Source organism: Arachis hypogaea, chromosome 10 (assembly GCF_003086295.3).
Source record: "Arachis hypogaea cultivar Tifrunner chromosome 10, arahy.Tifrunner.gnm2.J5K5, whole genome shotgun sequence".
Taxonomy (NCBI): Eukaryota; Viridiplantae; Streptophyta; class Magnoliopsida; order Fabales; family Fabaceae; genus Arachis; species Arachis hypogaea.
In genome coordinates this window covers 96,816,994-96,889,082 of record NC_092045.1, presented here as the reverse complement: position 1 = coordinate 96,889,082, position 72,089 = coordinate 96,816,994, and the positions used below count along the sequence as shown (strand labels likewise).

General features: G+C 29.0%; 3 protein-coding genes and 1 long non-coding RNA gene across 5 annotated transcripts; all 4 read right to left on the bottom strand.

The window, feature by feature from the left end:
• Positions 1-10,667: 10,667 nt before the first annotated feature.
• On the bottom strand, positions 10,668-11,369 carry LOC112716042 (ethylene-responsive transcription factor ERF017-like). Its single transcript, XM_025767882.2, has one exon. The coding sequence runs from the start codon at positions 11,367-11,369 to the stop codon at positions 10,668-10,670; it is 702 nt and encodes a 233-aa protein (XP_025623667.2).
• A 37,873-nt stretch (positions 11,370-49,242) lies between these two features.
• LOC112718315 (uncharacterized) lies at positions 49,243-51,785 on the bottom strand. The gene is made up of 4 exons (XR_003160758.2): positions 51,618-51,785; positions 51,471-51,525; positions 51,237-51,394; positions 49,243-49,434 (listed from the first exon to the last, which is right to left on the bottom strand). It is a non-coding gene; the product is annotated as an uncharacterized lncRNA (long non-coding RNA).
• A 5,612-nt stretch (positions 51,786-57,397) lies between these two features.
• Positions 57,398-60,014, bottom strand: LOC140175872 (uncharacterized). 2 transcript variants are annotated; one of them, XM_072205162.1, is made up of 6 exons: positions 59,815-60,014; positions 59,258-59,418; positions 58,764-58,841; positions 58,182-58,239; positions 57,978-58,025; positions 57,398-57,826 (listed from the first exon to the last, which is right to left on the bottom strand). In XM_072205162.1, exons 2-6 carry the CDS (start codon positions 59,356-59,358, stop codon positions 57,707-57,709), a joined length of 405 nt encoding a protein of 134 aa, XP_072061263.1. In that variant the 5' UTR covers positions 59,359-59,418; positions 59,815-60,014; the 3' UTR covers positions 57,398-57,706. The 2 variants fall into 2 exon arrangements, 1 of the variants encoding a protein (XP_072061263.1); XR_011866806.1 differs by lacking the exons at positions 58,764-58,841; positions 59,258-59,418; positions 59,815-60,014 and having other exon boundaries at positions 57,978-58,039; positions 58,182-58,709.
• Positions 60,015-60,577: 563 nt separating this feature from the next.
• LOC112716040 (uncharacterized) lies at positions 60,578-62,718 on the bottom strand. Its single transcript, XM_072205161.1, has 6 exons — positions 62,582-62,718; positions 62,303-62,383; positions 61,833-61,884; positions 61,264-61,695; positions 61,119-61,147; positions 60,578-60,605 (listed from the first exon to the last, which is right to left on the bottom strand). The coding sequence occupies exons 1-4, from the start codon at positions 62,651-62,653 to the stop codon at positions 61,466-61,468; spliced, it is 435 nt and encodes a 144-aa protein (XP_072061262.1). The 5' UTR covers positions 62,654-62,718; the 3' UTR covers positions 60,578-60,605; positions 61,119-61,147; positions 61,264-61,465.
• Positions 62,719-72,089: the final 9,371 nt, after the last annotated feature.

Genomic DNA, 72,089 nt, shown 5'->3' with positions numbered 1-72,089 from the left:
CCTGGCTTCCGTGTTCGTTGTTGTGTTTTTTTCTGTTGGTCAATCTGCCTTCGAGTTCCTGGACCCGGAGGCAGAGATCCTGGATGATCTGTGTCGCTCTGTCCCTTGTTTCCTCGGGAGGTCGTTTTTCCGTGACGATGTGGTTGTTCGTGTGGTGAACAGTGCTTGCTATTCTCGCTAGGTTTGTGGCCTCCTGGTGTTCTGGTGTTGGACGAAGCGTTCGGGAGTCATCCTGGCTTGAAGGGGTTTCTTCCAGAACGTCCTCCATCTGGCTCGGCTGGCGCAAGTTCCCCACAGACGGCGCCAATGTACAAGATGTCTCTGGTACGGGTTGAAAGATGGATCGGGAACTCGCAGGTCGAGGCGGATGCCGGATTATTTGACTGGAACAGTGGGGGGTACCTGCAAAGACACTCCGACGCTCAAGTCAGAATGGATCTAAGAGGTGGAAGATGTGAGGAAATGGATGAATACCTGGAGGGACCTGGGTTCTCTATTTATAGGTGATGGTGAATATCTTATCTTATCTTATTTGGCTAAGATAATGGAGACGTTTGAATTCGAAAGTTGGTTAGGGCCGGTTTTTGGGCCTTTCGGAGTTGGACCCGGGGAGCCGAATAGGGAGCAGTCCCAGGTTTAGGATCCGTGGGCCGGATCCGTAACAGAATGATTACAGGTTATTATAAACTTGATTTTTGTTAAGGTGAAAATTTACGAGAGATAATTTTAATCGAGAATTATTAGATAATAATTTAGATAAATATATTAAATTATTTAATAATTTTTAACTAATAATTTTATATAAAAATAAGTGTAGATAAATTTTTGTTATATAATAATAATAATAATAATAATAATAATAATAATAATATACTATTTACAAATAATTAATAAATTTAAAAAATTTTGACAATAAAAACAAAATATGCATAACATGAAATAAAATAAGAGAGACAGAATATTGAGATTAAATCTAATAATATAATGAAGACAATTATATATAATTTTTATATACTACTAAAAATATTTTTAAATTTGGATAGGGATAAATAAGGTGGAATAGCTGTCCCTGTTGTAACTCAATGCATGCATGGTACATAGATATGCATGTTTAAATTTTACGAAAGCTAAAATATTAAATTTATGTCGCTCATAAAAATACTTTTAAAAATTTGAATGACAAATAAATTTTTAAATAATTTAAAAAAATGGAAAAATAACAGAAAATATTATATACTTTATTTTTTATAAGGGATAATTTTTTTGTATTTAATTATAAATTAATTTGTTTATTTGATTTGAATTTTTATAAAAATATTTATATAACTATTTAAAGGTGCATACAAAAAATTAGAATAAAATTCAATCAATAGATTTTTTTAGTTTTTGAAAAAACTTCAATCATTCACGATTTTTTTTAAATTATTTGCCTTAAAATTATCAAATTTTTAAAAAAATGTTTTGTTTTTCTAATAAAAGTTGCAAAATGTTGCGTCAAAACTATATTTCTAAATTTTTATGAGAATATATATTTCATATGTGTGGTTATTTTTATCACTTTTAATTTTTTTAAACATTTATTTATTGTTCATAGTTTTAGAATTATTTTGTATTTATAATATAAATTTTTAAATATTATTTTAATAGTTTATTCTTTTATAAAATTACGTACTATTATATATGAATGGTCATAAAGTTCGGCACAAAGTAAAATGATGATCTAATTATCTCGTTACATATGAATTTATTATATCTACGTAGATACTCTCTCCAACCATAATTGCACAATTAAAAAGGTGAAACTTGTTATCATTAAAAAGGTGACTATATTAATGTATTTTCCTAAAAAAAATAGCTAATATGTGATTTAAAAGTACAAAATTAAAACTATTATTAATAGAAAATTTTAACATTTTTATTTTAATAAATACACAATATTTACATTGAAAACTAAATTTTGCATATTTTCCATAATTATTCTCTTGATTAGTAATATTAACTTATATTTTTTGGACATATGTTAGCTAATTTTTTTAAAATTATTTTATTAATTTTTATAATTTTTTAAAATTTTAAGTTTTTCATATTTAAAAAAAAATTAATCGTGCCTTTATACCAATTTTGAATTTGTAATTAAATTTTTTTAATAATAAACATTACAAAAATATTTTTATCAATCTCACACCACTAACAAATATGTTCTAATAATATATTTTATTAAATTAAATATTTTTAAAATGACAAGAATGTAATTAAAAAATTAAAATTGGTATAATTATATAGGAATCCAACTAATAATTTTTTTAAGTATAGAAACTCAACTATAAATTTGATAAAATCATATAGACTAATTTAAAAATTAAGTTACTTTTTTCACCCTGAAAGAAAAACAAAAAAATTATATATTTTTAGATGACAATAAAAAATAGTCTAAAATAATCTAAAATTATTTTATTTAATATATTTAGGTATTAGTTATTTTATTTTATATTCTTTAATTACGTTATTGTTAAAATAACTAAATTATATAATAAATATGTAATTGTAGATATCATCATATTACATATATAAAATTATGAATTTTAAATTAAATAAAATAATACTGGTTTATTTTCTCTGGAAAGAAAAATGCCACTAAATAACAAACTAAGTTAGCCTTATGAATTACTTTATATATAGTTTATACAGTTTTAACAGTGAAAAAGCACTATGCCATTCCACTCATATATATTTAATCATAATAAAGGTAGCAATAGAGGATCACAATAACCTATAGTAAAGTATATATCTTTGTATATACATTATTATATTAATTTGAATAATTTTAAAAAATAAAAATTTAATTTGATCTCTAAATTTATATATGTATTTTAATTTAATTTTTAAATTTTTAATTATCTTTATTTAATTTATAAAATTTACAAATTTAACTTACATTAGCTTTTAGAATAATTTTACACATAAATATTAACAAAATATTTGTATATAGACAATCAGATGTTATACTAAAACTTATAAAATGATACAATTTTTATTTTAACATTAAAATAGTCTAAAAATAATATCATATCACTTTTTTTTTGAAAATTTTTTAATAAATTTATTTATAATTTTATTTTTAGACTATTTAAGTGTCAAAATTAAAATGATATTATTTTACAGAATTCAATATAACATTTAGTCATTTATATCAATGTTCTGTTAGCATATATGTGTCAACAATTATTTTAAGAACTAACATATATTATACTCGTAAAATTTAAAAATTAAATAAAAATATTAAAATTTGATATTCAAATATTTATTTATTTATTTATTTTAACAAAAATAAAAAAATTAGAACCTATAATTTTTAAATAAATAATATAAAAAAATTACATCATTTGAGTTATAATTCATAATTCGCTGATAATATTTAAACATTTATTACCAAAAGTTATCAATGAAAGTGTATGTAATATACATGCGGGGAAGATATATATATATATATATATATATATATATATATATATATATATATATATATATATATATATATAATTTAAAAAAAATTAAATATTTTAAAAAACGAATATTTTAATAATTTTAACAATAAATTTTAATTATAAAAAATATATATACAATATTAATTAAAATTAACAACTAAAATAATTAGAACATTAATATTTCCGAAAAATACCTATATCAATTAATAGTAGAAAGATTTAGCACTTGAAATAAACCTAGAGATCTTTCTTTTCCCTGTTTAATTTATATATTGTGGCATATGTACACTGAGATGGAGACTCGCGACCTGTCCTTGTTATTGTAATTAACTACGAATATTTAAAAAGACAACAATTATTTTTAAAAATAATAGTTTTATAAAAATATTTTTATATAAAATAATATGATAAATTATTAGATAATTTAATATATTTAATTGATACCTTTAATGATATTATCGAATCATTTATAATATTATTTTTATATAAAAATATGTTCATAGAGTTATCCTTCTTTTTCAAATGATTGCAAAAAAGACCCACGACGGAGTTAGAGAGAGAAGAGATTGGAATAAAAAAAAAAGAATTCTGTTAGCGAGATAATAAAAAATCTTAACAATGTATATAATGGGTTTTAAATTTAGTCCAATAGAAAAAAAAATTCAAACAATTATTTCAAAAAATTAATCATTCCAATCCTAATTTACTAATAGAATTTACCCAAACACCCTCTCCCCCAACCCATCTGCTATCTCATTCTCATCAGTCGTCATTCCACCTCTCCAGCATTAGAATTTTTTTTATCGGCCATCAAACAACTTGAAGACGACGTAAGGGAGAAAGCCAAGTTGGCCGCGCAATACAGGATATTTTTAAAGTGGGCTATGTTTGCATGTAAAAAAATAGAGCATTATGGACTAACCGCGCAATACAGGATATTTTTAAAATGGGCTATGTTTGCATGTAAAAAAATAGAGCATCATGGACTAAACTAATTGCTTGCACAATTATTGTTGTGCTATCCTACGTTGATCTTGGACCTATACTGTAGGGGGAGGCGACGTCGTTGAAGTTGGCAGCGGTCATGGCGGTCTTGGACTGCGCGACGGACACAACGTGTGCGAAGGGAGCGTCTCCATTTACGATATTGCGAGGCGTGATGGACGTATGAAAACAACACACTTGTGTGTCTCCTATACATCAGCAATGACGACGTTGAGAGGGAGAAACTGCTGGCGCGACGGTGTTGTTGGGCGTTCGTGGTGCGCCGGAGCTATGGGCGATGGCGGTGGTATCTGTGGCGGTGCGATGAGAGAGAAAGAGACTGGACGAGAAGGCAGCCACATCAGATGGGGAAGAAGGAAGTTGTTTTTAGGGTTTACGTAACGGTTACGAATCCTTATTTATTTTAAAATTTAAATTGATAATTATTAAAAATTAGTTATTTATTTATCATTTGATGATAATTTAAAAAATGTTAAAAAATTATCAAAATTTATTACTTTTTATTATTCATTGGCTATTAATGTTTAAAAGTGTAGAATAATTAAAGTATGTTATTATATTATTAAACTAAAAAGATTTAGTTAATAACTAAAAATAATAAATTCTAGAAAAAGTATAGGTAGACAATGAAAATATTAAATAATGTTAACAATGTTGTAGAATAAATAAGTAACTTAGGAAGATATAATCAATATAAAATAAGTATAAATAGAAAACACTAGTATTAATATTTATCACAATTAATATCTTAATATAAAATATTTCATACATAGTATGTAGCATATATAAAAGAGAAAAAGAGAGAAGAGAGTTTTATCAATATGAAGAGAGAGGAGATTTTATTAATTATGTGTGTCTTCCTTCAGAGCAAACCCCTATTTATATACATATAAGGGGTCACCTTTTCAAACTCAATTAATTATACAATCTCTCTTGATATTCTCAATAACATAGAGAAATGGTCATACACCTCATATCCACTTCACACTTATCACAACACTTCTCCTTGGATGACCATTTAGGATTATTGCCTCGTTAAAACCTTACTAAAGAAAAACTTAGTGGGAAAAAAACCTTAGTAAAGGAAAAAGAGTACAATATCCTTTGTGACGAGGACTGCCTCATTAAAAACCTTGTCAAAAAAAACCCAATGAAAAAAACCTGACCAAGGAAAAAAGAGTACAGTCTCCCACTCTTGACGACATCATTTAATATCTCGAAATTGGCGCATCCCAATCTTATGCACCAATCTTTCAAAAGAGGATTTTGGGAGTGACTTTGTGAATAAATCTGCCAGATTGTCACTTGAGTGGATCTGTTGGATATCAATTGTCCCTTGATTTTGAAGATCATGAGTGAAGAAGAATTTGGGAGAAATATGCTTTGTTCTATCACCTTTGATGTATCCACCCTTAAGTTGGGCAATGCATGCTGTATTATCCTCAAATAAGACAGTTGGAGCTATCTTATGATCAATTAGTACACATGATGACAGAATATATTGGATTAAACTCCTGAGCTAAAAACACTCGCGATTTGCTTCATGAATCGCTAGTATTTCAGCATGATTAGAGGAGGTTACTGCTATTGTCTATTTCGTGGACCTCCATGATATAGCTGAATCTCCATATGTGAATAGGTATCCTATTTGAGATCTCCCTTTATGTGGGTCAGACAAATATCTAGCATCTGCATAGCCAACTAGTAGTGACTTGGATCCATAGGGATAAAACAATCCCCTATCAACCGTTCCATGAAGATATCGAAAGATTTGTTTGACTCCACTCCAATGTCTTCTGTTTGGAGAGGAATTATATCTTGCTAGTAAATTCACAGCAAATGATATATCAGGTCGCGTATTATTAGCAAGATACATTAGCGCTCCAATGGCACTAAGATATAGTACTTTAGAACCAAGAATATCTTCATTTTCTTCTTTAGGACGGAATTGATCATTTTCCACATCCAAAGATCTTACGATCATTAGGGTACTCAAGGGATGTGACTTATCCATATAAAATCTTTTCAAGATCTTCTCTGTGTATGTTATTTGATGAATAAAGATCCCATTTTTTATATGCTCGATCTACAGGCCGAGACAAAATTTAGTTCTTCTAAGATCTTTCATCTCAAACTCTTCTTTTAGAGTTTTTATAATTGTTGGAATCTCTTCAGGAGTTCCAATGATATTTAAATCATCAACCTACACAGCAATTATAATGAATCCAGATGCAGTTTTCTTTATGAAAACACACGGGCAGATATCATCATTCTTGAATCCGTTTTTGGCCAGATACTCAGTAAGACGATTGTACCACATTCGTTCAGATTGCTTTAGACCATATAAAGATCTTTGCAATTTAACTGAGTATAACCCTTGCGAATATTCACTTGATGGTTTAGATATCTTTAGTCCTTCAGGGACTTTCATATAGATATCCCGATCTAATAAGCCATATAAATAGGTTGTTACCACATCCATTAAATGCATATACAGTTTATGATATGCAGATAAACTGACCAAATAACGCAATGTTATCGCATCCACTACAGGGGAATACGTTCTTCATAATCTATATCGGGTCTTTGTGAAAAACCTTGTACCACAAGTCGGGTTTTGTAGCGCACAACTTCATTTTTCTCATTTCGTTTTCTCACAAATACCCATCGGTATCTAACAGGTTTTACATCTTCAAGTGTACGGACTACAGGTACAAAGACTTCACGTTTTGCAAGTGAGTCTAATTTAGCCTTCATGGCTTCTTTCCATTTTGGCCAATCATTCCTTTATCGACATTCTTCGACTGATCTTGGCTTAAGATCCTTACTTTCATGCATGATATTCAATGCCACATTATATGCAAATATTTAATTGACAATTGTCTTATTTCGATTCCATTTCTTTCTTGTAAAGACATAATTTATCGAGATCTCGTCATTTTCGCAATTTTCAGGTACCTGAACGTCTTCTGGCGTTAAAATTATATCAGAATTTTGGACAACTACAGGTGTCTTTACTATGTCTTTTTCAACAAGAATGCTATTTACCTCTTTTCTCTTTCGAGGATTTTTGTCTTTGGAACCAACAGGCCTGCCACGCTTCAGGCGTGTATTTGCTTCGGTGGCAATTTGTCCAACTGGGACATCAATTCTAATTGGGGCATTTTTCGCAGGTATATAAGACTTGGTCATCCTCTTTGTATCGGAAAATGCATCAGGCAATTCATTTGCTATTCTTTGCAAATGTATAATCTTTTGAACTTCTAGTTCACATTGCCCTGATCAAGGATCTAAATACATCAAGAATGATGCATTCCAATTAAGTTCCTTTTCAGGAAGCTTATTCTCTCCCCCGAATGTTGGACATTTAGATTCATCAAAATGACAATTCGTAAACCGGGCTTTAAATACATCTCAGTTTGTATTTCAAGATACCTCATTATAGAGGGAGAATCATATCCAACATATATTTCTAATTTTCTTTAGGGTCCCATTTTGGTGCGATTATGTGGTGTAATGGAAACATATATCACACACCCAAATATCCTTAAATGGGAAACATTGGCTGCTGGCCAAAAGCTAATTGTATAGGAGAGAACCGATGGTAACTCGTTTGGCCTCAAACGAATAAGTGCTGCGGCATGTAAAATAGCATGCCCCAAACCGAGGCTGTGAGATTTGTTCTCATAAGCAAGGGTCTAGCAATTAATTGGAGGCGCTAAATAAGTGATTATGCTAACCCATTTTGTGTGTGAACATAAGCTACTGGATGTTCAACACTTATTCCATTAAACATACAATAAGCATAAAAGGTTTGGGAAGTAAATTCACCAGCATTATTAAGACGAATTGCTTTGATTGGATTTTCTAGAAATTGTGCTTTTAATCGAATAATTTGAGCCAGTAATCTCACAAACGCCAGGTTGCAAAAAGATAATAAGCACACATATGACCATCTCGAAGATGCGTCTATCAGGACCATAAAATATCTAAAAGATCCACATAGTGGATGAATAGGTCCACATATATCACCTTGAATCCCTTCTAGGAATTCAGGGGACTCAAATCCAATCTTTACTGGTGATGGCCTTAAAATTAACTTCCCTTGAGAACATACAGCACAACAAAATCCACTAGATTTAATAATCTTCTAGTTCAATGTCCATGAGAGTTTTCAATAATTCTCCTCATCATGGTTGTTCCTAGATGACCCATTCTATCATGCCAAGTTAAGAATTCATTTGGGTTAGTAAACTTCTGGTTTACAATGGCATGTGATTCAATTGCACTAATCTTGGTATAATACAATCCAGATAAAAGTGAGGGTAACTTTATTCATTGTTTCAATATGATATCCATTTCGACGAATATCTTTGAAACTCAACAAGTTCCTCAGAGATTTGGTAGATAATAGTGCATTATTTATTATAAATTTTGTTCCTCCGGAAACAAAATTATAGCTCTTCCAGAGCCTTCTATCACATTACCTGAGTCAATAATAGTATTAACATATTCTTCTTTTGGCACAAGATGGGTAAAATATATAGTACTTTTAAGGATAGTGTGCGAACTCGCACTATCTGCAAGGCAAATATCTTTAGAATATGTCCTTGCCATTTTTCTTCAAAAAGAAATGATAATAATAATAAAATGAGTAGAAGTACATGCACAGTAAAATTATTTACATGAATACCTAACAAACACATACATATATCAAACTATTCCATCATTGATCAAATAGTCAATATTTCCTTCAGAATCCTTAAAGAAATTAGATACATTATAATGAATGGTGGAATTTTCATCATTTGAAACAAAATTTGTTTCCTTTCCTTTATCATCCTTTTTCAAGGATGCTTGATAAAGATCAACTAGGTGCCTTGAGGTACAACAGGTACGTGACCAATGACTCTTTCCACCACAACAGAAGCATGTATCCTCAATTGATATACTTTGCCCATTGTTTCTTTCTTTATCCCACTTCTGGTGAGATCTTTTCTTGTGAACATAATTTCTTTTCCTTCCATAATTTTTCTTGTTATCAAAATCTTACCATTTACCTCTTCTGGGGTTATAATTTGCCGCATTTGCTTCAGGAAATGGGGCGGTGCCAGCTGGGCGCGCTTCATGATTTCTTAAAAGCAACTCATTGTTGCATTTAGTAACAAGAAAGAAAGAAATTAGCTCAAAAAAAATTTTTAAATCCTTTTTCTCGATACTGCTGTTGCAGGAGCACATTCGAGGCATGGAAGGTCGAGAAAGTTTTCTCTAACATATCGGGCTTGAGGAAGTATCGCCGTCTTTTGATGATTGTACCTTTCTTCAAGGCCTTTCCATAGATCTGCAGGATCTTTTAATGTGGGATATTTATTTTTCAATCATACGTCAAGATGACGACAAAGGAAAATTATGCCTTTGGCTATATCCTTATGGGATGTATTATTTTCAGCTTTAATAGTATCTCCAAAATCCATCGAATCAAGATGGATTTTAACATCTAGTATCCATGATAAATAATTATTTTCAGATATATCAAAAGCATTATATTCAAGATGAAAGAGATTCGACATAATAAAAATTTGTTACTTGAAGTCTTCCTAAAATTTCATTAGAGATTTGTGCTGATAACGTGTTGTAGAATAAATAAGTAACTTGGGAAGATATAATCAATATAAAATAAGTATAAATAAAAAAATACTAGTATTAATATTTACCACAATTAATATCTCAGTATAAAATATTTCATATATAGCAGTGTATATAAAAGGGAGAAAGAGAGAAGAGAGTTTTAGCAATATGAAAAAGAGGAGATTTTATTAATTCTGTGTGTATCTTCCTTCAGAACAAACTCCTATTTATATACATATAAAGGGTCACCTTTTCAAACTCAATTAATTATACAATCTCTCTTGATATTCTCAATAACATAGAAAAATGGTCATCCACCTCATATCCACTTCACACTTATCACAATAAACAATAGATATATTGGATATTCATTTTATTAGGTGTACGAATGATTATTTTAATATTAAAATTTAGATGATTAATTTAGAAGTATAATATATTTTTATTTAATTAGTGGTTGTTCGTATTATTCAAGATGGTTATTATTTACCTAACATTCCCCTAAATTCTAATGTTGGTCTAATATTTTTTACTGGAACAATAAAAGAATTAGAAGCTCCAATTCCAAAGGAATGATTGGTTAAAAAAAGGGTCATCATCAGCCACATTATCCTGAAAAGTTGGTACCGAGAACAACAATTCATCACCCGAGTAGTGATGATCAATTCTGTCCAACTCATCATCAGAATAGAGAGCACCCCCACAATCAGCAGAACAAGAACCACCCAAATCCTTCAAAAATGTCCAATCCATCATCATGTTGTTGTCCACTTGCTCTTGAGATACAACAGCAGCATCAGCTTTGGATTCTAACAATCCAACTGATGAAGAATCATTGTCATTGCTATTTGGTTGTTCTTGTTGGTGATCATCATGATGTGGGTCCTGAGAATGGGCAAAGCTAGCAGCAATCTCTTGAATTTCTTGATGAGTAAGCGAATGATGATGAACGGCGCTGGTGCTCAAGTTGAAAGGAGTGTCGGGGAAATTGAAATTGGCTCGACAACCTCGGAGACAATAAAGGGCAGCATCGAATGCACGCGCAGCTTTTTCAGGAGAATCATAAGAGCCAAGCCAAATGCGTTCGCGGCTATTTGGAAGCCTAATTTCAGATACCCATTTCCCCCACTTTCTCTTCCTCACCCCTTTGTACACCTTCTTGTTATTGTTGTTATCATCATCACAATTATTAGATAATGAAGTGTGATTATGATTATTATTAGGTGCATCACCACCTTCATCCCCAGCCATGTTAGCAAGCTGCTTCGAATTCTTCATAGGATAGTAGTAGCAGTGTGTGTGTGTTTAGTTTAATGTGTGTATAAAGTAATTAAACTCGGTGGGTTTCAACATAGTTGACGAGAAAACCTTTGTGATTGAGATATATATATATAGATGGTTAGTGGGGTGGGTGTGAGGTGAAGAGTTTTGAAGGTCTAAGGGGATAAACGTGTTGATCAGAATAAAGAGAGTAAAAGGAGCGTGAGATCCATTCCAATTCCATATCAATATTCCATGAGCATGTGCCCTGTATTGTCCTCATGTACCATGCTACGCGCTACGCTAGACCTTTTTCTCTGAAAAATTTTTGCGTCAGCATCATTTTTTTTTCAGTATTTTACTATTTTTAATTATTAATCTATTTTTTAGTGTAACAATTTAAAAATTATTTTTAGTTTATATTTTTAAAGATTAATTAATTAATTATTAACCAAACATAATAAATTTTGCTTGTCTTCTAATATTATTATTATTTTTTTTTTGTTTTTAAACTTTTTTTAAAAAAAATACAAATTCCAATTATACATACAAGATGGTATATTGACATCTATGATATCTGTTATGATAGTTATAATGGTTACAATAACTAAAAATGTTTGTTAAAATTAACATAATATTTTTTATAATTTAACAATTTTTTAATTAAAAAATATTATCAAAATATAAAAAATTTTTTTAATTTTAACCATATTTATATAATCACCGCAAACATAAACTTTATACACAATAACTACATACAATAGTATGTATATATAGAAGAAAAAGAGTTTTGTCGCTCAAGAAGTTCTAAATACTTAACAAATACGAATTGCGTTCAATTAAAGAATATTTGTGGTTTTGATAAAAAAAGTAATCATAACTACTATTTTGAATTTACCAATAGTATAGACATTAATTTTTTTTAACTATTTATTGTTAAATATTAAAAGGAAGTTAGCTAATTAATCTATTTATCTATTATAAAAAATATTAAAAAATTATCAAAATTTATTATTTTTAACTATCACTTAGTCATCAATATTTAAAAATATTAAACAAGTATATTGTTGAATTACTAAACTAAAGAAACTAAATAAAAAAAATTGAGTTAATGACTAAGCTAAGTAATAGCTAAAAATAATAAAGTTTGATGACCCTGGTATTTCTCATCTATTATCTATCTATGCTACACATCCAAGCCTTTTTAACAACTAAGTCCAACTAAATTAGTCAAAATCCAACAAAAACTACTTTCATTACACGCGTGCTTCACTACCCAAACATATCCTTCTTCGTTTTCGCGTTCTTTATTCTTCTTCGTGTTCTTCCTTCTTCTTCTATGAATTCTTCCTCCTTCTTCGCCACGTTTCTTCTTTTTTCATCGGGTATTTTCTCTCCATTTTCGTTCTTGTATTATTGTTGTTGTTATTGCTGCGTTTTTTCTTTTCTTCATTTTCTTTCTAGTAATTTTGCAGTATTGATTTTTTTCTTTTTTATTTTATTTTATTTCTCTTAAGAGAGTGAAACAAGAAGAATTATGAGAAAATGAAATAAGAAGAAGAAGAAATAGAATATGAGGAGGAAGAAGATGAAGAGTTTTGAATTATACAGAACTTATCAGAATAAAAATACACTGAAATTTTTTAACAAATACACATAAATTTCTTAGTTTTTATACCCAAATTTTGCTACAAAAGTACAAAAATTTCTTCTTTAATGCTACATTTTTTCTTCTTCTTTTTTCCTTATTTCTTCTTTTTTTAGTTATATGAATGTAGGTTCATCCTCTTTCTGTTAATTTTGCAGCATTATGTATTTTCTCTTTTTCTTTGTTTGATTTTTTTTATTCTTGTTAATAGAGTAAAATAAGAAGAAACTTGAGAAGGTAAAAGAAGAAGGAAAACATGAATAAAAAAAAGATGATGATGAAAAAGAAGAAGAAGCAGCATAGAAGATGAGGACGAGGAAGAGAAAGAGTTTTGAATTATGCAGAACTTATCACAATAAAAATACAACAAAATTTATTAACTAATAAACATAAATTTCTTATATTTTATACCGAAAATTTGCTACAAAAGTAAAAAAGTGTCTTCTTTAATGCAATTTTTCTTCTTCTTTTTTTTCTTATTTCTTTTTTTCTTTTAATTGAATGAATGTAAGTTTATCTTCTTCCTAGTAATTTTGCAATATTATGTATTTCTTGTCAAGAGAATAAACAAGAGAAAATTTGAGAAGGTAAAAGAAGAAGAAAAATATGAATAAGAAAGAAGAAGAAGTAGAAGAAAAAGAGTTTTGAATTATGCAAAACTTATCAGAATAAAAATACACCAAAATTTCTTTGCAAATACATATAAATTTATTAGTTTTTACACCAAAATTTTGCTACAAAAGTACAAAATTTCTTCTTTAATGCTGCATTTTGCTTCTTTTTTTTCTTTATTTCTTTTAGTTGAATGAATGTAGGTTCATGGTTTTTATTCTTGTTAAGAGTGTTAAACAAGAAGAGACTTGAGAAGGTAAAACAAGAAAGAAAAGATAAATAAGAAAAAAAAGAAGAAGATGATGATGATAAAAAAGAAGAAAAAGCAATTGTAAGACCTAGAGTAATTCATCATGGCCTAACGCAAGTAGTTATAAAATAATTAACACTTTAGTACTGCGACATCTCATTAGCAAATTAATGTGTAGGAATAATTGGATAAATTGTGTGCGTGCTTTTTGGTTGGATTGTAGATAATATTCTCCCTCACCTTGAAGAAGAAAGGATTGGACAACTCATCGTTGTGCTGAGTTTTGAATTATGCAAAACTTATCAGAATAAAAATATACCAAAATTTTTTAACAAATACGCATAAATTTTAGTTTTTATACTGAAATTATTTAATGATTGTAGCAAATTCAGTTCAAAAACAAACACACAAATAAAATTGAATCATGAATAAAAATACATTCGAATTAATTTTGAATCAAGCAATGTCATTAATATAATAAAAATTTAACGATAACAATAATAATAATAATAATAACGACAATAACGATAAAGAAGATGACAATAACGATGATGATAACGACAATATAATGATAACAATGATGATGATGATAGAGAAGAATGAGGAGAAAAATGAACAAAAAGAAAAAATCAAATGAAAAAAGAGAAGAGGAGGAAGAGAAGGTAGTGATGGCAGTAGTGATAACGATAACGAAAAAAAGAAAAAAAAGAAGAAAAAAAAGCAACTAAAATATTAGTAATAAAAAGAAGAGAAAAAAGAGAAAGAGAAGGAGAAGAAAAAGAAAGAAAAAAAAAGAAGAAACTTAAAATACATACAATAAAAATTATTACATGTTTTTAGAATTGTCTAATTATGTTTATATGTTTATTATTTTTAATAGATTGTTATCAAAAGCAATCAATATTTGTAATAATCTAAAAATAAAAAAAAATATTAGTACTTTGAAATTTTTGAGATATAATCTTGAAGTAAATATGATTATAAAATCTTTATTTTTTGTTTTTATTTATTTTTATTTTACCAAAAAATTTTATAATTTTATTTTTATTAATTTTTATTTTATGTATTTTGATTAAGAGGATTTAAGGATGTTATTATTTTGCTTACTAACATTTCAAAATTTTTGTAATATTTTTTAGAAGTTAATTAATAGGTCCTTCTTCGTAATTTTTTTTCAAATTTTTTTTAATAAGAATATATCTTTATTTTTCTCTTTTACTTTTTATATTCATTGATTATATTAAATTTTTCTTACCATGCATTTTTTATCGATTGCATGTATTGTCTTTTTTACCTTTTACTTCTTTTGATTGTTCTTTTACCTTATTTTAATTTGTTTATTTTGTTTTTACTACTCATATATTTATTATATTTCATTTTATCATAATCTCAATTTCATGATTATCTTTTAATTGTATACAATTAAATAATTACTTTTCAAAAATTTTTAAATATATTATCTATTATATATAATATTTAAGAACAGATAAATATAAATTGAATATATAATTTAATTTGAATTTACATAAAAAATTGAATGAATCATGGAGAATATATCAACCAATTTTATTTTTAGTTTTTTTATAGTTATATTTAATGATAAAGTCTCTCTATAACCATTAACAATGTCAATACGAAAAAAAAGTTTTAAATGTCTATAAAATAAAATATAACACATGTAAGATAAATAATCTATATTTGTAATTCCAAAGTTTTTAACATAAACTATGGACAAATTTCTAAAAAAAAATCTTATGAATCAATATGCATATAATCATATTTTTTAATATTTTTCATTTCTTTCTAAAGTTATCCAGATAGATTTATCAATATTTAAGCTGTTTATATATCATTCTCAAAATATTATGAATTCATACATTATAATATATATAATATTACTTATTGTTTGATATATAAAAAATATGAATTTCATTAATTTAGTGTTTAATCATCTATTTTCAATTAATATTGTTATAATAAAAATACATACATGTCACTTTATGAAAAAGATATAACATGAACTATGGTTATTTCTAAATTTTATGAATGGTTAGACTAACTCAACATCACAAAACTAACAAATATTATTAATATCGATAGTAAAATATTAGCTGAAACAGATGATGTACCACTATTTCATGGTATATTTTAGATTGAATTGAGTAGATTTTATCATTTATTCTCACACTTATCTATATAAATTGCATGTTTTTAAGTTTTTTTTTTAATTTTGTGCTATGATTAAAAATATATTTTTTTGGCCTTAAATTACTAATTTTTTATCCTCTTTTATTACCATTCGATGCCATGATATATGTGTTAAGTGTTTTCAGAGTTTATAGGGTTGGAATGGCTTAGAGAATGGAAAGGAAGCATGCAAAAGTGGAAGGAACTAACATATACAAGAAATTGAAGTTTTCAGAATCTGATAGCGACACGTCCGCATGGACGACACGTACGCGTGACTGGTGCAGCAGACAAATGACGCGCACGCGTGGATGACACGTACGCGTGACTGGAAATTTGTTCAGCGACATGTACGCGTGGCTGACGCGTACGCGTGACGAGCGTCACATGCTGCAATTAACAGAAAACGTTGGGGGCGATTTCTGAACTGCTTTTGACCCAGTTTCAGACTCGAAAATACAGATTAGAGGTTGCAGAGTGGGACGAATCAAGCATTCATTCATTCACTTTTCATTCATACACACATAGGATTTTAGATATAGGTTTTTAGAGAGAGAGGGGCTCTCTCCTCTCTCTAGGTTTTAGGGTTTTTAGTCTTGTTCCTTCTCAAATCAGATTTCTACCTTACTTTAATTTAGTTTTCTTCTACTTTCATTTGTTCTAATATTTTGGTTTATCTACTTCTCTTGTTGATTTCCTTATGTTGCCAATTTAGTTTACGAATTCTTCTTGTTTTCTTTAATCCATATTAATGCAATTTATGTTTTCATGTTTATGATTGCTTTCTTTCATTTGTTATTGTTGATTCCTTACAATTGTTGGTCTTAGATTTTACATTCCCTTATTACTTTTCTATGCTTTTATTTTGTGTCTTCCAAGTGTTTGATAAAATGTTTGGGTGGATTTTAATTTAAATTTTTATGTTATTGATTTGGATTGATTATTTAGAGACTCTTGAGTTATCAAAAGTCTTTTGTTGATTGTTGATTGAAGATTGCCGGTTAGCTTGAAATTCACCAAAGCTAGTCTCTCACTATGAGTTGACTAGGACTTGTGAACTCAAGTTGATTGTATGCACTTGACCTTCTTCCATTGGTTAGAGGTTAATTAAGTGAAGTCAATTCACATTTACCATCACAATTAACGATGATAATGAGGATAAGACTTCTAATTCTCTTTCCTTGCTAAGAGCTTTATTTCTTAGTTATTAATTTATTTTCTTGCCATTTTACTTTCTTATTTCTTATTACAAAACCCAAAAATATATTTTTTCATAACCAATAATAAATACACGTCCCTGCAATTCCTTCAGAGATAACCCAAGATTTAAATACTTCGAATAATTTTATTGGGTTTACTTAAGTGACAACAATCTAAACGTTGATCAAGGATAATTTGTTGGTTTGAAACTATACTTACAATGCGATATTTTTCTAAAAATCTTTATCGATATTTTTCCTCCGTCAATGGATCTTCACAAAATCGTTCATGATTTGGGGCTAAATGGAAACAGTGAAATTTCTCTGGGATGGAAACATAAGTACTATCTTATAGAACCTGTTAAATCCTCTCAAATATAAAATTATCAATTTACCCTAATTTATATGTACATAAATCTATTTGTTGAATTTAGTAACTCAAATTATGCCAATGCCTCTAATTTAAATTCCTCTTCTTTTGTCAGACTTCCACTTATACTTAGTCTTGATTTATCTCTCTCTCTCTTTACATCTCAAGTCCATCGTTACATCATTTAATCTCATTCCAAAAAATTATGTTATGTTATTATTTTAAAAGATATTTTTTATGATATTTTATTTTAAATATTTTTTTATAATGAATATGTTTTGAACTGTGTTTTAGTATGTTGAATTTATTATTTTATGATAATTATATTATATTTTTTGTTATTTTTTTTTAAATTCAAAGAATATTCAGAAATATATGCAAATAATTAAATGAAAACTCACGAAGAAGATGCAAAAAAAATAAATATGTGGTATTTTTTAAACGAGAATGAAAAATAGAAAAGGAGTGTCCATCATCATACCCCATAAATATCCATTACTTTGCCCAATTAGTAACGAAGATTCAACTCGAACCAATTTGAGAGATGTGTAAACTTTATCCGAATTAAGATTGAAGGTAATGAACCTAGATCAAATTTGAGATCTTAATATTTAGCCTAAGTTAATTATATTTTTTTGGAGTCATATTGAAACCAAATATATTTTAAATTAATATTTTAAGTCATTGATATAACAAATACATTACTATTAAATATTATAACTATTTAGTATATATAAAAATCAGATATACTTATAAAAAAATTTAATTCAAATTGAAAAATTTTTAATTATCTTTTTATTTTTTTAAGTTTTAAATATTATTTACTATTAATAATAAAATAATAAAAATAACAATAAACATTCACGTTCATATAATTAAAATAGATTATATTAATACATATATGTCATTACATATATATATTTAGAACTATTATGTATGATAAATATTTTTTTGATATTTTTATAACATATTTAGGACTATAATGTATGATAAATAATTTTTTTGATATTTTTATAATGATCATATATTTAATTTTTATGTAAATTATATAATTTTTATAACATATGATCTATTACATATTTTTTTCCTTCTCGTATGGGTACGTTAAGAAATTTAAGAAATAAGATGTTATTTTTATACTATTTTACATACGAAATAAGAAACTTAAGTTATTATTTAGGATAATATATATAATAATACTAATACTTTTTTACTTATTAGTATTAAAAAATTATATAAATAATATAAGTTGATATTTTATTTGTAAGAAAACAATAATAAAAGTTATTAACTAAGTTAATTATATAATAAAAAATAGGTAATTTTTAAATAATAAAAAATAAAATTACTATTTTTCATACTAATTTTATGAAAAAAAATTAGATAATAAATTAACTCTTAATAAATTACACATCAAAATATTGTTATTTACATATCAAAAAAATATATTTTCATTAATTTTAAAATAAATTAATTTATATTCATACTAAATAATATTTATTTAAGTTTATAACTTAAATTCTCATGAAAGGAAGCTGTGATTTTAATATTTTATAATTAAATTTTAAATTTAATTAACTTCTTAAAATTTGCATAACAATAATGACTGTATTTTTATCTAAAAAATATTTAAAAATAATATTTTATATATTTTTGTACATATACTAGTTAATTTTAAATTGAAGTTGATGTCTTTTATTGTTGGTAAGAGAAATTAAAAAAATGAATAATATTCTCATCATGTAATGATAATATAAGTTCGTTGTTTTCTTTTATTAATTAAACTACTTAATCAGGTAATTAATTAAGTATTTTGCAAATTCAAAGTTTAATTAGTTTAAATATTTTTAAAGTTAGTAATTATCTAATCGATTTTATATATTTTTGTTAAAATTAAAGTAAAAGAAAAATATTAAAAGATTATCAAAATTTATTATTTTTTATTATTATTTTAACTATCAATCTAATTTTTTTAATTTAATAATTTAATAACATATTTTAACTAATATTTTTAAATATTAATAGCTAATTAATAATTAAAAACAATAAATTTTAATAATTTTTTAGTATTTTTTAAATTTATATATATATAGGCACGTGGAGGAAACTGTGCGAATGAGGTTGACAACAAATTAACATGGTTCTCTTTGTCTTTTGTAAAATTAAAGGATTGTGGCTTTTCGTTGTGAGTGGACCACTCCCACTGGAACTGATTGTCATTGAGAAGCTAAGGATTTTTTTTAGAAGCTGTCACTTCGGTTCCCGTAGCATATATCACAAATTGTACCTTTCTTGAATATCCATTTTCTCTCTATAATCACCGTCTCAATGTATTAGCGGCGACACATGAGTGTTGATTTGCGTTAACTGCTAATTGTACTTTGAATTTGTAAATTCATCACCATCATTTTTCTGGGGCTTCAGTAGATAGGATCTAGTATAGCTAGGATCAAATATATTTTGATGTGATATTGACATGTGGTAAATATATTTTAATTTGATGATGATGATATTTGTATAAGTATATCTAGATAAAAAAATACTATTTTGACAATTTTAATGTTGATTATATTATAAGTCACACATCTATAATAAAATTTTTAAATAATTTATAATAAATATGAAAAAATTTCGTTTTGTGAATTAAACTTTAGGATTGAATTAAGTTCATTTAATTTCAATTCGTATAAAAAATCTTTTTCACATAATGCATGCTCAAACAACTTGAGATTATTTGGCTCAAAAAACCTTAAATTTTTTATTTTCATTATAATTCAAATACCAATACTTCACCCAAATATGCATTTAAAAAAAACACTAAGTATTTTTTGACATGTTTCGACAAAAAAAAAAAAAAAAAAAAACGAAAACAGCAGCAACAAAGGGGCGTATTGTTATATCACTGAGTAGATACTGATCACATGAGAGCAAATTAATTGATGTATATTTTGATCTATTACAAAATAGTGATAGATGTGATTAGATTATGATGTTTATGCGTAGTTGGTCGGTTCAAACTGGTGGAGGTATATATAATATTTGTTTGGATGTGGTTAAATTGATAAAAAAAAAATTTTAATAAAAAATATTTTTTTAGTATATTTGATTAATTTTTAATAATTAAAATAAAATAATAAATTTTTTTTAAAAGATTATAATTTATATTTTTTTAAAATATATTTTTTATATAATAAATAAATAAAATAATATTTTTAAATAGTTATATTTAAATAAAATTAATAAATAAAAAATTTATATAAGTTATTTAAATATAAAATTATCTTAATTATTTTTTATAAAATTAAAAAAAAATCTTAAATTTTTTTTTAAATTCACCGAAACAAATCCATGGTATATATGGAGCCATGGAGGTACTACTTCTTCATCCAACAAATACACATGAAAAAGTTTCACACTCACAATAATAGCCTGTCTTCTATCTTCTCTGTCCCTTTTTAAACGAATTTATATATATCATTCGCTAATAAAAATAAAAAAAGTTAAACTCTAAATAAGTAATCTCTATATATTGACCATGTATATTAAAAAAGTTATTAAAATTCTAATTGCATTAATTTTATAGTTGATATTAATAAAAATGCAATATGTTAATTTTCTAATAGCATCACTTAATGAAAAAAGGTTCAACAACTAATATAATCTATTTTTACCAATTAATTTTAAAAATGTCATTTATACTCTTAAAATCTAAAAAATCTTTTAATACGTATAGTCAAATCTAAAGATAGAATGACTAAAAAGTTTAAGTCAAATAAATAAATATAAAATAAATACTATATATAAGTAAATATAAAATGAATACGTCAATGAGATATTATTGTTTTCTCCCTCTTCATCGTTCCATCATTATATCTTTCTTCACCTTCAAGTCATTTCAATTATGTGCATAAGTGCATTCCATAGAAGAAAAAGTCATCGCCGCTTTTCCTACAGTTTCATCGCTCTTTTGGCATTATCTATCTATCTATCTATTATTGGCGATATTCATGCGAATTTTTTATTTCATTATTGATGAAGAGAGTGAAATTTACGAAAATATTAGAAAAAATGGTATTTAACCGAATTTAGAGGTGCATTTTTTAGAAAGCACAATACGTAAAGTGTGTATTTCTCTACAATACACAAAATCTGTATTGCGTGCATAGTCGACACGCATTAAAGAATTGCAAATCCGTGAATAAGGTGATGTTTAACTGTTTCTCTCTCGTCAATGTACACAAGCTTTCCTAATTTATAAACATTTTTAGAGACAACCACAGTTTCAAACATTCCTTTCCGTCTACTCTTTAATACTTCTTCAATTCTATCTTTTTATGTTTTCTCTTGCACAGACTTCATCTTCATTTGTCAAATTTGTTGTTTCTTCAAGTTTTAACAAGTAAGTTATTTAAATATTATTAATATAATTAGTAGATTAACTGTGTGTTTTTTTTATTTGAAATAGAGATAATGTAATAATAATATATATAGTTGTTATTTAAATTAAATAGTATTTATTTATGAGTAGTTAAAAAAATATATAAATAAAAATTATACCTTTATTATATATTTAGATGAATGATGATGATGTTTATTAGTAATTAGTACTAATTAAATATATTTTAAATTTAAATATAATATTTTAGTTAGGCTATTTAAATCAGAAAATAAAATATAATTGTGAATTTAATTTATATGTTAAAAAGTTTAAATTTAAATAAATATTTAAATATGTTTCAGTTTTAATTTTATATTAATATTTAAATTTAAATATATTTTGAATTTATGTATATAAGTAAATTTGACGTTACTATATTTTAGCTTTGTTTATAAAATTAAATTTAAATTTAAACATATGTAAATATATATTTATAATTTAAATTAAATATATTTTAAATTTAAATATGTATTTAAATTTGACTTTAAATTTACGTTGGTTTTGATTATAAATTTAAATTTGAATTTGAATATATTTAAAATTTAAATCTATATTTAAATCTACCTTAAAATCTGACTTTAAATATATTTTGGTTTTAATTAAATATTTAAATTTAAAATTTCAATAAAATTTAAAAGTATGAAAATACATATTTATAATTTAAAATTATATATTTTTTGAAATAAAATACAGTCCAGAAAATGTCGTTAATTACATTTTGGTTGGTTTTCGGTATTTATTTAAAATTGAGTAAATATATATTAATAATTTAAATTTAGATATAAATTAAACATGTTTCGAATTTAACTATATATCTAACTTTGAATTTGAATATATTTATAGTTATAATATATATTTAAAATTGAAAATATTTTTAATTGTTAATTTAATATGTATTTAAATATATATTTAAGTTTGATTTAAAAATATTTTTTAATTTAAATATATTTTAAATATGTTAAAGATATTTGATATTTTTTATAAATATCTAAATATAATAAATTTAAATAAGAGTTAAATTTTTAAATTCAAATTTAATTTAAATATGAATATTTAATTCAGACTAATAAAGTTTATATAATATATTTTTTTCAGGAAAAAATAAACGCAGAATATGGTTCGTGATATTACGCATTCTGAAGATCATATTGTTGAATATTTGGATCGTCTACCATATGTAATTGTTTTTTATCTTTGTTCATTTATTATTATTGTTATTATTATTATTATTCTTATTGTTGTTGTTGTTGTTTTTGTTTTTGATACTCATTATATTTCTTATTTTGTTTCAAAATTCAAGAGATTTGGGATCAAGATATCTCCACCAAGATGTGTATGATCCCCGAGTTGAAATCGAGTTACGGGATAGTAGATTTTATCACATATCTTAGATATTAAGAAAACTTACTTTGTACAATGCACTTATCAATGCCTTGATTGAAAGATGGCACCCGGAAACTCACACATTCTACCTTCCATACGGTGAATGCACGATTACCTTGGAAGATGTTACAATGATTTTTGGACTCCTCACGGATGGTTTACCGGTGTCAGGATTCACAGATAGCAGTAGTAGTAGCCTCGAAAATGAATTCATGATACAATTTGTGACAGTACCTACTGCAGCTGATCACAAAGGAAGCGGTGTCAAACTTGCATGGCTCCGCACCCTAAAGTGGTGCATGCAGTTAGATACCGCCTTGGACAGGCAAATGTACGTAAAGATTCATATATTATTGTTGTTCGGCACAAATTTATTTTGTGACAAGTCCGGAATGACAATCCACTGGAAGTTTTTGCAACATCGCTTAATGTGGAGTGCAACTGTGCCACTGATATCATTTGAGTGCATTGAATGGCATGCATCAGATAGGGTCAAAAGACAATTTGGTTTATAGCAGGAAGTTCCTAGTCAATCGATGATGCTTGCAGAAGCTCACAACATGGTCCTGACTGGACCAAAGAACAAAGATGGGAGAGATGAGCATTATGCATACATTATGAGATGGACAAACCGTTTGACCTCTGTTCTGGTTGGTGATCCCGTAGTGCACTATGAAGCATCTGAAGCGTATATGCAATGGTATAATGACGAATATGGAGCTTACCTGCGTTTAACTGGTTATGTTTGATAGCCACAGCCACAGCCACAGCCACAGCCTCAGCCACAGCCACACCCACAGCCACAGCCTCAGCCACAGCCAGAACCACAACCACAGCCACAGCCACAACCTATGATGCACCCATACCAGTACCGTACACACAACCGTACACTGAGCCTGGAGTCTCATTCTTTAGTCAGTTATTCGATGACTCACATTCATTACAGATGCTGCCATATCAAGCATATTATCGACCCGCCATGTCACAGCAGAGGGACACAGCTGAGCAATCTTCAAATCGTCAGTTGTATCGGTGGGCACCTGAAACAGACACGTCGCAATGGGTAAATGAGTTGTTGGACCCTCAACTGCAAGTGCAACAATTTCAGCCGCAACCTCCTGAAATTAACGAGCAGGCTCCGCAGTGTAATAGACAATCGCCTCAAATTATTTCTGGTCGGTCATCTATTGATTCGCAACTACGACGTCGTAGCCCCTCTCCACGCTCTAGAGCTAGAAGGTCTATTGACTCGATTCAGAGTGATTCGATCCAGAGTGTTGCTAGAGGGATTGGGTTTAGTAATGCTGTTGATTTTCCTCAGGTGCAGGCACCCATGGCTGAGGATGATAATGTTGGCGAGGATGATAGTGACAGTGACAGCGATGGTGATGACGATGCAGGTAATAATATACTATTGTATTCATTACTATGGTATATTAGTGTATGATTGTGATATATTTTTGTATTCGTTATTGTGATATATTAGTGTTTTCTTATGATATATTTATTATTGTGATTTTTGATGTCATATAGGTGGTGCGGAAGGTGCGGATAGGACCGATACTCCAGATATTCATGGTAAAGGGTATAATTTGAGGATTGAGCTAACACGTAGAAGTGCAAGTAGATATACCCCTTCCACAATCAAGAAGGCAGTTAAAAAATGTACTAAATTTGTGAAAAGACATTTAGCAAATAATTGTTATTTATCTTCTAATTTAAGATTGCAATTGTAATTGTTATGAATTTTATAAATTCACATCAAATTCGAGTACACAGGAATTTCATAAAGTAGTATTTAATACAATTGATGTAGTATTTAAATCCAATTCCTAATGAAGGAAAAACCAAATTTACTAAGACATAGGTGCAGATCCACCAGCACTAGGCCTTGCACGATGGGGGCATCTACTTCGACTGTGGCCTTCGCCTCCACAAAGCCTGCAACGCCTAGGACCACGTATATCATGCATATCCATTTCATTCAAGAAGCGGGTTATTTTGGGACATCCTTTGGAAACCCGCTTTAAGTGCGGATTAGGTATGTGTCTTGGTCCTTGATACACCGGCCACTTTGCTGGATTTCCTAATGGCTTAAACCGTACTCTATACACCTTTTTTTATCTCATCCATCCTATAGACCTCATGAACGTATTGTTGCCAATCAAGTCGTTGGTTCGCACAACACGCAAAGACATGGCGACATGGGATTCGATCTGTCTGAAACTCACCACAATCACAATACCGTTGACGGAGATTCACCGCATACTCGATACCAATGGGCATCTCACGTACCTCAAAGATCTCATTTTGCCTGTCAAATAGGTTAACCTGGATGTTTCCTGCTGCTTGCTGATTTGATTGTAGTTTGTTGCTAGCATATTCAGAAAATACATGTCCTGCATTCCTTCGAACCTCAGCCTCAGCCCTCTTCCTAGTGAACAACTCATTTAGCCTATAAAAAGTTGCCTTCATAAGTGACGTGATAGGAAGATTTCGAACTCCCTTCAGTACTCCGTTGATGCACTCCACTAGGTTTGTGGTCATATGACCCCAATGGTATCCATTATCAAATGCCAAAGCAAATTGTTGTCGTGGGATTCGATCAAGCCATCGCGTGTAAGCCTCACCACGTTCACGCAATCTTGCATACTGCACATTAAATTCACGCACAGTCCTACAATAGTCTGTAAATAACCAACAAAACAAAATCAATAAAATGGATGCTATATGCCTTGTAAAAACAAATATGCCTTAGTTTCACAATAATCTACGTACCCATATTGACTATCAGCTTCTGTAAATACAGTGCCTTGAAATTCCTTAAAAAGTTGGATGCTATGTGCCTAACACAAAACATTCGGATAGCTCTTGGAGGTTCCCATGATCCATTACTACGAGCTATTGCTGAGGTAATAGAGTCGTGACGATCAGAGATAAGCCCAACACCATCTCGAGTCACCACATGTGTGCATAAATGAGTAAGAAAGAAGTGCCATGCATCAGAAGTCTCACCCTCAACAACGGCAAATGCAAGAGGCACAATATTGCCATTGCCATTCTGAGAAACTGCAACTAGTAGAGCTCATTTATATTTCCCGTACAGATGTGTCCCATCCACCTGTACGATTGGCTTGCAACTCCTAAATGCTCTGATGCAAGGATAAAAGCTCCAAAATACCCGCGTCAGTATCCTTACATCATGGACTACCTCATCCCCTTGGTATGCTGGTGCAGTTTCAATCTCGACTGCTGCTGATGGATCTTTTTGTACCATTGCTTCAAAGCACGATGGCAAAGCTTCATAAGAAGCTTCCCAACCACCAAAAAGGTTTGCAATTGCCTTTTGCTTCGCGAGCCATGCTTTGCAGTAATTTGTCGTATAATTGAATTTTGACTGCACTTCAGCAATTACAGATTTCACTTTCAAAGATGGATCAGCTTCAACCAATGACCTTATCACCTCTGCAATCATGTCTGAATTTAGCTTGGCATGATCTTGAGAAATTCTAGTTCTAGTGCATGTGTGACTATCATTGTATCGCCTTACAACCCAACAAAACTTTTTCTTAATAAGACTAGCTCTAATAAGCCAATCGCAACTTGTTCCGTATTGTACACACTTAGCATAAAAAGTCGTTGGCTCAGATTCACACACCCGGTAATCCACTCCCCTGCGAATAGTATAATCTTTAATTGCTGCAATAACAGTCTCTCTAGAATTGAATTACATGCCAACAACAAATTCACCGTCCGAAACAACAATAGGATCTACAGCAATAACAACAACAAATAATTCTAACTATTGCTTTACAATTCGATAATAATAATAATAATAATAATAATAATAATAATAATAATAATAATAATAATAATAATAATAATAATAATAATAACTGCTTAGTTGAATTGATATATTCAGGAAATTCTGGTGCATTCATAGCGTCTACATCTAAGGCGTGCATGAAAGAAGGCTCTCTAGATGGATATTGGCTCGCCAGTGCATTTGTCACATCTGCTACGTTAGACTCAACTATTATATCATTTTCACCCACTTCTTCAGTTGGACCAACAATATGGTAGGTGCCCTCAAATTCCTCTTCGCTTTCACTGTTATAAACAGTCCAGTCGATATTAGTCTCCGGTAAATCAACCTCAACTAATTCTTCAAACTCAACATACAATTCGAGAATAGACACTTGTGCCCGTGTTTGTTGGTAGATCGAAAACATTCCTTGCATACTTCCTTCATCAACCACATGCATCATTTGAAACTGAACGAAACCACCGAACACTAAAACAGGCTGTCTATAAAAAATATTAACGACTCTCTTTAATACTTGATTATCACCACATTGACAAAGTATACTCTTAAATTCCTCGTATGTTATTGCAAAAGGAATAACAATATCATGTGGATTCTCACAAACAAAACTCACACCCTCAGATATTTGGGGAAAGATTTGACCATTATAATACATTTTCAAACTAATACCTCTCTCCATTTTTATACTCTTACATTCTCAAAAAAATAAAACACTCTCACACTCAATCAACCTAATACCGTTCCTCCTTTTATAGTACTTCAATTATAATTTTTTATTTACGAAAATACAATACGCAATTTGCGGATTAACAATACGCAATTTGTGTTTTTGCAATTCGCAGTCTGTGGATTGACAATACGCAGTCTGTGTATTGACAATACGCAGACTGTGTATTGTCCTTTTAATATTAAATAACACAATACACAGATTGTGTATTGTCCCTTAAATATTATAAAATTACAATCCGCCCTTTGCGTATTGTCTTCATGGCTGTGGCAGGCAGAATCTGCTCCTGACAATTCACAGGCCGTCACAGTTTTGCAAAACACCCTCACTTCCAATATTGAGGCATTACACCAGATTTTTTACAATAACTAAAAAAATGAACCTATTCATGCTTATTATTATTATTATTATTATTATTATTATTATTATTATTATTATTATTATTATTATTATATTGACGATTTAAATATTTATTCTAAAAGTTTTCATGTAAAAAAATTACAGCATTTAAGTAAGAATCCTTATATCAAATTACAGCATTTAAGTAATAATTTTTATATCAAATTAATTAAGATGAGTAATTTTATAATACGATCAAGCTTCTTTAATTCATTCTGATATTCCGACCACATGATGTAAATTTACGTTAAATTTTAAGATAATTTTTAAATTAAAGAGATTTTACTTTTTTTTTATCTCAAATTTTACACCAAATTAATAATAAATTATGATACTCTAGTGCCTAATTATATATTTTTTAATTTTTATATATATGTACATATTATAATACTATAATAAATATAGACATAATTTAAAAATATAATAAATATATACACAATTTCTATATATTATCGGTTCTGCACAACTAACCAAAAAATATATATATCTATCTCCAAGAACTTTGTCTAATTTTAATTAATTAAAAAATATTAAAAAATTATTAAAATTATTATTTTTTGTTATTAAATAATCATTAATATTTAACGTATGAAATAAAATATAATAATAAATTATTAAATTAAAAATTAAATTAATAATTAAATAATAACAAAAAATAATAAATTTTGATTTTTTTAATATTTTAATTTAATTAATTGTATCACACTACCGCAGCTGACACCAACTTATCTATATAGGCATTAGTCCCACGGAAATGACATAATTCAACCACCTCAAAAGTGCAACCTAACGCACGAACCACGTACCAATCATATGACATGCAAATTAAAGCAATCATAGATATCTAAATTATAAACCAATAATATGATACGCATGTTTATTACTAGTCTTAAATTCTAAAATGTTCTAGATAGACTGCTATGAAAATCACGAATGTTATTTCAACCTTGTTTGCATTTATGAAATGAAAAAAGTTTAGAACCAAACTTAAGGAACTAAAATTATTCAAAATCTTTTATTTTTAATTTTATTTAATGAGATGAATAAAATTTAATTGTTATTTTTTATGTGTTTTTTTTATTGTAATATTTATTGCATATAAAAACATTAATTACATATATTAAATAATATATTATAAGTACATATTTTTATTAATTTATATTTTTATTAAATAAATATACATAATTTATATTTATAGTATTTAATTTATATTATAATAATAAAAATACATTTTTTATTTATTATGTGAAGTAATCTTGATGGATGATCATGAACAAGCTATGTTAAAAAAAAAACAGAACGAAAAATCTAAAAAAAAAATTTAGAATGCTAGAATACTATGTAATTGTTATTTAAAAAATGAATGTATTAACCATTATATATATATATATATATATATATATATATATATATATATATATATATATATATATATATATATATGTATGTATATATTCTATAACTAAGCATAACATAACTTAATTTCATTAAGTAATCTCACTATTTTTTGTATCTTTTACATTATGTAACATCTATATATTCATACCCATAATTTTTATAATTAATATATTTTTACAATTAATATTATTTAATTTTAAACTATATTTTATTATATATTTCAAATTATTTTACATATGCACTAATAAATCATGAGTTAAAATATTTTAATAATTTTTAAAGATATTATACATTTAAATTAACGTATAATTTTTTAAATTATCGTCTTTGATAATTTAAAAATTTGTTTCATATTTTTCAAAGTGAAAATAATTTATTCTAAGTCACATATATTTTTAAATTTTATTACTATAATTAGATTTGAAAAAGAAAATGTCAAATGCCTAAATTAATTTATCTAATTTATAAATTTATTCATAACATTCACAAGTTCATACACATAACATCCAAAATTTCATATTAATAACATCCATAATTTCATACTTATAACATTCAAAATTTCATAAGTATAATATTTATAATTAACAAATTTGTTACAACTAATATTACCAAATTTTAAATTATGTGTCTTGTTATATATTTTAAATTATCTTACATGTACACTAAAGAATCATAATTATAATATTTTTTATTTATTATTCATATGTATGCTTATTTATTGATTTTAATATGACGAATTAATAATTACTTTTAAAATTTTATTTCTTAATTTTTGTTTATATTTTATCTTTTATTTTTTATTTTATAATAGTCTATATGTAAAATATGAATTGTATAACAGAAATTGTTAAATTTTCTAATTTAAAATTTATATTTTTATACGTGTAGTATTTATAATTATATATATAATATCTATAATCAATAAATTGGTGCTAATTTATTATTTATTATTTTATTTTAATTTGCAAGTCATGAACCTACAATTTTGGATGTTTTTAATTTTCAATAAATAAAAATTGATCAAATTTAAGATATTTTTATTTTTTATAAAATGTGTTGAGGTGATTTGAGATTTTTTTTAAATTAAAAATATAAAAATTTAAAATTTTATTTAATTTGGAAAAAGAATTATAAAATTATAAATGCATGAGAAAGAAATTTTTGAAATCTAATTCACATTAAATTTAGAATTAAATTTTAGTATAATTAAATAAGAAAAGATAATTAATTATAAAAAAATTAATTGCATTAATTAAATTAGGAGAGTAATTTATACTCTTTTATAAGCATAAATATTATATATTAATCATATATCTTTATTTATTATCTATAATATTTTAACTAGGTAGCATTACTTTTTGAGATGAAAAAAATAGAACATCTCTAATTTAAAAATTATCCTGACATCTATATTAAATAGAGACTACTGTTTGAATTAAGTGAAATTTTAAATAAATTAATGTGAAACATACTAGATGTGACAATGACATTATTAACAAATATATACAACATATCAAATTAATGTCATTGTCACATCTAGTATGTTTCATATTAATTTATTTAAAATTTTACTCAATATAAACAGTAGTCTCTATTTAATATGGATTTCAGAATAATTTCTAAATTAGAGAAATTTTACTTTTTTTTTTCATTTCAAATAATTCTATACCAAATTAATAATAAATCTTGATAATTTAGTGTCTAGTTATACATTTTTGAATTTCTATATATATATAATATAATACTATAATAAATATAGACATAATAAAATAATAAACTAACGTATAAGTTCACATGTTCGAAAAAATCGGAACGGATTGAAGAAGCTTGACTGCTGGAAAATTTGGACTTTGGTGGAAGAATAAAAAATAATAATAAAAAATAAATTGACTATATTATATTAAAAAAACATGAAATAAGTATCAACGTAACGAACTCGAGGTTTCTTTCAGCACTCTTGTTATAGAATGGAAAAAATACATATTACCGACCAACACTCTTTTTCTATTAATATTAGTTAATATTTTGAGTTATTATTTTATTTTTATATTATTAAAATTTAAATTTTAAAATTTAAAATTTAATTCTTAAAATTTACTGTTGACAAATATTAGTAAAAAAAATTAATTTTATTAATTATATATATAGTATTATTCTAATTAAAATAAGAGTCTTGTTAATATGTATTCTAATATTTTAAAATAATTATTTTAAAGATAAAAATAATATAATGAATATATAAAAAAAATTTAATTATTAAATTATTAAAAATATACTTTTAAAATATAAGATAGTCAAATCATCAAAATATTTTTAAAATGTTAGATATTTATCACTAAACTAAGTATAGTTTAGATTTAATCTTCTTTGCTATTATTTATGTTCAAATTATCAGGAAATTAATTTTTTAGTTAATATTTATTATTTTTTAATTATTTTATAAATTCTAAATTCTAAATCTTAATTTTAAATATTAAATAATTATAAACCCTAAAAAGTAAGATGATACTGACTAACTGGAAATTAATTTTTTTTATATTCTCTGATTCCAATCCTAATAGATGGTGATAACTAATTCTAATATTTTTATGTGTCAATAACAATAAAATACATGTATCCGCGATCATTAGAGCTGCTTTTCGAAAATGTTTATTCATAGTTTAGGTTTTTGTTATTAACTCACGCACGTTTCTTAATTAAACATATTTTTTAACTGAAGCCAAATAAATAACTTTTAAAAGAAATGTTTTTGTCGTTTTTAAATGAGTAGTGGCCTTAATAATATTCATACCTTTATATAATTGTTGCTTAGATTCTTGCATTGAGTAATTTATTTACTCCTTTTGGGGGGCATATTTATATATTAAAGTGTGGGCGGAGAATTTAGTATAATTATTCATTTAACATTTCTTTAACCTTTTTTTTTTAATCAGTTTCTCATTTTTTATAAACAAGAACAACGATTGGAACTTGGAAGTTTCTGGGAACCGCATATGTTGCATGCCTTTTGGTCTTTGTTCTCAAATTTGACACAGTTTACTTGCATGTGGAGTGGGGACAACTCGAACTAGTTATTAGTTAATGACGTAATGCACTCTTACCGAATATTAATGAGTTAAATATAATTTTAGTCTTTATGATTTAAGTTAAAATTTTATTTGTTTTTAATTTTTTTTTTAAATTCATCAATAAATTTTAATTTAGTTTTTGAAGAACTCTCATAAAATAATTTTGAATAATTATTTTTGATATTTATAAAGAGTAAATTAATTTAAAATTTAAATTCATATATGAAATAAAATAATTCTTATTTTGGAGAAGTAATATTATTTTAAGAAAAATTAATAAAATTTCATTATCTATATAACTATTTTAATATAATAATTAAAAATAATATAAATTTTAAATTATAATAAAATCAATTATTAGAGTAATAAATTTTATATTTAATTTTAATTGACTATTTATATCATATAATCCTAAAAATACTAATATGATATTTTGTAAAATCGTCTAAAATAAGATTGAAATAAATGATAATATTGGAGTTGCTTTAACATTTGATTATTTTTATTTATTATAGTGTTTTTAACGAGATGCTTATTTTGGTACCGTGAGTAATTCATACGTGTTGTTATTATGATCAAAATATGAATGAATAGAAAGATGACATGTTAATCACATTATGCGTCAGTATTTATTTATATTTATTTTTTAAATATATTATAATATACTAAATAAAATACCCTTATTATTAATTATAAAATGAAAAAAATATATTTTTGACTAATTTTACAAAACGACAAATATTTTTTGAAAAAATTTTTATAAAATTTTTTAATTAATTTTATAAAAATACAAAATATCATTTTAGTTAATTTTATTTTAAGATTAATTTCACTTAATCATATTAAAATGACTAATATATCTTTTAATTTAATTCTAAGACTAAAAATATCCTATTAAATATTAATTTTAAAAGACTAAAATATTTCTTTTAAAGATTTAAATGGGTATTTAGTTATTTTAAAATCAAATTCAAATTTTTACTTTCTAATTCACATAAATGTTGGTTCGAAATGGTATTTCAGTATTTTTATAATTAATCTTTAAAGGAATTAATATTTTAGTCTTTTTAAACTTTACCAAACTTGTATTTTTAACTTTTTAAAATTAATTATAAATTTATAATGTTTAGTACAATTAAACAATCATAATCCTAAAAGCACATATTTGTCTTTCTAAATCAACTAAAAGAGTATTTAAGTCTTCTCAAAATTAAATTAAAATTCTAATTTTCAATACAAATTAAACAAATTTAATTAAATATTTATTTTTGTTTTTTTCTAATTAATACTAAAAATCATTTTTGTTTTTTTAAAATCAACAAAAAAGTTATGTTAGTCTTGTTATATTCAAATTCAAATTTTCAATCCAATTAAAAATATTTAATCCTAAATGAGATATTTAGTCTTTCCAATTTTATTTATAATAAAGGTGGACAAAATTAACCCTAAAAAGTTATTTTAGTATTTTATAATCTTATAATTAACTAAAGGGATAAATTAGTTATTTTAAAATTAAATTTCTAATTTATAATATCATTAAACAAAATTAATCTTAGAAAAAAAATGAACTAAAAGGGTATTTTTTGTATTTTTATAAAATGAGTTAAAAAGGTTTTTTGTTAAAAAAATAAAAAATATATACAAAACAACAATAAAGTCTTGTCCCATTAAGTGGAGTCGGCTACATGAATCAAATGATGCCATTGTGCTCTGTCATGTATCATGTCTATAGAGAGACCGTTTATATGTAGATCTCGTTTGACCACCTCATGGATGGTCTTCTTAGGTCTTCCTATGCATTTTGCCCTTTGTCCATCTTCCATCTCATCCACCCTCCTGACTGGATGTTCTATCGGTTTTCTTCTCACATGTCCAAACCACCTGAGACGCGATTCAACCATCTTTTCCACATTGGGTGCTACTCCAACTCTTTTCCTTATATCTTCATTCCTTATTTTATCCAATCGCATATGACCACTCATCCATCTCAATATCTTCATCTCTGTCACACTCAGCTTATGTTTGTGCTCCCATTTAGCCGCCCAACACTCCGTACCATACAGCATAGCCGGTCTTATAGTGGTGCGATAGAATTTACCTTTAAGTTTTAGAGGCACTTTTTGTCGCATATAAAACCAAATGCACTCCGCCATTTTGACCAACCTGCTTGGATCCTATGATTTACATCCTGTTCAATCTCTCCATTATCCTGTATGATACACCCAAGATACTTAAAACTTTTAACTTTTCGTAGGATATTTTCTCCAATCTTCACCTCTATATTGGGGTTTTCCTTTCTCAGACTGAACTTACATTCTATATATTTCGTCTTGCTACGGCTTATGCGCAGACCATACACTTCTAAAGCTTCTCTCCATAACTCCAACTTCTTATTTAGGTCTTCCCTTGACTCTCCCATAAGGACGATATCATCGGCAAAAAGCATGCATCATGGCACATGCTCTTGGATGTGCTCTGTGAGTACTTCCAAGACTAATGTGAAAAGGTATGGACTTAAGGATGATCCCTGGTGCAATCCTATACCAACAGGAAATTCCTCTGTCACACCACCTTGAGTCTTCACACTAGTTGTGGCCCCATCATACATGTCTTTAATTGCCCGAATATATGCGATCCTTACTCTCCTCTTTTTTAAAACCTTCCATAAGACCTCCCTTGGTACCCTATCATACGCTTTTTCCAAATCAATAAACACCATATGTAGATCCCTTTTATTACTACGATACCTCTCCATCATCTTTCTTAATAGGTATATCACTTCAGTGGTAGATTTGCCTGGCATAAATCCAAATTGGTTCTCTGTTACTTGTGTCTCTTTTCTCAACCTCTATTCTATCACCCTTTCCCATAACTTCATAGTATGACTAATAAGTTTAATCCCTCTATAATTTCTGCAACTTTGGATATCCCCCTTATTCTTGTAGATAGGTACCAAGGTGCTCTTTCTTCACTCATCAGGCATCTTCTTTGACCTTAAAATCTCATTAAAAAGCTTGGTTAACCAGTTGATGCCTTTTTCTCCAAGACCCTTCCAAACCTCAATCGGGATATTATCAGGTCCTACTGCCCTGCCATTTTTCATCTGCTTTAGAGCCTCTTTTACCTCGAAGTCTCGAATCCTTCGATAGTAGTCAAAGTTTTGATCTTCCCTTGTGCATAATCGACCAAAGCTCGGAACAGTCTTCTATCCCTCATTAAATAACTCGTAGAAGTAGCTCTTCCACCTTTCATTAATCTTCTCCTCTTGAGCCAACACCTCTCCATCCTTATCCTTTATGCACTTAACCTGATCCAAATATCTCGTTCTTCTTTTCCGACTCTTTGCGATTCTATATATACCTTTTTCTCCTTCTTTTGTGTCCAAAGACTGGTAGAGATCCTCATATGCTCTTGTTCTTGCTTCACTTACAACCACTTTTGTCTCTTTTTTAGCCGCCATATATTTTTCCCAGTTATCTGCATTGCGGCATAAAGACCACTCTTTAAAGCATTCTCTTTTTTATCTTTATCTTTTCTTGTATACTCGCATTCCACCACCAGGACTCCTTGTCTCTTGGTCCTATTCCTTTAGATTCACCAAAACTTTCTTTTACTGTTCTTCTAATAACTTCTGCCATCTCCCTCCACATCTCTTCCGTGCTTCCATTCCCATCCCACTTTGCCTCTTCTTCTACCCGTCTTAGGAAGCTTCTTTGCTCCTCACCTTTCATCCGCCACCACCTCGTCCTTGGGATCTTCGTATGATGTCTTTTCCTCAACTTTTACTCAACGCGAAAATCCATGACGAGCACCCTATGTTGTGTTGTCAAACTCTCTCCCGGGATAATTTTACAGTTAATGCAAAATTTCTGGTCGACTCTCCTCAACAAGAAGAAGTCGATTTGAGAGCTTGTCATGCCACTCTTATAAGTTATAAGATGTTCGTCTCTCTTTTTAAAACATGTATTTGCGATGAGAAGATCAAAGGTTGAGAAAAAGTCCAAAATAGTTTTACCCTCGGCATTGATCACCCCGAAACCATGGCTTCCGTGAATACTCCCATATCTAGTCACATCTCTCCCAACATGGCCATTTAAATCTCCTAAAAAAATCTTATCTCCCAAAGGTATGTCTTGAACCAAACTCTATAGATCCTCCCAAAAATCTTATCTTGTGTTGTTCGTCCGAACCCACTTGCGGTGCATAGGCGCTAATCACATGGAAAGCACCTCCCTCCACCACAAGTTTGATAGAGATGATCCGATCTCCCACCCTCTTGACATCCACTACGTCCTTCTTCCACTGCTTATCCACAATTATTCCAACCCCATTCCTATTCTTCACCTTTCCTGTATGCCAAAGTTTGAAACCAAAAGTATCCAACTCCCTAGCCTTTGCACCAACCCATTTCGTTTCTTGTAGGCACATAATGTTAATCTTCCTCCTTGTTATGGTGTCCACCACCTCCATGGATTTTCCAGTTAGAGTGCCTATGTTCCATGTCCCAAATCTCAACCTTCTGTCGTTTCGACTTTTACCTTTTACTTTGTGAACTAGCTTATTTACCCTCGTCCGTTCACGAAAACGCGAGAACCCTTGCTCATTTAACACTACAACCAGGCACCGATGCAGTGGCTCTTTCTTTGACACCGTACTCGAGCCATACTGTGCGTTGCTTCCGGGCAACGACCTAGCTTTAGCGCAATAATGTCTTTGATTCATGTCATAGAAGTTCGGCTATATTTTTATGTTGGTTGCCGAAGACCCAACACAACCCTCCTCCTTTATCCGGGTTTGAGACCGGCTATGTACCGCAAGTGTAACATAGGCGGAGTTAAAAAAAAGGCATTTTATTCATTTCATTATTAGTAGCAGAAAGGCATTATTTTAGCATATTGTGCAATATATATTAAAAAATAAAACAAATAAAAATAAATATTAACATACAATATATGATTTACATGTCATCGTTTTATTAATTCATATTTTTATCATATTGATATGTATAAATTAGTCATCGTTGCACCTACTATTAAATATATAAGGCTGAATAACTTAATTACTTTTCACTACAACGATTTTAAGAATTAATTTACAAAGACCGATAAAATCTTTCCCCCTCAACTTTCTTTCATGCCTAAATTATCTTTTCATACTTTTAAAATGTGTAGCTTAACTATCTAAAGTTGTCAAATGGTACAGAAGATAGTTCATATTAAATTTCATACAAAAATGATCTTATTGTGAAAGTAGAATTATGTTAATAAAATATTTCAGTTAGAGTAATTTTAAAAGAAATAAGCCAAAGATATAACTTAAAAGTGTAAACTTGTATATGTAATTTTAAAATTTAGAGAATAAATACGTAGAATTAAGTTTCTCAAATTGTAATTTTAAAATTTAAAGAATAAATGCGTAGAATTAAGTTTTAAAATGATTTTTGAGATTCACATCGTATATTAAAATTATTTCTAAAATTTTATTTGTACCAATTATATTCTTGAAATTGACAAAAAAAGTTATATATACTATGTTAGTCATTGACCTATTTATTGTTAACAGTGGACAGACATGGCTCGATAATATAGATTATTAGAGACACGTGTTATTCTATGATTTGGTTACATATAATGATATGATGATGTGTTGATCAGTGGCATGTGGCATGCTAACATGAATGATTATCACATGTCACAATGCTATTTGGTCATGTATCCATTTGTGCCACGTGTCATAATAGTATTCGTCCACATGTTATCTATTATATCATTAATGTAGATGCATCAAATTAGTCTCTTATTTTATATTAAATGACTCATTTTAATCATTGAAATTGAATGTTGTATACTATTAAACTAGTTCATTCACTAGTTTTTTTATATAAATTCAAAATTCTGAATATTTTTGAATATATTAATTTTAATTCTATTTTCACATGTTGTTTAAATAAAAGTACTTTTATAAAATATTTTAAAATTTTAGTTTTAATTATATAATTTTTTATAATAATTTAATATTGATAAAATTTGTAATATATATGTTATTATAAAAAAAATTATATGATTGATTAGATGCATTTTTTTCATTCAAAAACACGTATTTTTAATAAGAAATCAATAATCAAAGTATACATTTTTTCGTTCTTATAAAATACATATTTTTAATTGTGTGTAAGTGGGTTAAACCGAAGGCACTTCAAGCATCCTTACTACCATCTTTGATAATGAGGGTGTTTGAAGTGTTTTCTCGTTAATTCTAAGATGGTGGTTAGGCCAAATACCTGCCGGTTGGTCACCACCACCGCCACTGCACCACCTGTAGTATCGCAACGCTAGAAAATTCCTTCACACCACTACTATCTCTAGGTAACTCACTCACTAATTAATTTAGAGTAGTTATACCGTACCCTAAATCCTAATTTTTTTTTTCAGGACCAAACTTTCAATTTATGTTTAGCTTGTAATAACTCATCAAATTTATTTAATACCTCGTGTATTTGTATAACTTTGCTATTTTCAGTTGTCATTGCTTAATTCTCCAAAGTTTCTTTTGTTACTAGGTAATTATTTAACTCTGCTATTTTTAGTTTTGCAATTTCACAGACTGAAAATTATGATAAAGTATCCAATTCTTTTGGTGTGTAATAATTTTGATTTGGATATATAATAGTTGCTATGGGTTTTTGCCTCATGATTGTGCTCGACTTGTTAAATCTTTTCTGATTTTTGTATCTTTGTTTTTCTTATTCTATTTATAATTTCTTGTTCATATTTTATATCTATTATTTTTTTTATCTATTTAATTATATCTAGTTCTGGTTCTTATTTTAAATTCTAGTCTATGTAATAGCATACTGATTAATATGGTGGTGGGGATCACAAGTAAGAGCCCCAATGGAGAGTCGATTTTTTAGAATTTGAACATTGGTGATATGGATGGATAGTTCTTCTCCCAATGAATATAATGTCTTTCACATAAATTTCCATAATATTGAGTTACATTATGTTGCTGCAGTAAGTGTAATTAACACAGTAAGTGTAATTAACACTTTCATTTGTCCCTTATTCAAATGCCAATTTGTTACTAAAAATGGATTGAGGAGCCATTAAAATTCAGTGCTATATGGTATTCATTAGAAATTGATTAGTTGAATAATTGTCTGTATTTGTGAGTGATGGTTTGATCTACTATTAGATAAGGAAGTAACATGTATGTATTGATTGGTTGAATAATTAGTATTAATTGTTGTTAATTTTTTGAATTAATTTTAATTTATTAATTTTTTTAGTTAATTATTAATTTATTGTTGATTGTTGTTAATTTTTTAAATTTTATTATATGTTGCTGCTCTTTCGACTTTTCGCATTAAGTGAAATGTGTGGTCATGCAAAAACTAAATATTAGTATCATAATATATTTTTGTATGTCAATATTTACATTATCTAATATTTAGTCATATAGTGTTCTATAGTTTAAGTGTTAAATGAAATGAAATGTTATTTTTTTATTAATAATAGAAAAAATTGAAGAGTAAATATGAATTTATGGCTAAGGTGAAAATTAGAGCGTACTGAAGTAAATTTGTATTGTCCATGTCTGACAATTGTTGCTACCTCTTGCACTGTTTTGTATGTTTTGTTGACTATATAATTTTGTCTTGCTTTGTTCAGGTTATTGACTGAATAATTTATTACTATTTATGATGCATGAATATCGATATGGATACGGGACACAATATAATATGGGACACGTCGATACGTAAATTTTAAAATTTTACATGATACAGACACGCATATATATAAAATATAAAGTATTTTTTAGATAAATTGTAATAATATTTTGATATTTTATTGATATTAAAATATAAATTAAAACTTTTAATTATTTTTAATGTCTTATTTTAATTATACCAAGTATTTAAAATATTTTTTGTTTTAATAAATAATAATATATACTATATTTAAATTTATTTTAAGAATATCTGTTAAGAATAAGACTGGACACGCAGACACGTGATGGTATTTAAGTGTGTCCAAGCGTGTCTGAAAGCTTTTTTTATTAAGACACAATTAGACACAATAGATACGCGTGTCGAACGAATATCAATGAGTGTCATATTTAAAATGTGTTCAATACGCAAACACGATAATTCAGAAAAATATTCGTGCTTCATTGGTTACTATTAAATCTCTAAAACCATTTGACTAAGTCAATTAAGAATTTGCTTCTGCTGCAAAGATTACATACTTACATACTTAGAGCAACTCTAATGGGCATAGTTTTGAGGCCCTGAACAAAAGCAAGTAGGAACCGTTGGAGGGAGAGAAAAACTGAGTTTCTTCACGGGATTCAATGTGAAGGGTCTCTCTGAACAGGGACTCAACTAAACCAATAATAACTTGCCACTTGGCAAGTTATTATAAAAATAAATAATTATATAAAATTTAAAATAATTAAATAATTATATTAAATAATTAAATAATAATTAAATTATTAATAATTATAATAAATAATTATATTAAATAATTAAATTATAATTAATTTATTAATAATTTTAATAATTAATTAGATTAAATAATTAAATTTTTATTTAATTAATAATTTATATTAATTATTTATATTATAATTAATATTAAATATTATTTATATTATTATATTAAATTATAATTAATTAAATTTACTTACATTAAAAAATAAATTTAATTTTTACATCTTACAAAATAATTTTTGGTTGGGTTGGTTATTTTTATTTTTTAAATTTAAAATACTAACGACATTATTAAAATTAGTAGTTGTAAAACTAGCCGTTGCAAAATTAGTAGTTAAAAACTAACCATTATTATGTTACCGTTATTATTAATAAATTAATATTTTAATACTTTATATATATCATTTACATACACTTCTATTCTCACACTTTCCTCTACTTTTCTTCATCTTCTTCCAAGTTTACTTCTATCCCAAATTTTATATTGTGTATTGTTGTTATATATGAATTTATTTAATATTAATATTTTTTAATAGTGAATTATTTTTAAATTTAAATATTTAAATTACATTATTTAAAAAATTATTATATTAATTATAAGTATTTTAATTAATTAATTAAGTGGGACCACAATAGGGACTAAAGTTAGTTCCTCCTAATGGAGAAGAGATAAATGCTTTGAGTTCCTATTTACTGTTTATGACGCAAAAACTGATGTGGAGTAACTTTTTATGACAGGTGGGCCATAAACAGGAACTGGAACGAGTTCCCTATTGGAGATGGTCTTACATACCATTTGCAGCTTTTTGTGACAATATATGAATTATTTAGATTTTTTTTATCATTCCTCATACATGATCCTTGCTTTATCTAATTATAGTTGTCTCCATTTTGTATGTAGTTGCAAGAAAATGTAAATTATTTTGTAGATATGATAATGCAAGCATTCAATGATATATATATATATATATATATATATATATATATATATATATATATATATATATATATATTGGACATAGTTTCAAGTATATTATTTGTGGGTTGGCCATTATATCTTATTAAAAGATATCAGATATTATCATATTAATTAAGAATTATAGATAAATTATTATAAAAAATTATAAAATTTTAAAGTTTGTTAATTTAGATATTATTAAATTTAAATATATAAATTATATATTAAATTTTTAAATAAATATTTTAAAAAATTTTAAATTTAAATTTAATGTCAGATTTACTGTTAGTTAAATCTGTCGGTAATTATTAATCTAAAATTTCACTAATTAAAAGTTTGTATTTGTTGCTAAATCTACCGGTAATTAACGACAGACAAAAAAATTTACTAATAAATAATTATCGATGAAATTTATATCGTTTGGTTTATTCCGTCGAAATTTTTTTATAAATCTATCAATAAATCTGATGATATCTGATATTTTTTTGTAGTAGATTTTATTAAATATGTAAAAATTTTAAATTTATATTATAGACACAATTATTATCAATTTTATTAAAAATTTATTGACAATTCGATAAGCTAACTATTTTATTAGATTTTTAAAACATCAACCGATTTAAAAACGACAGTTTTTAGCGTCAATTTTATAGTCAATTTTTAATATTATTGATAATTATACCGTTAATTTTAGTGGTGTTTCTTATAGGATATATTTATTGAAGGAAAAGGTTTCTGTTCTCACTTTTCACACGAGGCATTGTCGATATATATATGTTACATATGATTGGAGCAAAGTCAACATATGAATTCAATATATCGTGAAAAACTACGTACTATATAAATAAATTAACTAGCATATATTATGAACATTCTCACACGTCATTTGATGCTCCAAACCTAATTGGAATTTTAAAACTCCGTAACGGTGAAATTTTATTGAATTACTTGGCTTCACCGGCCATAATAATAAAAATAGATGTAATTAAAAAAAAAAGTAAATGATTACACACTGAAATAAGCAGTTGATCTTGAATCTTCAACAGTTAGATGAATACTTGAACAAATAGCTATGCTTTCTCCACGCGCTCCTCATTGGTTGGACTCTTTAGTTGTTGCGTACCCAATTCAAATGCTTAACGTTCCAATTTTAAAAACTGAGAGATATATAATCAAAAGTTTATTGGAGAAATTAAAATTTATTATTTTTTATTATTAATTAGTTATTAATATTTAAAAATATCGAATAAATTAAAATATATTATTAAATTATTAAATTAAAAAATTAAACTAAAAAAATTAATAACTAAATAATAATAAAAAAATAAATTATAATAATTTCTTAACATTTTTCAAGTTATTATTCTCTTTTTTAAGCGTGCCTTCCTCACTTCAAGGCTAACATGCTTGTGCATCTTTGTATAGCTTTAACCTTATTATTAAGTTATTATGTTGGAAGTGACGAAACAAGCTCAAGGTTATAAATTATAAAAATTTCTAAAATTATCGATATATTAATATTTCAGTCATTTTTAATCGTTAATTTTAATTATAAAAAATATATAATTAAAATTAATGATTAAAATTAATTAAAATATCAATATACTAATATACGTAAAAGTATTTTAAAAATTAACATTTGTTATGTATCCTCACAATTAAAACATGCATGGTAAAACTGAGTAATTAGAACATCTTCAATACTATAATTTCATTTTAAATTATATAAAATAACATATTAATATTTATAAAATTATATATCATAATAATAATTTTATTTAAAACTAAAAATAAAATCTGTTATTTTAATATTTAGTTTCAATTTAATTAAATTTTATATATTTTTTAAAGATTTTGCTAATCTGTTTTTAAAGATATATTTAAAAAAATTATAAAAAAATATTTTATTAAAAGATTAAAAAATAAATTTGTTTATATTTTTAATATATTAAATACATAAGAAAATTAAAAATGTTAAATTATTATTATCTTCTTAAAGTATGTTCTTAAGACACAAAATAGTTAAATCATATTTTTAATTATTTTGTTAAAATAATTATATCAATAACAAAATTTTATTAATTCTTTTATCAAAGTAACACTGCTTATCTAAAATAAGACTAGTTTCATTTTACCTATTAATTCAAATATAAATCTTAATTTTAAATTTGTTAATTTCTTAAAATTATCAAACATGATACCCTATAAATATTCTATTAGTGTTATTTTTATTACCATTGATAATTTAGTATTTTTCAAGGAATAGCACATTCACTTATCTGGACATAATTTCAGCACACTCAACTAAAATTATCTCTTGTTAATTAGGAAAATAATGCTACTTTCATTTTGATAATTGTTTTTGTGAAAGTTGGCCGGTGTATAACTCGTCTATCGATGAATATTTGTAAGTTTTTCGTCAAGATGAGGTATACGTCGATAAAGAGAGAACAAGAAAAAGGGTACCTACAAAAGACACTTCAATGCTCAAGTCAGTATGTGAATAATAAGTTTTATAGAATGCAATGTGTTGACACAACCTTCTTACCATTTTCTTTATATATGAAATGAGAAGTAACCGTTATGTCTCCGAATAATAATATTTTAAGTGGAGATTAATGACATACCTGACGTTTTGATACTCGTTTGAATGTCAGTTATTGACAGCTGATCTATAATGTTTATGACCGAATTATAACTTGTAACCGATGTATAACGGTCATATCACAACCCCCAAATTTGGTCTGGTGGTATTTTGATAAAACAGGTTGAGCTTTTTGTTGAGTTATAACTCAGTGTTTTGATAAGGATATGGAGCCTCTAGTTCAGCATGTTTTATTAAAATGAATTTAAAACAAATAAAAGCAATAGTTGTATTTTTCTTGAAAAAAAAAGAAAAATAAAAGGCCTTGTCATTAAATGAAAAGTGGTTGTAGCTTTAGTTTCCAAGTAGTTTTATTGCCGTTGGTTTCTGAGAAAAAAAAGCAGTGTTGATGGGTTTGGAACTAAAACATTTTATTTAATGTTTATCGTATCCATTTGGAATTCTTGAAGGTGTTCATTAAATCAAGTGAAGTTACGTTTAAACATGTTTTGAAATAGTAAAGAATGAGTAAAAGAGGTTAGTTTTTCTCGCTTTCTGTTTCTAATTTTTTCATTTTTTTTTTCAGTTTTCTTTTGAAAAAATATGGGTGAGAAAAGGGGGAAACAAAAATTTGATGATGTTGATGATGATTGTTACAATTGAGTTAATGAAGATGTAAAAACTTGAGGGTCACTTTTCGTAGACACTGGTAGTGTGGGTGAGATTGATGCTGCAAAAATAGTTAAAAAGGGTTCTGGGTTGAATTGCTTCCATGTACTAGGGCTGATTGCGTTTTTCACATAAAAATATATTTTGAATATTTTTATATGTATAGTTGTGTTCTTGAAGAATTGCGAGTAAAACTTTCTTTTACGACTTTTGAAGGTGACGTTTTGAAACAACTTAACTGTACTCCATCTTAGCTCCATCCGAATGGTTAGGCTTTTGTTCGATGTTTTGAGTTTTTGATGGAATTTTTAGAGATAAAGCCTTGTCTTGAATTTTTTTCTCTTTGTTTCAAGCTAAAGGAGTTTAGAAAGAGGTTTGGGTAGATCTGAATAGTGCCTTGGATTTTTCGGTTTTCAAACTTTATAAGTCATCCTTTAAGGATTTTAAAGAGATGATTTTGAAAATAAAGTCAGTGGACGAAGATTTTTCCTTCTATTATGTCACTAATGGGTCTTATTTGAGTCATATTAGAGGCATCCGGGGTCTTCGGAATTAAATATATATGTGTGTGGTTGAAACTTTTTAGTATTCTTCTACCTGTATAGAAACTACGAACTGCTCGAAATACATCCTGTCAACCTAATCTCAAAAATGTTGAAACACTTTTACAAAGATTTTTCCTTCTATTATGCCACTAATGGGTCTTATTTGAGTCATATTAGAGGCATCTGGGGTCTTCGGAATTGAATATATATGTGTGTGGTTTAAACTTTTTAGTATTCTTCTACATGTATAGAAACTACGAATTGCTCGAAATACATCCCTGCCAACCAAATCTCAAAAATGTTGAAAAAATTTTACAGTCATGTCGTCATCCCTTGGAGTACTATGAGGATGTACACTAAAAGTAGACATCTTCACTTTGTCAAAAGAGACCAACTTTCGTAACCGAAGATTCATGAAAGCTGTAACCTTAGGTTTGAAATCCGTAAAAAACAAATTTGGATTAGCTTGGCAAGTTGAAGTGAAAATTCCTCGGAAGTAATTTTCAGCCACTACTACAATATCATTTGAAGTAGCTACCTCGCCTTAAGGACTCACAAGCCTCTAAATTTTATTATCCCTCATTCCGATTTTAAACTTTTGATGAAGAAATTTTGTGTTTTGATAGCCTCTTTGAGCCACTTGACTTTGTATTTGGCTTTCTAGTACATTTTTTCATCATGATAAGCTATCTCAAGTTTTCTCTCCAATTCTATCAGTTCGGTGTCACAAAAAATTCCAGCTAATCTTAGTTCCTCTATGCAATTAGTGAATTGCTCAATTGCCTTTCTTAAGTTCTGATTGCCTGATGTCTGCCATTGTACTAATTTATGTCTGCATCCTTTAATCTTTTGCGCCAGAATAAACATAGCCGATCCTTATATTCTCTCCCTCCAAACATCACAAATAATCCTCCTAACCTCTAACATAGAGCACCATCTTTTTTGAAATTTAAATCTTCTTTTTGATATTTCAACACTCGGTTTGAAATTCATTAGAAGAGGCGCATGATCCGACCTGTTTTTGATAATCTAAGCATCACTAAAGAGGGATAGAGATTTATCCAATTAGCACTAGCAAAAATCTTATCTAATCTTTCTTGGATAAGATCGGCCCCTCTACGTTTATTAGACCATGTAAACGGTGTCCCCAACATGCCTAAGTCTAAACGAGAGGTATTGTAACACACTGATTACCCTAAACTTTACCTCGCGTCGTAAAGCAAAGGTTAATCAGAGGTTACGATAAGTCTAAAGCTTATACATATAATATATAGAAGAATTAGTGTATTCTAGGAGCCCGATGAAGGATATAGCTCAAAAACAGGATTTAAAATGCGCAAAATGTACTAACGAAGCTTCTAACTTAAAGCACAAGGTATAGATATAATATAACAAAATAGCAGGATATAATAGTGTAATGATCTAGCCACGGCTCGCAAAGTTTAAGCCGGCTAGCTATACACATACCATACAGAAATTGGAAAGTTAAAACAGCTTATACAAGTTTTTCTCTCAAAGTAATGCCTCTAGGAAAAAGTAAAATACCAAAGATGAGAGAGTAAACAAAAGAGATCAAAAGACTTCCAAAACAGAAAGAAGATCCTCCGCTCTGTCACCACCAAGCAACTTACCGAGGTGGGTTGCCACCTGCATCTGAAAAATAACAACAGAATATGGTATGAGAACCGGAGGTTCTCAGTATGGTAATAGTGACCAATAATGTAAGATATAAGGTTCTGGGATGCCAGAGGCAATCCTAGAACTTCACATCGATACAGAAATCCAAGCCTTAATAAAATAAATAACTTAAACCATAAACCGTAAATATGGTTATCTAGACTTAGGTAATTTCTAACTAATATTAAACCACACCGCTGTATCCCACAGCCTTCGCCAACCTACCCTCAATGCGACCCCATCGCCACCACCTACCTATCCTCCTCATCGTCAGACAATCATAGATAATGCAAACAAGTGAAACACAGGTAGTATTCATATATAACAAGTAATTCAAGAATCAAGTAGGCATATTATACAAATAGGCAAACTCAAGTAATCAAAGAAAACAAGCACAAAAGAGATGCATATGATGAATGTCTATCCTATTGGCTCGTGATATCACTTGTCGGGCTGTAAATGCCAACCCGACACATCCTTTCGGATGTAGCTTTTCTGCCACGCCCACGGATATAGTGCCGGGCACACTCTATTGACCCACGGATATAGTGCCGGGCACACTTTATTCACCCACAGATATAGTGTCGGACACACTCGCATGCGTAACCCAAGGATATAGTGCCTTACACACTCTTACAGCAGAAAAGATTATCAATCGTACATCAATTCCAGGGACATAATACCCTGCACACCATCATACTTAACCCAAGGATATAGCGCCTGGCACACTCTCATCATTCAACAAGTTCATCCTTCCAAGGATATAGTGCTTGGCACACTTTCCATATCCAACAAAGTCATCGACCCCAAATCATCACTAGTCATTACCATTTCTCATCTCACATCTCTTTCAATTATCAATTCTCAACATTCCAAGGATATAGTGCCTGTCACACTTTACCTCACGAACATGTATGCTACTTATATTAGTTAGATATCCTACTAGCACATAGACACATACACAGAGAATGCACAGAAGCATAATCAGTCCGTTCTCAGGCTCTATAGGAACGAACTGCTCTGATACCATAATGTAACACCCTACTATACTTAATCTTATGTTTAAGTCATAAGACTGAGATATTGTGGTATTACGACCTCTAAAAATAATATATATATAAAATAAGGAAATAGATACTCAACTAGGAGCCTTGAAAAATGGGTAAAACAAATTCGCAAATGAAAAGTGCAACACTCGAGGAATCGAATTAATTGTATGATAAGAAACCTAAAAGGTAGTGATAAAGATAAACAAGAGAGAAAAGGAAAGTCAAGGAAACAACATAACCAGCTCCTGACTCAGCCTGCGAAGTCAAGGATGGCCGGAGAATATATATATATATATATATATATATATATATATATATATATATATATATATATATATATATATATATATATATATTTACACATACATACATATACAGATATTCCAAAATACTTAAAACTCAAAATACCAAAATAAACTCCTATCTCTTCCTCAACCTCTATGAGGAGCAGCATACACAAGTTACTTGGAGAGTAAGTTAAATACATATATACATATATACAAACAGAAATCCAAAATACACCCAACAACTACTTCGCTTCAAGGATCCAGACGTCTAGCGAGGAGCCTCTCGACCTGCATCTGAAAAACAACAACACAGTGTGAAATAAAAATCGGAGGTTCTCAGCAAGGTAAAAGTGTCACGTGTATAATAAATAAGGTCCTGAGAATGCCATAGGCAATCCTAGAACTCCGTTATTCAGTTATCCAACTTAATTACTAAACAGAAGCCATAAACAGGGGTAGGTAATATAAATCTGCCTAACTTACTCAATTTCAAATCAACATAACCCCAAACCATATCACCCTATCCTCTATCCCTCCATCATCCATAATGTAGCAGAGACAAGAAACCAAACAAGTTCACGCAGAACTAATGAGCAGATAGTGCAAGTAGCAAATAGAACAGGTAGCAGGTAATATATATCAATTAGGCAAATCTAGGAAATGCATAGCAATCAAAACAAACAAGTGCATATGATGCATGCCTATCTTATGGCTGATGAGGATCATCTGTCGGTTATCCAGCCAATCCGGCAAGTCCGAAAATCTTAGACTGTCCCTCGTTACGCATCCCCAAGAGTCTATGCATAGATTTCACAATCAATTATCATTCAAATTACTCAATGGGGGCTATCCATACCCGGGAATTTATACGTGCCCGGTCACCCTTACGACGTAGGGTCAACAGAGTATCGGGATTCAACCTGGAACACGTGGTGGCAAGCCACGGTCCTTATCAGGGAAACTCGTATCTCAGATATCATCATCTATAAGCCATTTCATTTTTCATTAACAATACATCATCAATTATCCAGCCTTAGCATTAAACTTCTCTAATATTCTTATCTTCTTCATAAAGCCATTATTTATCTCTTACTTCACCCTCAAGTTATCTTATTTTTCTAGCTTCATTTATCTACTGGACCTAGTACCATACTTTAAGTCTTAAAAGGAAGAAAATAGAGATTTAGAAGTGGAAAATTGGTTTAAAACAGCCAAAAACTGGTTTTTGCAGCATGCAGCAGTCACGCGTACGCATAGGTCACGCGCACGAATGGATTTTCGCGCATGCGTCGTCAAAATGCCACGCCACGCCGTGGATGGGTGTTTTTCCAAAATCGGCAGAATGACCCAGAAAGCTGTTACAACACCAGTTTTTAGCTCCTGTATCACAGTTTTATATACCAATTTTCCATCATCCATAACTTTCTCCACAAAATTCAGTTTTTCACAAAATTGATATCTTTTAAAAGCTTATAAAACCATCTTTCATTTGAAACAAACCACGATTCCATCCAAAATTTGAGGAGCAAGTTATGGACTTTCAAAGTTCACTAAAATCACTTTTTACCAAACCACCTCCAAACCTCATTTTCACCACATTCATAATCCTTACCTATAAAACCTGCATGTTGTTAACATATCCAATTCCAATTCATCAACAACCACTTCAAGCTACCTTTAGCTAATCCAATATGTCATAACCACAAATTTGCATCAACATATATCATATATATATATATATATATATATATATGAGCAACCCTTCACATATATTATTCCATTAACACATTTATCACCCTTCACATACATTAACCCATCAACTCATATAACAACTTTTTATTAACAAACACCAACCATAATCCATTAATATATATACCAACATCAACACAACCAATCATTAATAAGTCCAAGAGCATACATACCACAACATCAACAATATCATCACAAGCCAACAATTTAAACTCAATCATAAATTTATCCAATATCATCACAAGCCAACCATTTAATGCATTTAACCTCTTCAACTTAACCTATGGCTCTCTAACCTACGTTTTAACAACACCTTAAATGTTAAACACGTGAAACCTAAACCATACCTTGGTCGATCACTTTATTCCACCCAAGGCAGCCTCACAAGCAAAACATAGCCCCTCCAAGCTCAAATGAACCAGCCACACACCAAGCCTTGATCACCAAAAAGCTTCCAAATACTCCCAATTCAATTCCAATGCATATATATCCACTTAATCTACACCTAATTCATACACATGTTTCAAATTCAGTTTTCCCACTATAAATGCAAGCTTGAGCTAGAGTTAGAGTATCCTTACCATACCCATAAGCATAATAGCTCGAGCCCAAAAAGCTCCGGAAGCTAACTCAAACCTAAAACACAAAATTGAACAAGATTTCACTATAGGGTTTCAATTTCACCAAAGAAAGAGAGGTAGAGTTTCTAAAACGAAAATAAAGCTTACCGGTAAAATTGATCTGACAAAAATGTAGAGCTCGACGCGCTGGACGCGTGGCCGCAAACGGTACGGCGATCGGAGCTCAAATGAGGAAGTTACGGTGGATCAAAGATTGATGAGGGTTTGGGGCTCTTCTTCCTCCCCAAATCTGTTTTGCTTCTCTGGGGTATGAATGAGGAAGAAGAAGCTGATGCTTCTTTTATATTATGGGTCCGGTTGGACCCATGGGCCCGGTTTGGGCCTTGGTTTAACCGGTTCGGTTCATCCGGTCCAACTTTGGGCTAAATTTTTTGAAATTAGTATCAAAATTCTCGTTTTGACGAGCTCTATCCTATTTTGATATTAGTTTTGCATTTTTAATTTTTCTATTTAAAATTCAATTTATTGAATAATTATTTACTGATTTTAGCGGGATTTACAATATATATTATAATTTGCATATAAATGAATAAGGAATATAACAGCCTGCTGTGATGACGCTTTTGTTCCCTGAGGACAGGGGTTCGGACTCTCCCTCCAATATTTTGAACAAATTTGCATTTTCAAGCGGTTCGATTGAATCGGTCTTTACTGAGTTTGACCGGTTTTCAACAGTTCATTCCAGGTTTGACCAGTTCCCTTCCTTATACGGTCTAATTATCGTACCAGACCGGTATAGGATCTATTTCATCGGTTTTTGATTGAACTGGCCGGTCCGGTCCAATTTTAATAACTATGATATCAACACATCATTGTGAAACAATTAAGTAACTATGACATTTTAAAAAATTGACAAGATTTACATGGAGCTAATTTTTCAATTTTATTTTATACTAAAATTTTAATTTTAAATTCTACCTAAATTTTTTTAAAATTTAAAGAGATCTACCTATGCTTTTACAAAGAATTTTAAGTGTTCAAGTTGTGATTATTTCCTCCAAAAGATTTTTTTTGTTTGTTTTCTTAAAATTGAAGTCTAATTTTATTTAAAAAATATTATTAAGTTAAAATAAAATTTGAGAATGATGTTTTTTATTTAACGTAGTATTTTGTACAGAATTTTTTACTTGAATTCTCCAACAAGATTGTAGACGATGGTGGATCTGAAGTGTTGGAAAATGCTATCACACCAGCAAAGCGAGTATTCTTGGAGTCTGAAGATTTGGGGGCGAAAGGAGATACTTCAACTTGTAAAATGATCAAGATTAAGAATAAAAATTGAAAATTTGAATGCACATATTTTAGAATCTTCTTTTTAAGTCTATCTAATAGAATAATGCCAAATATATATTTGTTTTAGTGAAAATATTATTTGTTCTTAAGTTGTTATTTTTTTTGTTTTATTTTTATGTTTAGAATTTAGAAATTTTTTAAATATAAGTTAATATTATTTGGTTATTATTTGTGATTTTTTTTCAATTAATATCGTTGATATTTTGTTAATTTTTAATTTAATGTACGATATCATAAAGTTTTATATTTCTAATATAAAATATTGTTGATATAATTAAGTTAGTTATTAATTTTAAATATGTAATTATTTAAAATAACCTAATTCTAATTTCTAATGGCTAATTTAAACACTTTGTTTAGACTTTTTAATTTAAAAAATATTTTTTTTAACTCTTAAATAAGCAAATGTCTTTAAAAATATCTTTTTTATTTACATAATTTATAATAAACAAATTTGCTAACTACGAAATATTAGATTCAATTGAATAAAATTACTTATTTTTTTAAAATGTGAGATTATTTATACTATTTTAAAAAAACTAATATATATTTTTCTATACCTAATTTTTTTATTGTACCTAAAAAATTGAACTAATTTAGTAGTTAAAAAATGGAAAATTTTTAGCTTGTGTGACGCTAATACATTGAGCTTGAAAATTATTTACTTAGGTGTCGTTATTAAAAAATTTTAAAACTTTATTTATAAATTATAAGTTATTTGTTTAGGTAGTTATCTTTTAAATTTTAAGTTATTTACTTAAATTGTTTTACTTAGGTTGTTATTTTTTAAAATTTAAGTTATTTACTTAGGTTGTTAGTTTTAAATTTTATAAATACGCTTTCTTAAATTGTTATTTTTAGATATTTACATAATTTATAAGGATATTAATTTTTAAATTGTAATTAATTTTTTGTTTTTATTTACAAATAATAGGATAGATACAATTTATGATAAAATTAAAACAATTATTTTTAATTTCTATTTTCTGATTAGATTAAAAGAGTTTTATATTTTAAAATAATATTAAATTTTAATTTTTCTCATGCCATTATTTTGAAAGGAGCGTAAAATAAAAATATTAATTAATTAATTAATTTAATGATAAGATTAGGAGTGATATATAAAGGGGGTTAGAATTCAAGATGTATTTGTTAGGGATAAAATCTGTGCTTCCAAATCAGATAAATGTGTCATTCTAGCTATCCATGTCTTTCACAGGTAGCATGAGATACATGTTTCATAATTATTAAGATACTCTAACAATTTGTAAAAATATATGTATATCCTGATCTCTTCATCATAATGACATGTAACTCGAGTTGGTAAGAGATTGGTAGAGTTAATAATCCAAAGAACTTAAAGGTTGAAGACTGACCATATATATTATGTAGAGTGTTCAAAATTAAGCTTGACATTATAACTTCCGATTTTAAGCAAGGGATTCCATTCGAAGTGCAAGATACATGTATTGCTCATCATTTAACCTTATTTTTAGAAAAAATTTTCGTTATATTATTTGCACAGTTATATATTTATCAAAGTATATATATAAAAATTTTCGTTAAATTATTTCCACTACATATTCATATTCTTTTGTGGTTGAGTGGAGACCACAAAATAACAAACACAACTTAAATTGAACGATTAATATTGTAAGATTGTTTGGTCGTGTTCGACACTCAAAATTGTTTAGATCACGGACCATTTGCTCAAAATCTTCCTACATGAAAGATGAGTACTACACCAAATATTATCTTAAAACATTCAATAACACCACAGTTATTAATGGTAGTTACCTATCATGTTGAAGATAAGACACAAGAGTAGTCACTAAAAGGAAGAGATTCCATATGGATAATAGGAATATAATTTCTTACAATGCATATCTACTAATGTCTTATCAAGCGCATGTTAACGTAGAGTACTACAACAAGTCAAATACTATTAAATATTTGTTCAAGTATATGAATAAAGGTTCAAACAAGGTGGCAGTTGAGGTTTCAAAAGAAACTTTCAGTGGAGAGGATGCTCAGATTATTATGAGATCAAATAATTTTTTAATTTCGAGTATTTGTTTGCACGTGAGACTGTGTGGAGAACTTTGACATATGATATTTATCGGAAATGGCCTTCAGTGATGAGATTAACCTTTCATTTGTCTGAAAAGCAAAATATCATCTTCAAAGACAATGACAATCTTTAAAAAATCATGAAATAAGAGAAAGAAAAAGGTACGATGTTCTTAGAATGGATGGAGGCCAACAAAAAATTTAAAACAAGTCAAACTTTAACGTATGCTGAGTTTCCAAATCAATTTGTTTATGATAGAAATAAAAAGGGGAATGACATTCACGCAAGAGAGGGTAGTCTATTGTGAGGTTAAACTATGTTCTATCGGGTATAGGTGATATCTATTATATGAGAATTTTGTTAACTGTTCAGAAAGGTTGCCCAATATATAAGTCTATTATGACAGTTAATAGGATTATATATCCTAGCTTCCAAGATGCTTTTTATTCATTGGGACCACTGTACTACGATAGAAAATTTATTACAGTTATTAATGAGGTTTGGTCATCAATTGAGAAAACTATTTGTGATGTTATTGATATCTAATAGTGTTAGCAAACTAAATTGTATTTAGAATGCAACTTGGACATTATTAACTGACGGGATACTATATAAGAGGAGAAAAATATTGAAAAACTAAGGTATTTCGTTGTGGTAAATCATTATCACATGTAAGAGTTTACTTGCCAAAATCAGTATTCACCTATGGACATCTTTACGTTGCATTGTCAAGATTTAAGAGTTGTAATGGCTTGAAAATTCTAATTCTAGGCTAAGATAGCAATCCAAAGTCATCAACAACAAATGTCATGTTCAAAGAAGTTTTTAATAATATTTAGGTAAGAAAAATAGTATTTTCGTTTTAGTAACATGTTATAATTTATACTTTTGTAAAAATATTTTTGTAAATTTAACTAATTTATCTATAACTATACTTTTAGACTTCAAATGAAACGTGTAACATAGAGCACAACATCATATGGCAATTGTTTATCTAATGATGTTAGTAAAATATTATATTGTCGATAACCTTTTGTTAGTTTTTTGGTATAAAGTTTAGTGCAACATTGATATGCTACAAATACAGTTATGTATATTCTTATCTTTTTAGGTCTCTTTTCTTATTGTTCAAGAATATTATAAATTTTAAACTGTTTTATTTGTGTTTTATTTTAAGTAAATATAAAATAACATATTCAATACACTTATTATATAATAATGATGATAGTATTATACTAAAGTTAAAAAAAATTTATGATTATAAAATACTATTTTTAATTTATCATGTCAAATAAAAATACAAGCCCGTGCATCGCACGGGTTTAACACTAGTTAGTCTCTATTTAACATGGATCTCGGGATGATTTCTAAATTAAAGAGGTTTTACTTTTCTTCATCCCAAATTCTACACTAAATTAATAACAAGTCGTGGTAATCTGGTGTCTAGTTATACATTCTGGATTTCTATATATATGTGTACATGTTGTAATACTATAATAAACATAGACATAAACCAAAGTAAGTTCACATGGTTAGAGAGATCAGAACAAATTGAAGAAGCTTGACCATGTTATGAAATCACTCATCCCAAAAGTTTAAGCTGATGGGAGAAAGCAACATTAACGGTTATATCTCTAAAACTCTTAGCAAACTAAATTGTATTTAGAATGCCACTTGGACATTATTAACTGACCGGATACTATATAAGAGGAGAAAAATATTGAAAAACTAAGGTATTTCGTTGTGGTAAATCATTATCACACGTAAGAATTTACTTGCCAAAATCAGTATTCACTTATGGACAGCTTTACATTGCTTTGTCAAGAGTTAAGAGTTGCAATGGCTTGAACATTCTGATTCTAGGCTAAGATAGCAATCCAAAGTTATCAACAACAAATGTCATGTTCAAAGAAGTTTTTAATAATATACACAACTAGAAAATGGATTAATACAGACAGATTTACAGACGGATTTAGTCTTTATTACAGACGGATTTTTGGTTACCGACGAAATTACCGACGGATTTTGTCCCTCTGTAAAAGCCCCGTCGAAAATTATTTACCGACGGATTTTTTTTCCGTCGAAAAATTACAGACGGATTTTTAACAGTTACCGACGGATTTTTCCTCTGTAAATTTTCTATCCATTTACCAAAGGCGATGGACTTTCCGACGGATTTTTCGTCTGTAATTACAGATGGATTTTTCGACGGATTTTCCGTCTGTAATTACAGACGGATTTTCAGACGGATTTTCTGTCTGTAATTACAGACGGATTTTCCGATGGATTTTTCGTCTGTAATTACAAACAAATTTTCTGACAGATTTTTCGTCTGTAATTTAAACCTTGGAAAATCACCTCACACTAGGATTACAGACAGAAAATCCGTCTGTAAATTCGTCGGTAAAGTAAAATAGAAATTTTTTTAAATTTTTCCATTGCGAAATAAATACTTTAGGTTTATTTTTTAAATTTCCTCCATCAAACACACTGTAAATTTAAAAAAAAAAGAGACAAAAAATTATATAGATAAACATAATATTCATTACATAATACCTATAAAATTGGATGTTATTTTTCAACATCATTGGCCAATATCTGACTATCATAAAAAGGTACCCAAAAAAATAAACTATTGACAGAACTATAACTATTTACATTACTCATTGACACTACTAGTTCCTTCATTTTCAACAATTTAAACAAACAAGATTTTATATTGATCCTATTCCTTTTAGATTGCATGATGGTGACTTGCTCAGAGCCATTGACAAATACACCTCCTCGACAAATAAACCATTAGACAAAAACGCTAGTTTCGATCAGTCAGCAGGAGTATACCCTTAGAGGCTGGACCAACTTGACCTGGAGCGTAATAATGCCGACGAAAGAGTTCAACATCTCTTCCTAAAGGATCGTTTTTGCGGACTACCTGAAAGCGTTTTGGGATACACAATTTAGCTAGTATATATTGAATCATTTTGGTGCATCTGTCAAGTAAGGCAAGACAAGTCCAAAAGAACAATCAAAAGCTCAATAAAGCAGCAAGGCAAATCTAAAAAAGCAAAAATAAAAAAGTACACCTGAATCACATGCTGAATTGGACTCCCGGCTTTTTTCAGCACTCCTAACTGTAAGCATGTTACTGTAATTTTCAATAACTGACATTGATTAATGATTGTGAAATTCTTTTTTTTTATGTTGTTTTTACTTGCTCAAAGTGAATAGGGCATTTCCTTATGTGTCAATCAATGAATTCCTTGAAATCCTTTTAAAGAACCTATTACCTGAATGGCTTGCATGCTTTGTGCATCTGAAAAGTCAATTCCATCTCGATTGATAAACCTAATTGAATTCAAAGTTTTCAGTCGCTTAATCAAGTACTTTACGAAGGCCAGGTATTACATAGAGATGACACTAAGTCTATTGAATCAGGTCCAAAACTAGACTGCATTACACCTATGTAAAAGCAAGTAATAAGGAAAATGCCAAAATGCATATAGCCATCTATCTACATTTTCGTCTTTCATTTTACAACCTTTCCTCCACAAGCTAGATGTCACCTTCAATCCACCTAGTCATTTATAACAGTACAACTAAAGGATCTTACAAGTATTCTCTAACATATTTGAATTGTTTTCTTAACATCCAACAGAGAATATAAGCAAGCAATCATACAAGTAGCAACAGATGACAGCTTTAAGCAGGCAAAAGACTCGTGACAATCAAATTGTTGTAAAACTAAAGTTGTGGTGGCTAATACTTATCTATGAACTTAAAACATTATTTTCAGGAATTACTACCAAATTCTACTTGCAAAGGGAAGGCACCTAAATGGAAAAGCTGCTCTAAAAAATCAAACAACTTACGCTCTCATTTTAGCAGGACTTGTTCCATCAGCTCCGCCTACTATGGATATGCTTTTAATTTTGACATCTGAAGTAAATCTATTTCACAAAGAATCCAAAAATAAAAAGGTTACATAAGAACTGATAGGATAAAAATGAAAAAGTAAGTACCATTAATGCTTTTAGCAGAAAGTTGAACATGGAAACATGCAGAATTTCATGGCTGGAATGCATTGGAAAACCATTAGGATGAAAGGAAGTCTCTCCCCAAAAAATTAAATAAATAATCTTGGCCTTTGGCCTTCTAGCATTCATAAACTGTCGAACAGTATAATTATCAAAATAATAAAATAGAAATGAAAATCTATATGCAATAAACTTCATGAATATGCAGTATATATATAATAACAGTAAAATAAAAAATATAGTCAATATAGCATATTAAAACATGAGAACTGTCAGTTTAGCATTCACAAAACACAAAAGGCTTCACTGTTTAGACAATAGAAACTTACGGAATGAAAACAAGTAACTCAGGGTCACCCTCATTGCTTTCCAAAAATTTTAACACAAGGAAATCTTTGTTCGCGTGGCAACTCCAAAAAGAGAAGTTCATCAATTACTCCACTACCAAATTTGATGTCATTAAGTCTAGGGAGCACTTCAAAAGTTGCCTCTGTTACACAGATCCAGAATGTAAATATTATTACATCAATAAGATTAAAGAATTCAAAGAAACATGCTCATAATATCACATACAAGTACATTCTGAGTTCAGATAATCTAACCACTCACTGATTATTATATTTGCTTATCACTGTTTGCATTCAATGCGGTCAGTTCTAGTTCTTTAATTTTTCAAGTTTAGACTGAAGATTATTATTTACTACAATTCATAATCCAATTACTGGTTAGTAGTGATTGCACTGGAGTAATACTTTTCAGCCAGAAAGTCAAACTTACAGACTAGACAATAAACAGAATTATCAGATAAATTTCTACAATCACAATATCACGTATGTTCTCACTTGCAGTATTGCAAAATAACAAAATAACGTTCTCGGTTCCTTACCAAATCCCCTTTCAGATTTAGAACCACATATGTCGCACTGCCATGCATCCTTTTGGGGGAAATTAAAAAACCCATGTCAGATTATGTATATGTCAAAAGTAAAAATAAATTAAAAGGGCAGAGCATGGTGCAGACAAAAAATAGTAATCCAAGTAAATTCAATTTTCAGACATTGAAATAATTAATAGAAAATTTAAATAACAAGCGAAGTAACTTGCCATAGATGCCTAAGGGAAAACACCAAGTGCATGATGCCCAACATTATTATACAAAGACAAGCACCACCATTCCTTTGCTCGAGGAGAGTAATACTCGGCCACAAATTTTCTCCAATAGGCAATAGTGTTTTCCTGAGACAAAACAGATGAATTGAATATTTGAATAACAGTTGCAACTAATATAGAATTTCAATTGAACATAAAACATCAACCAAATACATCTGTGTAACAATCATAAGCTGCAATACAATTGCAGTTAAGACCAAAATTCACTCCAATGGTGTGCTTCAACATTTTAATCATCAAACAAGTAATATGATCATTCTTAATGTTTTCCTACCTGATTTGTTGTTGCAAGTCCACCTCAAAGATTCTTTGGTGCTATTTTAGCTATATATATATATATATATATATATATATCGGAACTTGTTCCATTTTGCTAACATAAGATATAGCTTTCTACCAAAGCTTCTAATTAGGAAAACAAAAATATTGATAATATTATAATATACTATAGTTAATTACCACATATGAGATAACTCCAATTTCACATGGATATCCCTGATGCATGTTCTGAAATATGAAGTAAAATATTTTAGGGGAAAAAGGAGGGATTTATTAAAACAAGAGTAAAAAACAAGAAAAGGCACTTATTGGTTTAATATCACTAAAATTCAGGATGATGATTCTTGAAGAGCGTTGAACAAACATTGAAAAGAACAATTATTCATTAAAAAGTACATTACTTGAATTCAAATCTTGAATTTTTAATCCCTTCAAATGTATATTATAACCACCAATAAAAACACTCCTTAGCAAATACGAGGCAACAAAAGTGATCCAGGTCAATTTAACCAAAAAAATAAAAGCTGATGCTTATCAAATCATTTGATTCTCTTAATTTGGAAGTTCAAACAAACAAACAAAAAGAAAAGCTTTTTTTTTTTCTTCTCCTTTACCAAATCAAGTTGCAGATCATGAATCATAAGTTAAATTGTTTCTTTTTCCCTTAAATCTTTTTTCAATATCCAAGATCAAACATATAAGAATCTAAGCATATTATCTAAAAGAAAAAAAAAAGCAAACCTGGAATGTGATCTTCTGCTGCTCATTCACTGGAACGAGACAAAAAAAAGAAGGAATCTTTATCAATTAGAGATCATGGAAGTAAAACAAGAATGCGAGATGAGACTGATTTATTTATTTATTTTGAAGGTTGTGAAGAACACACCATTTTCCATCATGGATTGCAACTGCTTGATTGCATCCTGATTGCAAATACCCATCTTCAACTGAAACAAAGACAAATCTGCAACTGGGTTCTTGAAAAGTGTGACCTTTAACACTAGCACAGAAACCTTGTATAGAGTATAAACATTCTGAAGAAGACTGTGGGGAGCCAAAAAACCAAAATCATAATAAGAACAATTGTCTTACCATGTGGGGTAGTTTGTAAAAGCATGCATCTCATAGTTGTTTTGCTTTAAGGAAAGAAGCAAATGTTCAATTCCTTCAATGTATGAATATCCACTTGTCATGCAAGTTTTAAGGCCTGTGATGGAAACACACATGAAACTAAAATATCGACAATCTGGAATTGATCTGAAATAACTTGATCTGGAAGAACTGTAGCCAATCTGGAATTGATCTGAAATGACTTGATCTATGAACAAAAATATCAACATCAGCATTTTGCGGTTCTTAAAAGTCAAATTTTCAATGTATTATATTAAACTAAAATAGTATCATGTAATGACTAATACTAAGATATCAGCTCTAGCAACATAATGTTAGACCAACCTTCTAAATCAACATCCCTTCCGTCCTTAAAAACTTTTCTCGCTAGCTCCATCTGGAAGAGAAAAACATTATTAAGAATGATGTTATGAAAGTGGAAACTACTTAACCATTTTATGCAGAAGATACAAGAAATTCGAAAGCAAGTAGTGAAAGACGAGGATTCAATTTTCTATGATTTCTCAGCAACCAAAGATACTTGAGCCCTTAAATAATCATTGCTTTGCCTTAGATCTTCAATAATTTTGATGTCTTCGTCCATTTTTTCTGATTTTTCGGCTGTGTATCCATCAAATCTTTATTTAGCTTTTGTATGGAACTTACGACTTCTTCCTTTTCTGCAAAACTTTTGGAAGGATCTGACATCTGTTATAAAAAGCCAATGCCGGCATTCCAAAAAGTAATTATTTACATTATCAAAAAGCCATTATATTGTTAACATAACTGATATCCCTTGAATGCTTGACCTGTACCTGAGAAGCACTGGAAAGGACATTAGCCGCTAAAGACTTCCTGCTTGTTTCAAGAGCAGCCTCAATTTCATTCTTTTCCATCTAACAATAATGAGAACAATGGGTTATAGTAGAGTACATTTTAGAGGTAAATATCACAAATTCACAACTAAAAAATATAAGTCTTTTAAATTATGACCTCCCCATAGTATAACTACAAACAGAATGATTCTTTTTATCTCACGGTGAGCAAAAGAATGCTTCAGTTACAATGATGAAATATATATAATATAAACTCACTTTGTCTCTATCCAGCTTTAATATTTTAAGCTCCTCCTGAAAGGACTTGTTCAATTTCTGTTCCTTTGACATTTAAGTGTAGAATCAAATAAGAAAGGAGGGTTAAAAAGCATGGTTCCTTATCAAGAATTACCTCTCGGAGAGCTTCAAGTTTCCATGAACAATAGCCGGAACTTTCTACAGAAAATTTACTTCTGCAAAGACATCAAACAGCGCATGTAAGTAGCCAGAGCGGACAGCACCAACTATTGCAGATCTCAATATCTCAATATCTCAACAAATTTGTAGAAACTTATCAGTAATTTTAAGTTAATTAAGAACAGATCTCGATATCTCAACAAATTAAAAAATGAATGAAGTTAATTAGTATTATTTTTATTTTTCTGTGAAATTAGCAGCAGCAACAGGGAAGGGACAGGGCTAGGGCTAGGGATATTGAAATCAGAATAGAATCACAATGGAAGGGGTTAGGGATATGGACGAGAAGGAGGCGGAGGCCTACCTGAACTAACAGCGACGAGAAGAGATGATGACAAACCTCCAGCGAGGAGAGAAGAAGCAGCGACGAGAGCAGCGCGGAAGGAGCTCGTAAGACAAGAGCACGGCGGAGAGAGGTCGTACGGCGATGGCAACGAAGGGAGCAAACACAATGAGGGCGACGCCGCGACGGAGGGAGCTCATGCGATGCGAGCCGCGGCGGCGGTGACAGCGGAGGACGTCACATCTTCAACGGAGAGAGAAGGCAGGGAGCTAGGAAAACGTGAAAAATTGAAATGAACCTGGGAGTTTCGGGAACCTGGGAGTTGGAGGACTACAGCGTTCAAAAACTAGGCGTGAATGGTGAGTGAATGGCGAGTGAATGGAGTTAATCTTCAACTAGGGTTTTCAATATTTTCGACGGATTTTTTTTAAATTACAGACGGATTTTCCGTCTGTAATAATTTAATAAAATGCACGTTTTGTCTACTTAATTATAGACGGAAAATCCGTCTGTAACCATTTCAAAGAAAAAAATTAATTTTTCCGACGGAATTATAGACGGATTCTCTTTTCCGTCTGTAATTTATGCTAATCTATTTTTTTGGTTTTCCAACAAAAAAATCTCTCTGAAATTCCGTCTGTATTTGAGTGGGATAAAATCCGTCGGAAATATCCGTCTGTAATAACTAATTTTCTAGTAGTGATATAGGTAAGAAAAATAATATTTTCGTTTTAGTAACATGTTATGATTTATACTTTTGTACGAATATTTGTCGTAAATTTAACTAATTTATCTATAACTATAATTTTAGACTTAAAATGAAATGTGTAACATAGAGCACAACATCATATGGCAATTTTTTATCTAATGATGTTAGTAAAATATTATATTGTCGATAACCTTTTGTTAGTTTTTTGGTATAAAGTTTAGTGCAACAATGATATGCTACCAATACAGTTATATATATTCTTATCTTTTTAGGTTTCTTTTCTTATCGTTCAAGAATATTATAAATTTTAAACTCTTTTATTTGTATTTTATTTTAAATAAATATAAAATAACATATTCAATACACTTATTATATAATAACGATGATAGTATTATACTAAAGTTAACAAAAATTATGATTATAAAATACTACTTTTAATTTATCATGTCAAATTAAAATACAAGCCCGTGCATCGCACGGGTTTAACATTAGTTAGTCTCTATTTAACATGGATCTTAGCATGATTTATAAACTAAAGAGGTTCTACTTTTCTTCATCTCAAATTTTACAACAAATTAATAACAATCGTGGTAATCTGATATCTAGTTATACATTCTGGATTTCTATATATATGTGTACATGTTATAATACTATAATAAACATATACATAAACCAACGAAATTCATATGGTTGGAGAGATCAGAACGAATTCAAGAAGCTTGACCATGTTAGGAAATCACTCATCCCAAAAGTTTAAGCTGATGGGAGAAGGCACATCACTACATGAAAAACACCCATTCAGGTACACTTGAAAAGTGTAGCCAAGAGTGAGAAAAAATGATCCCTTAGGCTACGGCTACGCTTTCTGGGCTACGACTACACTTTTTAGGGTAATTCCTATTCGGATGTTGCCTATTCTCAAAGGCTACGCTTTTCTGCACCAAGGGCTACGCTTTTGGTGTTTGGGAATAGGGTAGCACTTTTCAAGTGATGCTATCCAGGACCAAAGGCTACGCTTTTCAGCTTCCATTTTTACCAGAATAGGCTACGCTTTTCAGCACTACTGCATCACCTGTAAAGCGTAGCCACATTGTATACCATAGCTACTCTATATAAGTGTAGCCTTAGGTTCCTCATCGTTTATATATATATTCTAATAATTTTTTATACATAATATTTAGTAATATGATTACATATATAATTCTGTATTTTTAATTAAATGAGTTAAATATTATAAAATAAAAATAAATACATAATTATACTAAATAATTTCTTTAAATAATAAAAATTATCTGTAAATAAAATATATTTATATTGATCCAAAAGTAATATTCATACATCTCACACTAAATTAAACATAGCCATATCAAAATAGACATGAGACCATTTAGAATTTACTACTAATACTCTACGAAAAGCTAAAATATTATATTATATATAAGTATCTTTTAATAAAAGTAATTAGTCTATCATACATGTATCCATTCTCAACATTACTCCATCTTAACCCATAAACCACAATGATAAACAACTTAATCTTCATTATCATCCTCAATATTATCCTGCATAATTATATAGAAAAGTAATTAGAAAAATATTTATAATGACATTTGCAATTATAAAAATTAAAAAATCAAACTGAAAATAATTAGAAACCAAACTGAAAATAGTTGTATAAATTATCAAAACTATGTCAACTTAAAAAATAAAGTTAGCACTATTGGAGAAGCTAGCGAACCTGAAGATACAAAAATAGAACAATCCAGGCACCACTAGAAGAAGAGGCTCCCAACAAAAATAGAAAAAAAAATAAACTGCAGCAGTAGAAGAACAATACAGTTCCAGGCCCAAATCAAATAAAAGAGTCAAACTGAAGCTACAAATGAAGCAGAAAATAACAAAAGAGAATAAGGAAAAATCCAAAACAAATGCAGACAAAGATAAACGGATAATAGACAAAGATAAACAGATGCACAAATCCAGGCACAAATTTAAAAGTGCAAAAAAACAGAAATTCTAGCAAACAGAAGTGCACAAAACTAGAATTACAACAACCAGAATTGTACAAATAATTTTCAGCCATAACAATACAATTTCAAGTGTTAAAGTGTCAATAAAGTCAACAACATATGATTTTCAGCCATAGCAATTAACTTAACCATATGCAAATATAAGAGGTATAACATATTATACATATACCTAATATATTATACATATAAAAAAAGGGGCAAAAGAAATTCTAATATAATATTATTTATTTTAAATAGGAATCCTAAAGTGCACTTTGGTTTTGGTTTTGTAACTGCATTCTAAGAATTTAATTTTATATGATTTTTTAAAAATCGGCTACTGTTTTAGTACACTTCAGAAAAATAGCAAGCAGTAACCAATTTAGAAAAATCATATAAAATTCATCTTTGGTTGGATTCTCCTAAAGTTTGGTGTGGTTGAATCAGACTTACCCATCTTTCACCCAGTTTAAGTTCCAGATCATTTTCACTTCTCTAGAAAAAGTTATGTCTCTCGAAATATGATTTTGTTTTAAGAAAACGGTGCTGTTGCAGCAGTGAACAGTCCTGCTTCCAGAAGACACAACTTTCTCTATAAAATTCGAATTATCCTAAAATTTGAACATAAAATACTAGACATTCTATTATTTCATTCCTTTTTGGTTTCACCTCCAAAGAGTTTCAGAGTATTGAGATATGTGGTTTTGAAGTTGCTGTTCCAAAATTCGTACAACATTGTTTCTGCAGAAAATTACCATTTTCTAAAAATCATATCTCCCAAACCATGCATCGGAAAATTTTGAAATTTTAGGGGAATAATCTAGACATCTTAAGGTTTCATAGAAAAATAATTTCACTCATTTTGAGTGGCTAGATTGCTCCCAGTTTTGTTCACAAATTTCTGTCCAAAACTGCATAATTCTGCAACATGTAACCTCGGGTTTTAAGAGGTCAAAAATTGATTCCTAGCTTTTCACTCACTCTAACCTTACATTATAACTTTCTTTTACCTATTGTAACTTGTTAGAAAGATTAAATCAGCCCCAAGAGCTCAGGATTAATAAATCACCATTTTTGTCACTTTTCTTACTAATTAATAGATAGATAAAATTCATAAACACCTAAATAGATAGATAAAATGCATAAACATCTAAATAGGTCCAAAATAGCTAGCTTTAATAACGTGGTTTTGTAAAATATTTATCGCTTGGCATAATAATTTCCCCACTTCGATTTGGGCTCACCTCGATTGGCTGTCTTTTATGATGCGGCCAGCTCTTAGAAGTCCACTCTGGCCATTGAGAGGTGGCTGGCACGCCTAATAGAATTCAGCAAAGCAATAGACTTAGTTACTTACCATAGGAAAAACCAATATTTTGATAGGAACATAAATAAACAAATAAAGATTAATTCACCTTAACGAATTTGGCTTTCAGATTTCTAGTCCAATCACCAAGTATCTTAATATGAACGCTTAGGTAATTATCATCCGGGGCGGAGGTTATGGAAAATAGATTCCTGTGATCACAATATGTTTTGCTCAATAGAAACAAATAAAAAGTAATTAAATTTGTATCACAACCTCAATTTGAAAATTATATACAAATTATAGCGAACAAAATATATCATATCACTATGGAATATATGTTTTTAATTTGTGTCCTCATCACTTGAAATGACACTAATTATATTAAATATGTAAAAAGAGAGTTAAAAAGAACACAATTCATTACATTGTTGCAATATAATTATTATGTTGCAACTTTAGATATAATTTCATTCCATGAACATGACCATTAAGATGTCAAATTCAGCAAGACTGGTTCCATTATTGCAACTATATAATCTTCAAGTCTAGTTTATATTTTATAGGATACTCAGCCTAGCAACTAGAGCTATTATACCAAAATATTTAGTTTATTTTATTAAGAACATGAATAAAAATGCATAAGGTTTGCCATAAAAGTGTCTTACATAGGTATGCATCTCCAATATGTCAATGAGCATGCATAAAAAGATTAGTAATAGAAGCTGTTAACTAGTCATAAGCCAATTTAAGAACAAATCATCCACAATTTTCCATCAAACAAATCCAGAGTTATCATAACAAATCACCCAACAACTGGAACTAGACACTTTCTTTAGCTACCTGAAGTCAGTGTCATAATACTACTTTCTAATACGCATCAAGATTCTCAGCTCAACACTACAACACACCCAATATCAGTACAATTTTGTGTATACTTTGTCTTATCACAATTCATGACAACATTAAATAAACAATATAATGGAATTCAAAAGCTTATTCAGAATAGAACAGAATTGAATAAACACCAACTAATGATTTCATTTTCAAGTAGCTGAACACACACACACACATAAAATCGTAAGAACCAAAATTGAAGGCATCCACAAACCAGAGTAAGTAAAATGCAAGCTGAAGCAAATTCATAGAGTAGCATTGTTGCACACACATGCCATTATAATAGCCCTATTCTTGAGAACACCCTCTCAAATCAAACAATGCAAGATGATAAGCAAAAAGGGAATCAAATCAGAACCCTAAAATTGGAACCCTCTTAAATTGTAGAACCAAATGAAGGTGAATACATACCTTCTCGACGATGATGAGCAGAGAGAGGATGAATGCAGTTCTTCCCGATGGTGAGCTCGAAGTGACAGCCAGAGCAGAAGGATGAAGAGGAGCGACGATTCTCCAGTAGCGAATTGGTGTGCGTGACTGGTGAGTGGGGAGTGGGGAGCGGGAAAGAGGGACGACGGTGACGGCGTGAGGGTTATGAGTGATGGCGTGGGGAAGAGGGAAAAAGGATGATGAGTGATGGTGTGAGGGTGACCTTTCTCTGATTTTTGGTGAAGCTCAATGGCGCGCGAAGGGGAAAAGGGAGAAAGGAAGCCAGGTCACGTTTAAGTGTTGGTGAAGAGGGGATAAAAATTTACTAAGTGTTGGTTTATATTTGGTTTTAGATACATTAGGCAACACTTTTAAAGTGCACCTGAAGTATGACAAATAGGCTACCTTTCAAAAGCGCTCTCTTTGGTAGAAAAAGTGAACCCATAGCTCTTAAGTTAAGGCTACGCTTTATAAGTGATATTTATAATATCTAAGGAGACACTTTTCAAGTGATGCCACATATGTGTTTCCTATTCTCCTACAAAAAGGAAACACGGAGAAAAGCGTAGCCTATTCTAGGAATAGGCTACGCTTTTCAAATGTAACTTCAAAAAAGTATGGCTGAATGGGTATTTTTTTTGTAGTGCATTAACGGTTATATCTCTAAAATTCTTAGCAAACTAAATTATATTTAGAATGCCACTTGGACATTATTAACTGACGGGATACTATATAAGAGGAGAAAAATATTGAAAAACTAAGGTATTTCGTTGTGGTAAATCATTATCACATGTAAGAATTTACTTGCCAAAATCAGTATTCACTTATGGACAGCTTTACGTTGCTTTGTCAAGAGTTAAGAGTTGCAATGGCTTGAACATTCTGATTCTAGGCTAAGATAGCAATCCAAAGTTATCAACAACAAATGTCATGTTCAAAGAAGTTTTTAATAATATATAGGTAAGAAAAATAATATTTTCGTTTTAGTAACATGTTATGATTTATACTTTTGTACAAATATTTGTCGTAAATTTAACTAATTTATCTATAACTATAATTTTAGACTTAAAATGAAATGTGTAACATAGAGCACAACATCATATGGCAATTTTTTATCTAATGATGTTAGTAAAATATTATATTGTCGATAACCTTTTGTTAGTTTTTTGGTATAAAGTTTAGTGCAACAATGATATGCTACCAATACAGTTATATATATTCTTATCTTTTTAGGTTTCTTTTCTTATCGTTCAAGAATATTATAAATTTTAAACTCTTTTATTTGTATTTTATTTTAAATAAATATAAAATAACATATTCAATACACTTATTATATAATAACGATGATAGTATTATACTAAAGTTAACAAAAATTATGATTATAAAATACTACTTTTAATTTATCATGTCAAATTAAAATACAAGCCCGTGCATCGCACGGGTTTAACATTAGTTAGTCTCTATTTAACATGGATCTTAGCATGATTTATAAACTAAAGAGGTTCTACTTTTCTTCATCTCAAATTCTACAACAAATTAATAACAAGTCGTGGTACTCTGGTGTCTAGTTATACATTCTGGATTTCTATATATAGGTGTACATGTTATAATACTATAATAAACATAGACATAAACCAACGTAAGTTTACATGGTTGGAAAGATCAGAACGAATTGAAGAAGCTTGGCCATGTTATGAAATCACTTATCCCAAAAGTTTAAGCTGATGGGAGAAGGCAACATTAATGGTTATATCTCTAACACTCTCCCTCAAACAAGAGCCTCTTTTTGGGTTTGTTTGATTTTGTATAGACCTTCTTTTCTCTTTTATTTGTCTTATGTCTTATACTTTTTTTTCACTTTTGGAGTTCACCAAGGATCGAACTCTTGACCTTTCAAACATAGAGCTCTGATACCATGTTATGAAACCACTCATCCCAAAAGGTTAAATTGATGAAGGCAACATTAATGGTTATATCTATAACACTCTCTCTATAACAAAAGCCTCTTTTTGGGTTTGTTTGATTTTGCATAGGCATTTTTTCCCTTTTATTTTCCTTTGCTATTTTTTTTTTTACTTTTGGGGTTCACTAAGGATCGAACTCTTGACCTTTCGGACAAGATTAGTAGCCCAGGACTTTTCACAAAGGCCTCGCTTTGACTTCACTGAGACTTACAACCTTGTGGTAAAACTTACTTCGATTAGAATTGTGCTCACATTGGCCTTGTCCAAAAGCTGGAAAATCAGGCAACTAGATGTGAATAATGCTTTTCTACATGGTAACTTGGTTGAGGATGTCTATATGAAACAGTCAAAGGGTTATAAAGTTGGTGTTGGTAGCCTAGTGTGTAAACTCACAAAGGCCCTCTATGACTTAAAGCAGGCACCAAGGGCCTGGTATCAGAAGCTGTCCACAGCTTTGCAACACTTGGAATTTAATGCCACAAAATCTGATGGGAGAAGGCAACATTAATAGTTATGTCTCTAACACTTCCCATCAAACAAGAGCCTATTTTTGGGTTTGTTTAATTTTGCATAGGTATTTTTTCCCTTTTATTTGCCTTATGCTATTTTTTTACTTGTAAGGTTAACTAAGGATCGAACTCATGACCTTTTGGACAAAATTAGTAGCTCAGGATTTTTTCACAAAGGCTTGGCTTTGACTTCATTGAGACTTACAGCCTTTTGTTAAGGCCTACTTTGATTAGAATTGTGCTCACATTGGCTTTGTCCAGGAGCATAAAAATTAGGCAACTTGATGTGAATAATACTTTTCTACATGGTGACTTGGTTGAGGATGTCTTTATAAAACAGCCAAATGGTTATTAAGTTGGTGATGGTAACCTAGTGTGCAAACTCACAAAGGCGTTCTATGGCTTAAAGCAAGCACCAAGGGCCTAATATCACAAGCTGTCCATAGCCTTGCAACACTTGGGATTTAACGCCACAAAATCTGATGTATCAGTCTTCATTAGATTTAGGCATAACTCAGTGGTGTTTGTATTGATATATGTAGATGACATTCTTGTTACAGGGGACTCTGACAAAGCAGTTTCTCAGGTAATTCAGCAATATGATTGAGCTACATTACTTCATTGGGATTCAAGTCACCAAAACTGCTGCGGGTGACTTAATATTGTCACAAGAAAAATATGTCAAAGTACTACTCTAGTCTTGTAGTGTTGCTGGTGTGTTCAACACATTTTTTGGTTTGTCTGATACCATGTTATAAAACCATTCACCTCAAACAAAAGGTAACACTAATGGTTATATCTCTAGAATTTTCCCTCAAACATGGGTTTGCTTGATTTGTTATTTTTTTTACTTTTGGGGTTCACCAAGGACGAACTCCTGACCTTTCGAACATATAACTCTGATACCATATTATCAAACCACTCATCCCAAAAAATTAAGCTGATGGGAGAAGGCAATATTAATGGTTATATCTCTAACAGACCACTGGGGATTTGGATTTTGGTGGAAGAATGAAGAATAATAACCAAAAATAAGTTGGCTACATTATATTAAGAAAACATGAAGTAAGCATCGACGTAACGAGCTCAAGGTTTTTTTCAGCACTGTTGTCATGGGATGGAAAAAAATATAAACTTTAATACAAATAGTATTAAAATAAATTTATTATAATCATAAAAGGACATATTTATCTTTCTAAATCAA

Coding starts and splice junctions, on each gene's coding strand:
- LOC112716042 (XM_025767882.2), bottom strand. CDS start 11,369: ATGGCTGGGGATGAAGGTGGTGATGCACCTAATAATAATCATAATCAC.
- LOC140175872 (XM_072205162.1), bottom strand. CDS start 59,358: ATGAACTTCTCTTTTTGGAGTTGCCACGCGAACAAAGATTTCCTTGTG. Junction 58,240..58,763: donor AGTCCTGCTAAAATGAGAGC/GTAAGTTGTTTG, acceptor GAATTCAATTAG/GTTTATCAATCGAGATGGAA. Junction 58,026..58,181: donor AAAGCATGCAAGCCATTCAG/GTAATAGGTTCT, acceptor ACATGCTTACAG/TTAGGAGTGCTGAAAAAAGC.
- LOC112716040 (XM_072205161.1), bottom strand. CDS start 62,653: ATGTCAAAGGAACAGAAATTGAACAAGTCCTTTCAGGAGGAGCTTAAA. Junction 62,384..62,581: donor TAAAGCTGGATAGAGACAAA/GTGAGTTTATAT, acceptor CATTATTGTTAG/ATGGAAAAGAATGAAATTGA. Junction 61,696..61,832: donor AAGGGATGTTGATTTAGAAG/GTTGGTCTAACA, acceptor TTTTGTTCATAG/ATCAAGTCATTTCAGATCAA.